The sequence below is a fragment of the Melanotaenia boesemani genome, chromosome 13, assembly GCF_017639745.1.
Source record: "Melanotaenia boesemani isolate fMelBoe1 chromosome 13, fMelBoe1.pri, whole genome shotgun sequence".
In the NCBI taxonomy this organism is placed as follows: Eukaryota; Metazoa; Chordata; class Actinopteri; order Atheriniformes; family Melanotaeniidae; genus Melanotaenia; species Melanotaenia boesemani.
Genome location: NC_055694.1, coordinates 3,145,381 through 3,217,469, shown reverse-complemented (window position 1 = coordinate 3,217,469; position 72,089 = coordinate 3,145,381). Strand labels below are relative to the sequence as shown.

Sequence of the window (72,089 nt, the reverse complement as noted above, 5' to 3'; positions counted from 1 at the left end):
ACCCTTACCCGGTAGGCGGGGTATAAGCCAGACAGTAATAGATGCAGCTGCTACGTAAAAGCCTGGCGTGATGCTTTCTCTAAAATATAATAAAGAAGACTGCAACACAGGAGGAGAATGGTGGACACCCAGCTATTTGTGTTATTTCTTATTGACATGTGGCTGAACATGGCAATGTTCCCACTATGTTATCAGTGCAGAGTCACACAGGAAGTGACCATCCCAAGTGTCCCAAAAGGTAGGGTAGATGGGCTATTCTGGCACTGTTCCCAGTTTTTTTGTGGGGAAATGCAAAGAAAATGTGCACCGACCCAGAAACAAAGCTAAAGAGACCTGAATCTTAATAATTGTGTTACTGGATGCTTTTAATTTGGAGACTTGATCTCTCGGGGGTTGGATCATCCATTTGTAACTTTTAAACTGAGCAGCTGCCTATCTTGGCCAGGACACTCTTGAAAAAGAGGTATTCAATCTCAACAAGGTTAAATAAAGATTAGAAAAAAACAACAGAAGCTGTTATTGGTTTTTTATTTTAATTATGTGCCATGAGCTCACCCGTGTCTCCCAGAGGCCCTCACATTCATCCGCATCCATTACTTCTACTTAAACTCATCATTAAACCAGCCTTCTCAGACGGCTGAGGCATGGGCTGTGCTGGTGAACGCAGCTCATTTAAGCATCGATACAGAACCATGTGGACTGAGAGTTGTGATACTTCCAGTATTCTTCCTGCATCCTAACCAGGAAGACTGAAATCTTCCTCACAGTACAGGCCATTTAATGGGACATAAATTTGTTTTATCAATCTGTTTGATGCATTTTGTTTTTCTGCCACCACATGGGTGTCAGATTCATTTATACTTTATACAAAATGTTGACTTTATTTCCATCTCTGCAGTTATATTGGTGTACCATGCTGCGACATTTCCTCATCTATTCTGTCATCTTTTTCTCCATCACCTCCCTCTTCTTCTCCCTCCCTGCCTGCAGATGTGTGTTTTATTCATTCCTCTTGCTTGACTCTGAACCTGCCTTATGAAAAACGATCCATCAAACACGTTGCTTCTCTTTGGCCCCCCATTTTTGCTTTTTGTGTTATCATTGTCACCCCTGCATGTTGTTTCAGGGATTTCTAGGATCCCTGCTGCATTTCTCTCCTCCTTCCTGACAATTTGCATCTAAATGAAACATCCTGATGAGGAATAAAGCAGAAGAGAGTCATTGATTATGCACTTTATATTTGAGGAGAATACCGAACTGGTGAGTGTTGAGGCTACAGAAAATGCAGGGAAAACTGATTATCAGGCTCAGCAGCAAAGCTGAAATGTTTTCACGCTTGTGTCTTCATAAGTGCTTGAGTGTAAGGAGTAAAATGAATCGTAATGTAATATAAGAATTCAGTCGTGATACTGATGCTGAAAAGTCAAAACATCTACATTTTGTGTGACTTGTTTTTATTTGACACCTTAAAAAAAGGGAAATAGTGAAAACTTGGCTCCATCTAAGGCATGAGTGCTCCAGATGGCTTGGATATCACAACTTAGTAGTGGTATGCAAAAAAAAAAAAAAAAAAAATAGTGCTAGGTAGCGATTAAAATTTTTAATCACACAAAGCTCAGCTTTATGGTTTATGGATTACTATATGGATCTATTCTGAAGTCTCCAGGGATTAGGAGCTGGAAAGGCACATATATCCTGGTGGGATTTAAGGTATATTTAACTACGAGTGTGGTGGTTTTGTCTGCCTGAGCTGTGTCTGTGCTGTTTTTTTCCATTTCCCTTTCTGTTTTCTTCTCAGTTTCTGCCTCTTTGAAGCTCACAGCAAGTTATAAGCCAACTTCCTATAGTCTTTCTCTTCAGTAATAAATAATGAAGCCTCTCAAAAGGCTGAATATGTGTCCAGTAATATTTACTGCTTAAACCCTTCAATCCTTCATTTATCCATCCAACCCGTGTCTCTACCTCCAGCCAGCCTTAAAATGATTAGATAACCCAATATAAGCCGATCACAGAACTTTCAAATTTATCCAAAATCTCATCCAAACTGTGATTCACTCCTTTCACTGTTTTTATCACATCCACCTATTAAACTGCTTGTAAGACAAATATCTAACCAGCCAATCACATGGCAGCAACTCAACACATTTAGTCATGCAGACATGGTGAGGACGACTGGCTGAAGTTCAAACTGAGCATCAGAATGAGGAAGAAAGGAGATTTAAGTGACTTTTGAATGTGAGGAGGAAACAGCAGGACGTTTCACAGTAACTCAAATAGAAAAAGCGCAAGAGACATTAAAATCAGTCACATCGGACCATAACAAACCACATCAGAGACCAGCAAACACAATGGTGGATCAAGGAGGCCACAGAAATCAGAAACTGGGCAAGGGACACCATCAACTGGGATGAGGGAGCCTTCGCACCTGAGACTTTCTCCTCCAGAGACCAGAGCGGTGGGGTGTGGCCAACCTGGTGGATCGGTCAGGTCCGTCAGGTTGGCCACGTCACAGCGGTAGCATGACGTAAGTCAAAACATGTCAAGTTAAATCAAACATCATCCACCTTAAACTCTGTCATGAAACACGTACTTTGTTCTGATTAAGACTACATGCTTTCAAGAGATTAAAAAGATCCTTTGTATCTCCAAGGTAGGAGGATAAATTCCTCACCAAATGTTTCAGCATAAATTCAACAAATTTGGATTATGGCTCCGTTACAGAGCTGCTTCCTGAGACTAATGGCCTCTGAAGCAACTTTCAACAAATGGTCAATCTCTGATTTTAATTCATTCATGTGGTAATATTTACATGCTCTAGCCTTCTCTGATGGTAATATTTAGTGTCCAAGACAACAACCACACCGTCTTTATCCGCTTAGTAAGGTAAGACCGAAGTCGTGTTGTTGGGGTCTCCAGACTGCCATGCTGTGATTGTCCTGACCCCAGGTCTCTTGCACCGATATAACATCATTATTTTTAACATTGCTTTTTTATCTGACAAGCATATAACAAGCATATGGTCAGAGCTAGTTTTATTAGCTTAGAATTCTTGCAAAAGTCAAGCATTTTCTTTCTGTCTCTGATTTTGAGAAACTCTTTCACGCCATTATTTCTTCAACACCTGACTTCTGCAACAGCCTCTACTGAGGTGTGATTTGGTCTCTGCTGTGCCATCTGTAATTGGTCCAAAATGCCCCCCCAAGGCAGTTAACTGGCTCTTTGATAGGAGACCACATCACACCTGTTTCGGCTTCTTTGCAATGGTTTCCAGTTCGTTTTAAAGTTGATTTTTAGATTTTATTGTTTGGTTTTAGGTCTTTAAACAGGCTTCCCCCCTCCTATCTCTCCTATCTTTTAACTCCACACACCCTGGCCACATTGCTTGAGATCTGCTGACCGTTGCTCCTTTTGTCCCGGAGGTCCAGGCTGAAACTTACGGGACAAACTGTGGAACAGCCTCTCCCTCCACATTAATCTTTTAATGCTATTTATCATATTTGAAACATACAGTTTCTGAAACCTTTTGCTTCACTTTATGGTAAAAACTTTGCTCAAAACCCTGTTGAACACAATCTGATACGTGTCTTCTGCCCCCTGGTGGACACAAGGATGCACTACTATAATTTAAACAGAGCACACAGTAAAAAACACTAAATATGCTATATTTTTTTACATTTTGTTTAAGGACCAAATAAAGACTTCAGATTCAAGAGATTTGAATTTTCTCCTCATTTTTTCTAGGGTCTGGCTTTAAAGGGTTAAGACCTCACCAACCGTGGACTTCTCATTTAAACACTACTTTTTACTCATTTTACTCGCTTACTAGTTTTCAAACCAGACTGAATTTTATTATTTCTTGCTGAATGTAAGTTCATGCTAGTCTTTGTATTGTCTTTTATAATTGTTTTAACGTTGTTTACTCCCCCTCCCTTTTTATTTGTATTTTATCTCTAGTTGCACCACACTTTGGTCAACATGTTGTTTTTAAGTTTGCTTATAGATGAAGTTGACTTGATTTGGAAAATTAATTTCTGAGTTCCTTTCCAGTTTGCGTGCACCCATCACCTCATGATTTAAGTTTGAATACTTGAAGCCACAATCATTTTATATGATCTCTTCAAGGTCTTTTTCAACTAGTTTTTTGAACGTGAATATTACAGTTCAATAAATTAGTTGTAAGGCAAAAGGAAATATTTGGTTGTTGCTGATTAGATACAGTAATTGTGTTAAACAACTGGTCAATATCTGTCCTGTCCATTGGCTTGTTAGCATCAGCATACCAGTTACTCTACTGTGCTAATCCCCATCTGATACTATGGCTGTCTGAGTGGGTTGATGAGGAAGAGTCGTCACCTGGAACTTGGTCACCAGAAGCCTCTCAGTTATCAGTGGAGGCCTGTTAGTAGACAAAAACCTTGAGGTCAAATATTGAAAATAAAGCAAAGCAACGGTTTGTTCTCATGCATCAGAGAAGCGTTTACTGAAAAATGACTTGAAAGTTCCACTGACCATCTGTTCTGTCCTGTTTTAGCTGTTCTGTTCTGCTCCATCTCTCCCTGTTATTATACAAAATGAGACAACAAAACTGAATGTCCTGCATTGAAAGCCACCAAAAGACGAGGAACTTTCAGTTCTAAAGCGATCCTGTTTTATGGCTGATCCTGACAGGTGGTGCTCTCATCCTTCAACATTCCCCTCCCCCTCTCACCCCTCTCATTTACTTTCTTGTCACGCTTCTGCTTGTCTTGTTCATCCCTGCCCTTCTCTATCCATCCGTTTTTCTTGGCTGTCCCTTATCGTCTTCTGTCAGTCATGGTGGTCGATTGAGCCTTATTTGGTATTCCTTTAGTAACGACTGCTGGCTCGCACTCAATCACATGTTTGCATACAAGCTGCAAGCGCTAGCAGTGATCCCTTACCTCTTCCAACACAGGCTGCAAATTCCAAGTGCAAATAAACAGCCATGCAGCCTCATGCTCACCTCCTCACACAGACACATTCTCGTCCTTGCCGCCACGATGTAATGTGAAGGAGGACACGTGCTCTTGTTGTCTTGAACCAATGTCATGGTCAGACTGTATGAATCTGTTTTTGTTCTTCACATTGAGTCAGCAGCAGGGAAAACCAGAAGCTACCAAATTTCTCACCCTGTATTGTGAAGAGTTTGGGTTTGGCTTGTTTTAAATATATGTTAAAATGGCCTCTCATAGCATAGTCTTGATAGTCTTGGTGACATTTAAAACATCAATGTGTTATGGTCCATTAGCTTTTCTCAGGGAGACTTAATGGAGTTCAAGGTGTCTTTTAGTGGAAATGCTTCACATCTTGCAGAAAGTCATAAAACGTTTGAAATGCATTATTCAAGCACTTTAGGTGAATGGTTTGAAACTAAAACAATATGCAGACACTGAGCAAGTTCTTAACACTTTGGGCCCCTTAGTACCAACGTGGCCTGGTTTAACCAGCACAGCCTACCTGAGTATTGTTGCTGACCATGTCCATCCCTTTATGACCACAGTGGAGCATCTTCTGATGCTACTTCCAGCAGGATAATGCACCATGTCACAAAGCTCAGATCATCTCCACCTGCTTTCTAGAACATGACGATGAGTTCACTGGACTCCAACGGCCTCCACAGCCACCAGATCTCAGTCCAGTAGAGCAGCTTTGGGATGTGGTGGAACGGGAGATTCTCATCATGGATGCAGCCGACAAACCTGCAGCAACTGTGTGATGCTGTCATGTCAATATGGAGAAAACTGCTGAGGAAGGTTTCCACCACTTTGTTCAATCTATCACACCAGGAATTAAGAAGGTTCTGGAGGAGAAAGTGTGTCCAGCTTGATACTAGAAGGTGGACCTGATGAAGTGGCTGGTCTATAATGAGAACTGAGACTCTCCTAGTACTAAGAATGATCCCAGAGAGCATTTGTTCAGGCCGGTAATAACAAACAATGGTTTATTTGAAGAATTAGTGGCATTTTGTAGTTTTGAGAACTGAATGTGCAAGTCAGACAGTAAGGTGGACCTGATAAAGTTTCCAGTGAGTCTGTTTTTACATAATAAATCTACTTTTTGTGTCAAATAACCAACTTAATACTATCATGAAAACTGAATTGGCTCTACTGGCATGTTCAGTTAAGCACATTTTCTCTCTCTGGGTGATAAAAGTCATTGACTTGGTGAGAAATTCCAGCAGTTTTTTTACACTGAAAGCAGCTAGCCAAAGCAAAACCAGTCATTCCGAAGCAGCAGACCATAGTCCACACCTTTATCCCCACTCAGCTGGACTACTGTAGTGCCTTGCATTTTGAGGTTAGCTGGTCTTCCATCGCTCATCTTCAAATGGTACAAATGGTCACTCTGTGCATGTTCATTTAAGAATCCAGTTTAAAATCATTTTGTCTTTAAAATCCTCCATGGTCCTGCACCACCCGACCTGGCTGAGCTCCTTCACCCTCACACACCTACATTCAGTCGATCAGCTGCTCTCGTCGGTGCCGAGGACGATGCAGAGGCTCTGAGGAGATCGGGTCTTCACCATTGCTGGTTGCAGATTGTAGAACGACCTGCCTCTGCATATCAAACAGGCCTTCTCCTTCCCTGTTTTTAATCTCCTCTTTAAATCCACCTGTTCTCTTTGGTTTATTAACAGTCTTGAGATGTGGACATTCTGCGTTAAAATTTTAACTTGCTTTATTTATTTCATTTTATTATTTCTTAATGCTGTTATAAATTTTATTCTCTGTGCTTTTGGTCTTCTCTACAGCACTCTAAAACAACCACAGTGGACCAAAGTGCTGTATAAATAAAGTTGGACTGGATATTCAGATCTGTAGTTAGAGCTGATTATGTGGACGTCGCGTTTACAATAAATTTCAACCGAAGATTCTGTTTACGAAGCTACTCTAATTTTAGATGAGGAGCAGCTATGACTCCAAACCTTAGACTGAGGGAGACATGATGAGCATCAGGAGACTCAGACTGGTGCAAGAGAGCATTATTAACGTGCAAGAATATCATCATTACCAAGATCCTGCCAGCTGATAGAAGAGAAAAGTAGATGCTGTGGTTTGCTATAAGTTGCCATTTTCTTCATCTCTGAGTCCCTTAAAATGTCTGCAGTGTTACAGATCTGTAGTTACTGCAACAGCTCTCATCCTCCCATGTAATTTTCAAACATCATGAGTCTGTAATGCAGACTTAAGTGGCTGTGGCCATTTTCTTTATTCCTGAAAGTGCTGATATTCAAGAGCTTCAACGAAAATGGAAACAAAAGGCTGAAAGAAATGATGCTATAAATGCAAATAAATGGCACAAGACAAGCAACGAGGGTGTCAGTCTGTTTACTGAGCTGTGCCATGGAGAATAAAAAGTAGATTAACTTAAATTAAATTTAATGACTACAGCAGATTCACAGTATTTTATGTGATACTGCAAAAGATCATGCAGTGGGAGGCAGACAGAGGGAGGAGAGGAATAATTAAGAGGTCAAGGGGGTCTGCGTCAGAGAGTATGAGGAGATGAGAGGGCAGGATGGGTGAGGAGGTGGCGAGAGGTCAGAGAATGGGTGGAATGAAATTATATTAAGGTAAAATGAATGGAGAGAAGGTGAAAGGCAGAGAGAAACCGAGGGGAAAACTTGATGGAGAAATGCAAATATTTCAATTTTATGTAAGAATAGAGAATGAAGGCTGCAGGGAACTGAGAGGGTTGGTGAGGAAAATCTAAGGCTGAAGGAGAAGATATGAGATGTGTCTGCAGGCAGCAATGCCCATCCACTCATATTTCTTTCCATCAATTATTCAGCTTCTTTTTACCCAAAATTTCCAGCTATTACTGCTTTTCTTTTATTTGTTTGTCTTGTATCTCACAGATAAAAAGGCAGGAGATGCTGTCATTTCTTCCTCAAGTAGGGCCTCTGCAACATGCTGTGGACAACACAATGACTGTAGACTTATTTCTTCCCCTTTTAGACACCCCCCCCCCCCCCCCCCCCCCCACACACACACACACACACACACACACACTGGGCTTGTCATGCTGTATCATTATCCTGTCACAAGACAGGGTGTGAATAGGTCTAAGGCTCATGCTGAGTGTGAGATGGAGACACACTGACGGGATTATAGAATATATAGATAATACTTTGATGAACATGTTCTGACAGAATAGTTTAGACTAGTCATGTAGACACGTTTAAATCCAGGTCCAGGTTTAAAACATTTCTTTTCTCATGCGCCTAAGTATGATAACTTTTTAATTTATCTTGCATTTCATCATTTTAATGTAATTTATGATTTTATTGTGATTCTTGTGTTGCTGCTTTTTACTATTTCTTAATATCTGTAATGCTTTTGTTTTATGTAAAGCACTTTGAATAGTCCTGTACATGAAGTGTGCTATACAAATAAACTGTCCCTGCCCTTGAGATACCCTCCTACGTGTGGACAAGGCTTCAGTCTCCAAAAGTCTCCAACAACACCAGAAAGAGTTGGTAGGTTTGTCACTTGTTGCTTTTTAAAAAAAGTAGAAGGGTCTGAAAACACATTAGGAATAACAACAAAATCACTATTTGACAGCACTGTAAACTGTTAAAAAAAGCAGACTTGGTGCATCATTTCTACTAATTGCCTTGTCGTGCACGTCTCCAGTTTGACAAGGACATATTTTGTCTTCCATATGGAAAGCAAATGTTTAGAGCAGCATCTTCCATTAATGGAATATCACCAAGGTCCAGAACACTCTGACTCAGTGATGCTGAAAAAAATTGTACATAATTTTATGCCATTCAGGCTCAATAACTGTCATGACATTAAGCTGCTTCAAATACTTCACTTAAAATGCTGCAGTTGATCCAGAACTAGGATGGAGGCAGCTGCTGGTTTGTGTGCCAAAAAATGCTCTGGTTTTAGAGAAAGACTTCAAAATCATATGAAAAAGCTTTCTGTTTTGTTTAATGTGTTGCTTCTTATGCTGTTTGGTACTTTCATACACACACAGTTTGCTTTTATTATTGTAAACATTTAATCTGCTGCATTGTTTTCTTTAATTGTCTCCTTTCATGTGTTGTTTCCTCTGTAAAGCATTTTGGATGCACTTGTGTGTTTGATAACGTGCTCCGTAAATAAAACGGAGTCATGAGTATGAAGGGTCCAGAAATTGGTGTGTCATCTTAAGAAGAATAAAATCAGGCATTAAATGCTTCCTTTTATGTGAGCAGGCGCAGTGTGTGAAGAGGAAACTCTGCTTATTAAAGCTTTTGAACGCCTACTTCCATATTCAAGAGGTGCAACATGTTCTGATGGTGTCCCATAAAAACTCAGACGCCTCAGTCTCAGACCAGATCAAAGTGAAATACATTTTATAAAAATAAATATTCTATATATCTAAACATTTTTTTTATTTATTTATTATTAGTTATATTTTTTAACAGGTTCAGCTATCAGCTTTACAACCTGACCCCCACACACCCCAACTGTTTGTTAACCTTTCCTTATCACTCTCCTGTGGTGTGCTCTCCTGCACAACATCCCTCCTCCTCCTCCTCAGACAGCTCCCACACCTCCCCCCATTTGCCAGGTTAAGAGATGGATGGAGAAACTACACCAGAGGAAGACCACCGGTCCGAATGGGATCTGCCCGTGAATCCTGAAGCCTGCGCTATCCAGCTGTCTCCTATCTTGCCGAACTTATTCAGAGTGAGTCTGAGTCAGGAGAGAGTTCCAGTTCTCTGGAAGATGTCCTGCTTGGTTCCTGTCCCCGAGACGTCCTGACCATCATACCTCAGTGACTACTGTCCAGTGGCCCTCACATCGCATGTGATGAAGGTGCTGGAAAGACTGGTCTTGGCCAACCTAAAGGCTCAGTTGTAGTCGCACAGTGTCTGCATCAGGTCGGATACACCATCACTGCCGTAGGCTCTGTGTAGGACCACAGAGGCGTGATGCGTCCCTCTCCCAACCAGACGTGCAGTACAGCTACACGAACTCAGTGATGTGATTGGTCAGTTTGCGTATTTCTGGATTTTTGGATCTTCTTACTGAACAACTGTAAAATGTCTTCTTCTTCTCATTTGTTTGTACTGTAAAATGTTCAACAGATGGGTAGTTTTTTTGCCTGCTTTGACTGCACCATGTTGGGCGCCATGTTGTTCTAAAACAGGAAATATTTGCCAAAACTCCACCCTGTGGATTTACCAGCCGATACCAGCTCTACTGCCACCTGTAGATCCAGAAAAGAAACCGTAACATGGCGCTGTAAAACTACACTTAAGTATATACGTACATTTCATCTGCATCAGCGGCGTAGACCAGACGCAGACACCGCCCGAGCATAACTCCAGCTTCACACCACAGGTGAAGGATCTGACCCTTTGCAGTCTGCCTACCAGCCCCGTTTGAGTGTTGGCGACATAGTCATCTACCTGCTGCAGAGAGCCCATTTGCATCTGGGTGGTGGTGGCAGCACTGTGAGTCACTTTCTTTCATTTGTCTGGTGCTTTTAAAGGCCCATTTATGCTTGAAGCAGAAGACGGATACACGTCAGTTATGTACGTTAATTGTTCCGTTTTCAGGGAGCCGCCTATCCGTTGCTTGACGCAGAAGACAGAGCAATGCCATCGTAAATCATGGAGGCAGTGCTGAGCAGCATAGCTGACATGTGACTGGCGAACGAAACAAAGCAGGGAAGAAGAAGAGGATCAGGAAGGGAACAAGAAAGTAGAAAAAGAATTAAGAAAAGCACAACAGCTGTAGAATTTGCAGAGTTTGTGAAGAAAGACTATGTGGTAGTGTTTAGTGCATGTTGGGCAATAAGAAAAAAACTTTATAGCGATGCATTACCGCTGCCAAACGGTGTCTGAAACTGACGTCGGCTCAGGGGAACTCTGAAATCAGCACTGCCCACTAGTGGAGGAACTGACTTAACAACCATGGCAAGTATGAGGACGTATGTAACAGACGTCGCTATTTATGTACGTAAGGGAGCATACATGGGCCTTTAGACCATCCAGACACGGCTGCTGGGTGAAAAGCTGCATGGGATGCGTGTCCACAACTCCGTGGTCTCCTGGATTACTGACTACCTGACAGGCAGGCCGCAGGTTGTCCGTCTGGGCAGTGTCCTGTCTGACGTGGTGGTCCTCAGGGGACTGTACTCTCTCCTTTCCCCTTCACCGTATTCACCAGTGATTCTCAGTCCAACACTGAGTCCTGCCACCTCCAGAAAGTCTATGATGACTCAGCTGTTGTTGGGTGTCTAGGAGAGGGAGGGGTGGAGGAGGACAGAGTGCTGGTGGACGGGTTTGTAAAGTGGACTGGCAGGAATCACCTGCATCTGAATGTCTCCAAGACCAGAGAGATGGTGATGCACCTCCAGAGGAAGAGGACTCCTCAACCTCCACTAAAGATCATGGGGCAGGAGGTGGACCTGGAAGTGACCATGGACCACAAACTGGACTGGAAATCCAACACAGATGCTGTGTACGAGAAGGAGATGAGCAGGCTCTACTTCTTAAAACAGATCAGATCCTTCAGTGTCTGCAGCGACATGTTTTACCAGTCTGTCGCCTCCAGTCTGCTTTCCTTTGCTTTGTGCTGGGGAAGCAGCATCGAGCAGCAACACCAGCAGACTGAACAAACTTAAATGTAAGGCTGGAACTGTGGTGGAGAGGAGGTGGCTGAACTGGTTTCCATCATGGACCACCGTCTCCAGAACACACTGGTCAGACAGCAGAGCTCCTGTACCAGACTGAGACGTTTTGCTGTCGTATGGACAGATACAGGAAATCTTTCCGCCACATCCCATCACTCTGTTCAGAAAGTCACCTCTGGAGAACAGGGAAGAGCTGCTTAGACACCAGATCTACCTGCTGCTTCTATCCACCCGCCATTTATTCTACTTTTTAAATTCTGTTTTGTTTTGCACATTTCCTTACATTTGGTTTGCTTTTGCACAACAATTTAAATGTAAGAAAACGTTAGATCTAATGTCAACAGAACAGAATACACATGCATGTTTTTCCTTGTAAATTGCTTTAATAAAAACTCAGAACCTGAAATTAAAGTCTAACCTTTGTAAGCTGCCCACATCTTCATTGGACTGGCATAGCTGCTGCATAGCTGTGCAACCAGTGAAAGGAACAAAGAAGAAGAAGCCTGATGTATTTTATGGCTGCACAGGCCACCACCGCGCACCGTACCGCCTGTTTTATGTCTCTTTCTGAGAATGTGGATCATCATGAACTCCTCCACTGTCACCGTGTTTGTTATAGTCTGAAACTGATGTCAGGGGTGAACTTTGAACTCTGCACTGCCCTTGAGTGGAGTTATTGTCTAACAACCATGCTAACGCAAAGGATAGATGGGAGTAAGTGGGAGACAGTTGACGATGTTTACGCAGACGTACCTATTTATACAGATTAAGAGAGCATAAATTGGCCTTAAATTTGTCAAACGCTAACATCTCACTGCTGGTCTTTATTCTCTGTACAAAACAGGGGAACGCTGGTCAGACACATGTGACTCGGTTGGCTCACATGCAGCACGCTATAACAAACGGAAGCCTCTTTAGCATGAGCAAGGTAGCTAGCTAGAACATTAGTAAAGTATTTCCTGAACATTTGAAGCACAACATGTCACAGAACTCTTCACATTGCTTATCAATAGTAATTAAACAGTATCCTGTGACCCCTTAGTTTACACAAAATTCATTAATACCATCCCAAGTGTAACATAGCGTGTAAGACTGCTCCAACCCACCTCGAGTGCTTTCATCTCAGCAATGGCAACGTTCCCAGTGGTATTTACCGACCAGTGGCACGAGAAGGCGCCCCAGAGTCAACATAACACATGACTGGTATTCTTCAGTTTCCCCAGTGACAAGTGGAATAATGCATTTTTAACTTTGTTACACACAGATGGGAAGTGGCACATGTAATTCAGATTTCAAGACCTAAATAAGGTTCCAACTCCAACACGCCTGGTTCAAATTAATGAACTTCCTCACCAAGTTCTCTTGAAGCCTGTTAACGAGCCACTCGTTTAATTCAGGTGTTAAAGTAGGGTTACATCTAAAACATGCAGGGCAGGGGGTCCCAAGGACCTGGATTGGGAAACACTGGCAAAAGCCAAAGATTTTAGGAAATAATTAAGTATTTATAACAACTAAAATATTCATTAGATGTAGAAAGTAAAGCAACTGTAGTAAAAACAAAAATCTGATTCTATTTTTTTCATTAACGGTGAACTCAGGATGATCCTACGCTGTATGACTGTAATCAGTCCTGCACAGTAATACTTCACTGATGAAGCTCTCATAGCTTTGACCCAAATCAGGAGTTTTGGTTGTTGATTTTGGCTGTTTAACTTCAGTCCTCAGACTTTCTCTTGTATTTTTAAACTTAGCCTTTCCAGTATTTATTAGGCCTGTAGGATTAACAGACTTGTTTTGTCTGGCTTAACTGCTGCAGCTCCTAACACATGAAGTATGACACTGTAGACCTGACAATGACAAATGTTTTATAAAGCACAACATCTCTCCAAGAAACACTTTTATATGTAGTGTTTACCAAAAAATCTGTTTCCCTGCGTCAGCCACACTGAGTCCAGACAGAGTTCTGGCCTCCAGGGCTGAGGCAGATCTTTCCAGGATACTCTGTGTGAAAACTGGAGAGGGTCTCCAAGTCTCCAGTTTCAGAGGGATTGTCTCACTCCTGCCACTGATTCAGTGTAAATGTAAGAAAACTTTTCACTTCTTACCAATCTCAGAGACATTGACAGAGTGGTCCTAGACAGAGTACATACACACACCTAAACACACCTCGTCCTCCCTCTCCTGAGGCAGAAAGTGGGGGAGATGAAGAAGGACACAAATTAAAGCTGAGACCCGATGAACACAAACACACACATGTATTGATTTGGTGTGAGTCACACTGATAGCACTTCATTTAAACCCTTCAAGCTCAGTGTTCTGACTAACATGTTTAGGTGTGAAAGACGAGGCACAGATTGGGGAACAGAAGTCTTTTTGGTGCAAAACAGAAAACCCAGCAACATGATGGCTACTCTAATCAACTGTTAGTTTTTAACATTTCTCTTAGCTGAAATGCTGAAAATAGGCCCAGAAAAGGAGAAATTAGCATGTCTAAGCACCACTTACATATTTCTGTGGTCATGAAACTGCAGTGACTTTTCAGCCTAAGCTGGAAATGAAGGCTTGTTTTTGTCCTCCTTCAGTAGAAGGACGTTTTATAGCCTATCAGCTTACGTCTGAGGTTATCAAATCAATCATTCATGGTCATCAGTATGAAAGCTGTGTGGCTTTTTTTCTTTTTTTAAATACCAGTGGCAGGAATATTATTCATTTTTATAGTCTTCAAAACTGACAACCCGATTTAGATTTTAGTGCACGAAACATAAGAATTTTTAATATTTTTTAGCCATTTTAATGCAATTAATTAAATAATAATTAATTGAAAACTATCACATAGGTAGACATTTTTTGTCCCAAGATAACAGATTATTCAAATGCAGGGTTGGGAGGGGGCTGGAGCTGCTTCTGGTCCATTACAGAGCCAACACAGACCAGCACTCACTCCTAACAAGAATTTAAACTCAGATCAGCATAACAACAACAATAATAATAATAAAAAAATAATAATAATAAAAATTAATAATAATAATAATAAAAAAATTATTAATAATAATATTAATAATAATAAAAATAATAATAATAATAATAATAAAAATTAATAATAATAATAATATAATAATAATAATAATAATAAAAATTATTAATAATGTTAATAATAATAATATAATAATAATAATAATGATAATAACAATAATAATTAATAATAATAATAATAATAATAATAATAACATAATATTAATAATAATAATATTAATAATGATAATAACAATAATAATAATAATAATAATAATAATAAATAATAATAACTAATAATTAATAATAATAATAATAATAATAATATAATAATGATAATAATAATAATATTAATAATAATGATAATAACAATAACAATTAATAATAATAATAATAATAATAATAAAAATTATTAATAATAATAATAATAATATAATAATAATAATAATAATAATAATAATAATAATGATAATAACAATAATAATTAATAATAATAATAATAATATAATAATAATAATAATGATAATAACAATAATAATTAATAATAATAATAATAATAATAATAACATAATAATAATAATAATAATAATAATGATAATAACAATAATAATAATAATAATAATAATAATAATAATAATAAATAATAATAATAATAATAATTAATAATAATAATAATAATAATATAATAATGATAATAATAATAATATTAATAAAAATTAATAATAATAATAATAATAATATAATAATAATAATAATAATAATGATAATAACAATAATAATTAATAATAATAATAATAATAATAATAATAATGATAATAACAATAATAATTAATAATAATAATAATAATAATAATAATAATAATAATAATGATAATAATAATAATAATAATAATAATAATAATAATAATAATAATAATAATAATAATAACAATAATAATAATAATACATTACTGGTGCTTTTTCAAGAAAAGAAATCTCTGGAGGCACTACCTAGGATTTATTTTAAAGGAATTATGTGATGTCTACTGATACTGAACGCTCCTTCTCTCCCATCATACAAGTCTGCTTGTACTGAACCAATGAGCAGTCAATTGATCCTCTCAAAGAGTTGGCCTGAACATCAGTGATCGGATCCGTCATTCTGTGAAAAATTTGAAGCTCCATTCAAGCAGGATTAGTGTCTGCAGGGAAGGCCCGGCAATCACATGTCTGCAGGGGAGATGTTCATCTTGTGTGGATTGGCTCAGTCAGTGTATTTTTTCTTAACCTACAAACCACAGAACGTTTCAAACCCAAACACCTGCTGTGTAAATACAAACTGAAAGATTGTTTTAATTATATTCATTCATTTGGGTCAGTGGTTCCCAACCTGGGGTCCCCTAAAGAGCATCGGGTTCCCCAAAGCTTTGAACATTCACAACCTTTGTGATTAAAGTCCACATACTGTCCCTATTTTAAGAACAAAAAGTAAGGCTGTCAATAATTTAACTTTGGCTTTATCAAAGGACAGGACTCAGAATACAGTATGAATGCTGAGAATCTCACTTTTAAAAGCATGAACCCAAGCACGGGGTGGGGCAGGGCATCCACGGCTTTTTAGTATTTGCATGAAGAAGGGCCTCGAGAAAAGGTTGGGAACCACTGATCTGGGTGATGAAGGGTTGCCCCGTCACATGCACTCCAGCATCATTGACTTCTGAATGGCTGATAAAGGTCCTTGCAACTGCAGCGTCGAATTCCCACGCCCAGTCAAACACTCATTCTGTGGATGGATGTCTATCAGACCCCAACCCCGATCGCTCCTAAGGTCAACATGTACAAAGACTGGCCCAGCAGCACCCTGGCCACTCAACGGGAACTGGCACTGCCTGGAAAAGTGCCACTTCTTCTTTTATAGAGAAACAGCCCTAAGGCCAGAGCGACACCCCACGGCGGCACCCGCTACATAAACATGAAGAAACAAAGAAAAACAGCAGTTAACACACGCGCTTCTACACATTCACACATTTATATCCTCAAGGTGGTTGTTGGCTAAGTTTTAACCTCATATACAGAGACCTAAAGGAACGCACACACAGTTGTGCATCCAATAATAAAATATCTCTGACACACACACAAATTACGTTATGCTATAATTAGACAAAAAATAAAATATGAAAGAATGCGATTAATCGCAGTTAATTACATCATTTTCTCTGATTAATAACTTAATTGTTTTCTATTATTTCTCTCTCACACACTTTAAATAAGTGCTGATAATAAAAGTTGCTTGAGTGAATGCAATTAATATGCATTGAGTCTACTTTGTGAAGACCGTCTTTTCATGTTAGCCTACGCACCGGCAGTGTGTTGGGATGAGCATTCATTATCATGAGGCGCAGCTGACAGTAGCTGCCTGCAGTCGTGCCTGAATACATGCTTAATGAGCACTCTGAGACTAAAACATACCTTAAATGTGTCATCAAACCAGTGTGTGCTACACAAGGCTAACATTCATAGGAGTTGCAGAGCTGGTGATAACTGCCTGCAGGCTTGTCACAGAAAGTTGGCAAACCCCGACCACACTGCACTGACATCTGATACAGGAACAAGATATTATTGAGCTTTATATTACATCCTTTAGGAATTTAAAACTAAATGAGATGTGTACAACTGGATGCTCAAGCATGCATGAAACTAATGCTAGATTAATAATTCTTCCATTGGAATCCATTGGTTTGTCTCATTAAACTCACTTCGAGTGTAAATAATTAGCAGTAATGTGCTGTTTTTATAAGTAGCTGCATGTAAACGTTGATTGGCACGTAACATTGTACCCCAAAAATACAAGTAAAGGGAGTCATTAAAATTAAAAAAGAGGAAAATAAAAACTAAAGAAAAAACCAGCACAGAAAAATGTGCATAGATGTTTTTTTTTTTTATTGTGGCTTGTCTTCAGTGCATGTGAGGATAAAACTGAGTCATGTGTGGGTGTGTTGTGCTTCCTGATAGGGGTGCAGGTTTTCACTTCCACCTCAGACCAGCTGGAGCCTCGCGTAATCTGCAGGAGTGTGGGTGAAGATGAGAGACGAAAAGAGATCTGTTTAACATTTCAGCCTGTTTCAGAGAGGAGCCATGTTTGTGTAGGTTTGAACCGTTAATTTCAGTTACAGTCGAGACACCAGAACACGTGTGTAAGTTGTAACATGCCTAAAACCGGAAGCAAGAGAGTACGTCACATGACCGTGTCATGTCACTCACTAGCCACTTCATCAGGTCCAGGTCACTTTTTCCTTCATACCATACTTTCTGCCTTCATACTTGGAGCCACAGATTCAACAAGGTGCTGGAAACATTCCTCAGAGATCTTACTCTCTATTGACATGACAGAATCAGCTTTGTTCACCGAGTGTGTGAACACATATGATACGTGTGAACAGATGTTTTCTCTCTAGTAAGAAGTAGTGAGATCAGTAAAAGTAATTAGTAAAAGTAATAAATAAAACAGACTCTTATATAGTGCTGTCTGCTGATACAGAGCTACCTACATACAGATGCAAATACGATTCAAATGTACACAGTAAAGAGCAGGCATCACACAGCTGCTGCCAGGTTTGTCGGCTGCATCCATGATGAGAATCTCCCGTTCCACCACATCCCAAAGCTGCTCTACTGGACTGAGATCTGGTGGCTGTGGAGGCCGTTGGAGTCCAGTGACTCATCGTCATGTTCTAGAAAGCAGGTGGAGATGATCTGAGCTTTGTGACATGGTGCATTTTGCACATGTGTGGTTCACATGTTTATGTACATGTGGAAAACATGTAGCACATGTGGTTTTCCTGTGAGGCTGTTGTCACCGGAAAAGGAAAGTATGAAAAAATGACCTCTGAGTTCTGTGAATCGATAGGTTAATTAAATCTGAATCAGTTTGAATCGATGAATTGATTTTTTAACCCAGCTCTACAGCCTGGTTGACGCCATGTCAGGTTGTTGTTTCTACTGATGCTCATTAAAAGTCTTTGTATTAAGGGATAAATATATCTTAGCTGGTTTTTCAGGTGGACCTAATAAAGTGTGTATGAGTTATTATGTTTAGGATTCGGTTGTTTTGATTCACACCTGCCACTTTTCATCTGCTCTGCTTTTAGAAGATTTAGTTAATTGGTGTTGTTTCATTTATTAGTTTTATTTATTTTTTTCTTCTGTAAATTTTGTCCTGATTATTTCTGCTTTATTTGGTTTCTTGCAGAATTGTGGTGAAGAGGGAAACGAGGTAACCCTGTGAAGACTGAATAACCTTATCCAATCATAAGTCCTGATTCCCCAGCGGAGCTAATGCAGTCGTCTCAGGTGGTAACGGCAGTGGTGTGAAAGTGGGTGAAAGCATGAGTCTGCTGAGGCCACAAATCAGATATTGGGTTGTGCAAAGGCAGATGCATCCTGATTGCAACAGTTGGTCAATATGTGTTGCATAAAAAAGACAACCTGCATAACCTCAACGAGATGTGCTTTAGTGGCTTTGCATGCAGCTTTACTGCCCCCCAGGGGAGACTGAAGGTACTGCAGTCGATACTCTACAAGTGGCAGGTTTAGTCTGTAATGAACTATGTAACAAGAAAAAACATACTTATGCATAGTTTTATATCTTCACCCAATTTATTATATAAGGCAGTATTTGCATTTATCCACCATTATCCAGCTGGAGAGCAGCGCCTAAAGATATGATCCAGACTCATTTCACAGATCAAAGGTTAAACTCTGATAGCAGGAGAATAAAGTCCGATCTGATCGGAGTTATTTCCATCTGTGGACATGGAGGTTTATTTATAAAAATAATTCACATTTAGACATTTTCCAGACTGGTGTGTGCATCTAGTGTTTATAGTACTTGAGTTTTTATTTGTACATTGTATTTGTAAAGAGCTTTAGACAGCACTATATAACAGTTTGTCTTATTTATTACTTTCTGCTTAATTTATTACCTTAACTTATCTTAGTATTTTCTACTAGAGCAACAACATCTGCAGGAAATAAATAAATAAATGAATAAAATCCTTGTATGTGTTCATACTTTGGGAATAAAGCTGATTCTGATAAAAACAGGACTGATTTTCTTCTTTTTAATGGGGCTATAATGTAAAAATCTGTTCTTTTCCAGGATTAAACAGTTTAATATAAATATTTTTTCTGCTTAATTGAGCTGTTTAATGTATTTATCTTAAAGATTTGACAGCCATGTAAAATGTGTGTGTGGGTCTGCAGCGTCTCTCTCTTCTTGGTGTGTGGCTCCCCCTCCTGTTCCTGTCAGCCGGCCCACAGCAGAATGAAACCACCAAAAAAGCAGAATTTCTTTCCCTAAACTAAAACTTCTCATTTTTATTTGACATTTTCAAGCAAACGTATCCTCTGGTGGCAGCAAACTGAAAAGTTTGAGCATTTCCACTTTAAACAAGAGGCAGTGTGAAACAGATGAAACTCCTCTGTTGGGGGGACAGAGTGATGCTTTATCTTCGTACAGGTTAAAGTAATAGTTGCTGCTGTAGTTAGTTATACTGATGGTTTCAGAGAACATGTAAACTTGAGACTCCTGCAGAGAAGGGGTCTAGTTCTCTCGGACGGTCAGCTGTTGGTGATCAGAGCTGGAGGACGTGACACTCTAAGAACATTATATTTTAAAATCCAAGTGTGAATAAGCAGATTGGAGCAGGAGGACCAGATCTTCTCTATAGCTGCTCTGCAGCTGTGGAATAACCTGCCCTTACACATTAGAAAGACCCCCTTCAATGTCCACTTTAAAACTTTTCTTAAAACCCGTTTTTATTCTTTAGCTTTCAGCCTCAGCAAGACTTTCTTTCTTTATTTGATCTTATTTTTTTAACTGTTCTTATTGGATTTTAGTTGTCATATGTCTAATGTTTATATGTTTTTTAATAGTTTCTTATAGTTTTTAGTATTTGGTTATGTGGAGCACTTTGCTTTAGCTGTGGTTGTTCTGAAGTGCTTTAAATATAAATGAAGTTGCCATGGTAACAACAAAAAATACAAATAAAGAAGTAAAAAGTAAAAATCAAATAAACATTTAAAAATTAGATATTTTTTTTATCCAAAATTAAAATGTTAATTATTATATAAATTAATTCTAATGTATTTTAAATTCTTTATTTCTAACATTTCTAAAATACTGTCCTTCAGAAACAATGCAATAATATAAATGAAATATTAAACCAATTTTATGAATATTAATATATTAAAAAAGTATATCAATGCCAATTCAATTGTTCTTTTAATTAGGAAATAATATATTTTTACCAAGTGTCAAAAACGTTTTCATATGTGTAAGAAAACATAATTTTATCATCAGTACGTACCTCATGTTGTAGCTCGCAAACTTTTTTAATATATTTATTATTATACAGAATTCAGTGTGAATGACGTCAGCTCCAATGGTTTAGATTTTCATTGGTAAGTAAGTAAGTGAGTAAGTTTATAAATGAATAAATAAAAAAATAAATAAATGAATAAATAAATAAATAAATAAATGGGCTCTCCGGCTTGAATGAATCCGCGCATGCGCATTGACGCCCATGTCCACCAGGGCGGTGATCTCTCTCCCTCTCTCTTACTGCCTGTCTCTCTATCACGCTCTCTATGGGAAAAACCCGAGCAGGAGGAGAGCAGCAGAAGGGGGGAGGAGGAGGAGGACTCCTTCTTCTTCCGATACAGCGGCGGAGGCAGATTATTTAAAAAAAATAAAAATTAAAAATTAAAGAAAAAAAAGGAAGAAGAAGAAAGCACCACACCTCCCGGTGCGGAGCGATAAAGGAAGGAAAAACCCACACGGATGTGCCTCCGAAAGCGCAGCGGATTCCGCCCTCCAGACCTTATTAATGCCAAGATTGTGAGTATCTGATCGGCTGCAGAGACGGGCTGAGCGGGGAGGGGACGGGACGGGAGGGGGCTGCCTTCAGTTTAATCTCCATTCTCCCGTCAGCGCCGGGGCTTTTCCAAGCTCCGCGGTGTTCAGGAAAAGGTCGGTCTCCTTGATTCCTCCTCCCTCCCCTCCCCTCCCTTCCTCTCCCCTTCCCTCCCTCCTCCGCCGAGCCGTCCTTTCCTCTCTCGCCTCCTTGAGTCCTTCTTTAACGCAAACAGTCGTAGAGCAGGAGGAGGAGACGGAATGACACTTTTCTCACTTCGCTTTGGTTTTTCTCCTTTATGTCCATCCTCAGTGGTCACGTCCTGCCGTTAGTTAGTAGTAAAGTATCCCGCTGTCAGACCCGGGAAGTTAGTTTCTGGTTTAGAGAGGAGGGTGACATCACTTCACCTGTTGCCCAGGTCGGTTGTAAACGTCAGGACTGATTAGTGTGTTTGTCAGCCAGGTATTTTCATGCATGTGATGCATCTGTTTGCATTCCGCTGTTTTTCCTGGCTGTGAAGTAGCATTAAACTGTGGTCTGAAGTTAGAGGCATCAGTTATGTCAAAGAAAAAGAATAATTAGCTTTTAAGTTAGAAACAGCTGGAAGAGAAGGTTTGCTTGGGGCAGTAAGTGTTGCTGTAAGATGAGGTTTCTTTACTTTAACAAGCCTTACGTGTGGATATTAGACGTTTGGCCCTTTTTAATCCAAACAGTTCTAGAGACTCCTCACGAGCCCATTTATGCTCACGTGATCAATACACTGGGAAAACGTAAAAAGTCACTGCTTACATACTTCCCACGTGTCCGTTACGTTGGCGTGGCTGTTAGGCAACATATCCACAGAGCAGGGCTCTTAACTTGTTTTACATTTGGGTCCAAACAGAACAAAGTGGCCACTGAAATATGAACGCTGTACTGGTTTAACTGGTCTCACTCTTTGCTTTAATTTGGATTCAGTGACAAAACTAAATCCACTAAAAGTTTAAGCAGAAAGACTATGGAGAGAAAACCGACTCAGTTTAGCTGCATGTGTAACACACTGTGTTTTTAACACACACAAATATCCACACACACAAAATAAATTTACACATGAACAAATTAAAAAATGCACAAACATTTTTTTACCTTCAGCCTCATAAATCTGATACTTTCATGTTGAAAAGGTCAAACACGCACGGACAAAACTGCATTTACGCACAGACGAGTTTACAAGCGCACGAGGGGTTTTGAGTCTCCTGCGCAAATGGTGCGTTTATGTGCTCGTGAAAAGCTGGGTCGTCTGGAAGTTTAAAGCATTTTCTTCTCCAGTTGTTTTAAAGTGGGAAATCTGTCTATGACTGAATATTTGTGACTTCTGTTGGAAGACAATTCATTTACGATATTCACGCGTGTGTCCCATACAAGCTCCAGACTGTCATGTTTCTGGTTTTATACAGATCCCTGGTCACAGGTTAATTTGCTGCTTCCACCTGTAAAACTGTTCAGCCGCTGAGTGTTTTGGTGGCGTAACGGATTACTTTCACTGACTCTTCATACTCTGGCGTGATCTTCAGTTATTGAGTACTTTTAAGATATGTTTTTATTTAATCATTTTAAGTTCTGTTTTTATCTATCTATCTATCTATCTATCTATCTATCTATCTATCTATCTATCTATCTATCTATCTTTCTATCTAGAACCGCACTTTTCTGTTACAGACTGCATCTTTCCCACTTTTAAATAACTGGAGAAGTAAATCGATGAAAATCTAGATGACGCATTTTTCCAGTAGCACTCAAACGCACCATTTATGCACAAAGCCGGATGTGTTAAAAGTTTCAAAACCTCTCTGCTCTTGTAAACTGATCTGTGATGTGCATACTGCTTAAATGCAGTTTTGTCCGTGCGTACTAAGCGATGTGTTTGCGTAGGAGCCTTTTTGAACATGAAACTATTTGAATTGTGAGGCTGAATGTTAAAAAATTGTTTGTTCATTTTTGTATTTGTTCATGTGTTAATATTTTTGTGTGGGTAATTTTTAGATATTTGTGTATGCGTTAGAACATACAAGAACCCCAAGTTACACACAAAATAGTTTACAGTTTGCAAACCGTGTTATACAACACACACAATGATATTGAGTTGATTTTATCTCCATAAAAAAGTAATGAAAAATGGAAATTTGGCCAAAAAATTATGCTGTCATAAAAATTAGTACGTTAAAAATAATAAAAGGTTCAAATTGAACGTCAATTTATTTATTAAATAAAAGTCATTTATATATATATATAAATATATATATATATATATATATATGTGTATATAAACATTTTATTGATGTATTTAATGAATTTTTCCTAGAAAAACACAGAATTTTACTTGCATTGTTCTGCATCTGTAGTATTTGTGTGTGTGTGTGTGTGGATCGTTGGATCTTTGGTTTCTAGACGCTGCTTTAATTATGAAGACTACAGAGCTGGATAGCATTAGCTAACATGCAACACACTTGCTTTCGTTTTCAAAACCATAGTTAATGAATAGGATTGTATTTACACATTTTTACCTTTAAAGGGGGTTTGGGTCCATTTTTACTTTCATTTTATGTTTAAAATACTTAAATGCTAGCAGCAAGCTAAATGTCTTAAACTAGCAGATGCATTACTGCCACCAAGTGGTGGAAAGTTGTATTGCAACGGCGCCTCTCATGGATAACAGTAATACTGTATCTCTCTTGTCTTCAGTTATTACCTTATGTGGTCCCATCACAGCCCACAGGTGCAAAAACTGAAAGCTTTTTCTAGTCCTCTAGGTGGCGTCCATGGCCCAGGCATGGACCGCGCCCAATCGTCAGAGTTCAGACTTCAATTATAGGTTCGGAGGTCAGTTTCAGACAGTAGCAAACAGCTGGCTGTGCCTAAGCCCAACAGTTCTGTACACATTTACAGTCTCTTCAAAAAGTTCTGCCATTTTTGTAGTTTTCTTCTTCTTTCTTCCTTTTGCTGGTTGCATGTGAGCTACGTAATGCAACACTGATTTCTGGTTGTACTGCTCCGTTCAGGTACGCTGTCTGATAACATACTGAAATATGCACATGAACACAAAGGAGGCACCAGCCCTACACATGAGTGAATTTAACATCGAACATAAATGGGTCTTTAGAGTAACTGAGGACTTTGTGAGCTTCCGTAAATGCAACATGTCGTCAGTAGTTTACAAGTACCAATTGGCCACAGTTGATGGTGAAGAGAACGAAACACTCACATATATTAAAGTAATGAAAAAATATATACAAATACTAGACGAAAACATTAAAATTAAACTTAAGAAAAGGAGGAAAGAAGAGGAAGGTGCATAAAGAGCATATGACAGGGACTGCTGACATTTTGTTTTATTGGTAATAATAAGAGAGTTTTTGTATGTTGTTTGTTTCCAAGTTCAACCAACTCACTCTCCATCCTAACTAATCACCTGATGCTTGGTCAGGAGCCCACTCTGTCCATTTAAAATGCAGATGATACTCCCAATGCATCACAGGTTTTCCCCACCTGGTACATAACAGTTGCCATGGCAATGTGGGCAAAACATTTTTACAGTAGATGGTATTTTTTTGAGTATTTAAACATGGTAAAACACCCTAACTCTACCTCCAATACCTCCATCCTCCCACCCATCTTCTACTGCATATCAGAGGTAGAGCCAGACTTCCGTCTCACCGTCCACTTCTTGCTCATCCAGGGGAATCCCAAGCATTCCCAGGCTAGCTAAGAGACATAGTCTGTCCAGCATGCACTGGGTCTTCCGTGGGGCCTCCTCTTGGTTTGATGTGCTTGAAATACCTCACCAGGGAGGTAACCATGAGACATCTTTTTGACTGCTTGTATCCGTGATCCTGTTCTTTTGGGCACTACCCATATATAGGCGAGGGTGGGAACGTAGACCAATCTGCAAATCAAGAACTTCTCCTTTTGGCACAGCTTCTTCTTCCTTGCTACAGACCAGTGCAGAGCGAATGCATCACTGCAGATACCACGGTGATCTGCCTGTTCATGTCCCGCTCCAGTCTTTCCATACCTGTGAACAAGACCCCGAGATACCTGAACTTTAGTACCTAACTGTGATTTTTTTTAACCTTGACCAAGTGCTTTTAATCCCAAAGTTGTGCAAAGTATTAGAATAAATAAAGCCAGAATAAAGACAAAGAAAAGAAATGCAAAAACAAATATAAGGCTGAACTAAAAAGTGAGACCCATTGTTTACTTTTGATGCAACCAGTGCTTTACTTACTGTAGGGTAAGGATAATTGGCCAGATGAAACTAGAAATTAGTTCCCTATGCTTAGGAAGTGAGGGCTCTGTTTTAATCATGCAAAGGTTTCTTTTTGTAAGATATTTAGGAAATGAAGGTCTATGGCCTTTTACCTTGACATGTTTCAGCTATTTCCTGTAGCTTTCCTCAGAAGGGCCACATCATGTTGTGGAGTGTCTTGTAGGGTCTTAGGTTTTCCAGACAGCAGGACAATTACACCTCCTGTTGTCTGGTGGCCTGTGCAGGATGGCTTCCCAGGTGTGTGACAAGAGATAGGATCCCTCATTCCTGTTGTGGAGGGTTCCTGTGCGGGTTCCCATTCTGTTGTGAATGCATGGATCTTCTTCAAGAAACAATGTCGAAGTAGGGACTGAGAATCTGTTGGTTTGACAGAGTTTAGCGCCATGACAGCTTTTGATTAGAAGCCTTGGTTCAGTCTATAACACGTCAGAGGTTAGGACTTCATTCTGTTTGCGTTTGCAATGCCAGAATCTTCCATAAAATCTGCACATAAACTGTTGTAACATTTTATGTTTACTTTCATTTCAAAGCCAAGATAAAGAGCAGCAGTTATCATGATCAAGGTGTCACTAATGTTTACACAGTTGGTAGTTACCAGTGCTGCGTTTTAGTGTTCAACAACAACAAACAACACACACTTATGCTCCCTGGGATTAGTCACTTTACAATCACGTCACCCCTGGGTATTCATGTTTGAAGAGCATCACATCAAAACTCCACAAACGGACCTCTGTAGGAGCAGATGAGTTATAAGAACTCAGTTTGTGGTGTCCATGCAGTGGTAGTCAGTTACAGCACAATTCATAAAAAGTTCTGGTTTTCAAGATCTGACTCCTCCGACCACGTTTTACCGTTAGGTGTTGTTGAGACACCGACCATTAATTACCAATTACATTAGGAATTCACCCCACCACAAGTCCACAACCAATCTTCATGTCAGTTCAGGCTTCTCAGACTTTTATCTGGAATCTACTGAACATTTTCCACACGTGCTGCACATGAAAACACACATGTCCACACTGCACTTTACATACATCAGCTGTCGTTTAATAGACTTAACCTTTGACTTTTTTGCTCAACAAATGAAAAACTCGTGTAGATAAACTTGGCTTTGATTGTGAGAAGGCTTTTTGTGACATACGTGCAACCTTAGGCTGCTCAAAATGTACTAATTACATACTGCTGTAAAATTTCAGATGATTTCTGAAATTTGTGGGATGGAGAAGTGGAAATGAACCGTTTCTAGCTCCCTCTAAGATGTATGAATGCATGCATCCTTAACAGAGGAATAAAAAGCTGAACTGTGGTCGGGTTTGTGCCTTTCAGAGAGACCTGGCTGCACACTCACCGGCCACTTCATCCACCTGTTCAACTGCTTGTTGACACATATCCCATCAGCCAATCACATGGCAGCAACTCGGCACATTTAATCATGCAAACATGGTGAAGAGGACTTCATGAATTTCAAACTGAGCACGAGGAAGAAATGAGATTTAACCCTTTAAAGCTCGACCGAAGAAAAAAATGGGCAGAAAGTTAAAAGTTTTGGTAACTGGTATATACTGGTACTTTTTATTAAATGTAAAAAACACCAGGGGGCAGAAGACAAGTATCAGATTGTGTTCAACAGGGCTTTGAGCAAAGTTTTTACCATAAAGTGATGCAAAAGGTCTCAGAAACATTGTGTCAAATATGATACATACAGCACAGAAGAGTTAAGTGACTTTAAATTTGCTTTGGTTGTTGGAAAGTTTGAAAAGAGAAAATATCCAGTGAGCAGCAGGTGTCTGGACCAGAATGTCTTGTTGATGTCAGAGGTCAGAGGAGAATGGGCAGACTGGTTGGAAATGATAGAAAGGCAACAGGAAGTCCAGTAAGCTCTGGTTCCAACCAAGGTCTGCAGAACAGTGAGTCCTCAATTCACACAGATTCACCAAAAAACGGTACAAACCAAGAATGAACTAGTAGTTTTTTTCTTTTCTTTTAATCAGAGTTCTTGTGTGTTTCCTGTTTGTTGTGTGTTTCATCGTCTCTGCCATGGCCTCGTCAGGAGACAGAAAAACAGAAAAGAATGTGTTAAAATATTCTGAGAAAAGATTCCATGCAGAGTTCAGGATAAATACATACCCCTATAAGAGGGTGTCACAGTGAGGCGTGCTGGTGTAATTTCTCATTTTTATTTCTCATGTAGCACAATAAACCAACTTTAAATCCATTCAGGCTAACTTCAGGGTCCCAAACGTTAGATTATAACACACTTGTTTGACAGTGACTTAAGAAGATGTGTCTTATTTTTATTTCCTTCTTCTTCTTGCCTGTTGGCACACACTTCCTCTCCCTGCATCTTTCTTCATTGTGTCTGTTGCCTACATCCTCTTTTTCAGGTTGCTCATCTTCCTTCCCTTCCTTTTTCTCTTTCTCGCCATTTTTCTTCTTTCTTTCTCTTCTTGTCCTCCGTGTATTCAGTTTGCTATCCAGCTTCACGTTAGTGAGTTTGTGTCTGTTTGTGTAGTCTGACCGGGACTTCACTCTTATTTGTTTTATTTCTGCGTTTACTGCTCATGTGTTGTGTTGCTGTTTTGCTTTCATAAGGCCTGGATCAGTGCTGGGTTAATAGTTTAGGTTTATATCATTTTAGCTTATCTGGTGGTATCTTACTAACAAGTCATTGCTTAAAATGGCTTAAACAGCAATTAAAAGTTATTAAGTAACCCAGTGAGTGTGCAATAGAAAGGATAATTCTTTTTCACCTAAATTAAAATACAAACATTAAGTAAACTACAGGAAATTATATCTAAAATACACCACATCAAAATAACTCTTGGTTATTAAGCTAGGAATATAATAGACATTATATTTATTTATAACCAGCTTCAGTGGCAGCTTTGTCATCAGATTAAGTAAGTTTGATGTTAGCTGTGAAATAGACAGGCCTCCATCAGGTTGGTTTTCCAGGTTTGATGGAACTCTTTGAGCTTGAGTTTATAATCCCATCAAGAAAAACTCTCAGCACAAGCCTGAAGAATCTGCCTGATGATGCTGTCGGTGACTCTGTGGTCCTATCGCCACAGACTGATGGACGACACTGAAAACGGAGTCGAACGTAACCACCATGTACGCTGTGGTGCTGTTCTGCAGACCAGAGTCATGGCAGAGCAACATCTTGCTGAAAACCACACCGGTGTGCTTTCCACTGCTACAGAACACGAGCCAGCCTGAGCACATGACGATGTTAGCAACATGGTGTTAGCCATGGATTTAACTGAGCCGGTGCTCGGTCAGGGGAATAAACCTTTCTCAAGGTTTTTGGTTCTGAATAATTGAAACAATATTTTTAAAAGTTTAGATAATGAAACTCTTTTTCTGGTCTTTTCTGCTGTAAAATATTCAGAACTCAGAATTGGAGCAAGCAGTGAGCATGCTTTAAGAATCGAGCGCCCGGTCATCACCGCTGTGCGGCTCATTGTGCAGTTTTCACAAGCGTGTTCTGGAACTAAATAAATGCTTCATCTATCAGATGCTAATGGCTCACAGGTTAATGGTAAAGCTGACTTTACATGAGGCTGACATTACTGACATTCAAAACAAACTCCACAGCAGGGGCAGGTCTAGAAAAGTTTTGATGGGGGGGGCATTAAGTTGTGGTTTTATGAATTTTACATCTTCTTCGTGAAATGTAAACAGTTTGGACAGAAAATTGTCAGCAGTTGGTGAGATGATGCTGTATAACTGCTGTATTATAATAAAGAACATGGTAGTGTTAAGGTAGAACATCCTGTAGAACAGCCTATGTGCTGCATTCACTTGCACCATATCTGAGGTTTAAAGGTCAGCTACAGTTAAACGACATGTTCTTCACACACACACAGCAAATCCCAATTTGAGGGGGTTTGGGACCACTTTCACCTTATTTTTTTTTGTTTTAAATCCTTAAATTCTAGCTAAATGTCTTCTGCTTATTGGACAACTGGCAGACACATTACTGCCACCGAGTGGTGGGAAGCTGTATTGCAACCGAGCTTTTCACAGTAGAATAGTTCAGTTAATAACTTTTGTGGTTCCCACAGTGCTAACTAACACCTAACATATGCGAGGATGGTGGGGGTATTCCAAGAATGGTTGAATGATTCTCACTCATTTTCAGTAGCATATTAGCTCGAAATGTTCCTCCTTAAGTTACATTATTTGGATCGCAGTTGCATTAACAGATTACATTAGTGTATCTAACTTGTACTTATTTGTTCCCATTACAGTCTGACTACTGAACTTTGGCAGATTTGAGGCGCCCCCTAATGATGGTTAATTCTTCATCCGTCTTGAATCCTGTCTCTTCTCTGAGTTCTCTCCAGACAGTAAACACCGGGCTGATATTGACTTTCTCGTTTTGTTCACCTCGCTCTTTCTTTTCCTTGCTTCCTCCAGTAATGTCCTCATGGATATGCAGAATTAGCCACAGTGCGCGTTCAAATGACCAGTGTGTTGATATCCAGTTGCTAGCATGTGACACAGTGCTGTAAAGCAAAATGCTAATGTAAAGTGATGTGAAGGTTTCTCAGCCTCGGGATGCTGCAGGGCTACGATAGCCCCAGCAAAAACCAATAAAAGTCTAATATCAGGGATATGCTTTGTTTAAATGTCCATAAAACATATGTGACTATGAAACATGAATAAGACCCCTCAAAGCAACATAGCAGCCTAATAACCACAAAATCCCTCATTTAATCCTTAATGGAAAAGTCAGCTACATATCACACCCAGTTTCATGTATATTTAGTGTCTTTTCCATGTTGACTTCCAGGGAATGAAGAGACAAAAGCCTCTAATGGTCAGTCCGGACATGACCTTCATCATCATCATCATTGCCATCACTCTCAAAAATTGCCCTCACAAGTGGTACAATTGTTCCAGTTGGGAAACAATTCATTTCCTTGCTTTTTGTCTGAATTGATGTATGTTGGGAACGGTAAATCTCTGCTCATGGCGTCTGGCTTGACAGCCTTTCTATTTCCCTTAAGTGACTTCGTAGCATCATTAGTTTTCCTTATTGAAACTAATCGGCATGATGAGCAACAACCTTGCCACTAATCTCTGTCTCATGGTTTCAATGTGGAATTCAAATTACTCACTTGAGGGGAATTTCAAAGGAAAATAATAAGCAGAGGTAGATGTCTAAAAGGGATCTGCTAAAACTAAAAAAAGACCTGAAAATCCCTTTAAAAAAATTAACATATAAAAATTAAACTAATTAATTAAAAAGTCTTTGCTGATAATACTTTTTTTTCACTATGTGATGTCTTAGAGACTAGAAATAGTGCTTAACATGCTGTTATATTTCCTTCCATGTTTTAGAAATGTTCCAATAGTTGCTAATATCTTTGCCAAGTTTTTTCATTTTGTTTTTAATCAGTGGTATGAGTTTTTGTTGGCTTTTTAATTTCAGTTTTAGTTGGTGTTTACCCCTCGCTTTCTCATAGTGATGATGTTCGGTATATAACTCTGTGTGCTGCAGTAATCAGACATATTTTATCCACTTTAATGGCAGCTCAGGAGGTCAGAGATTAATTAAACTAATGCTCAAAACCCTGAATTTGAAAATAACATTGAGAAGGAGTCTGTGTGTTTTTTGTTTTCTGTGACAGATCGTTGCTGATCCCAGTTCAGTGGATGTTTTTGTATTTGTATCAGATGCTGTCAGAGTACGAAGTCATGACAAAACCTTTGCTTTCTTTGTTGCATTTGGAAAAATGACCCCATTGGTCATTTGGCCAGGCAGACAGTTAGGTCTGAAATGGTTCTCTGAGTGAAATATTTTTCCATCTCATGTCACCAGATGATCTCTGTAGTTCTATTTGGACCTTTAAATACTTTTCATGTTTTTCTGTCTTTGCTTTTGGTTGTTTTCTCCAGTTTTTTCCATCAAATCAAGCAGTGAAGTCACTGCAAGCAAGTTTACTGTCTGTGTGAAATACTGCGACCACTAAGCAAACGTTACGCAAAGTAATGCAAAAACTCCTGAGGATGTTTTTAACCTTAACCAAGTAGTTTTGCTTTTAAGGGCACATTCACACCAGAACTGTTTGGTCCATTTTAAACTTACCCTGGTCCACTTCCACAGATGGTCCGTTTTGTTTGAAGTAGTGAGAAACATATTCACATTAGGAGGCGAACTCTGGTTCGCATAAAAACTGGGGTCTTGGTTCACTTGGAAGTGAATCCTGGTGCGATTGGCTTGCAGTGTGAAAGTGAACGGACCATCCAGGGAACTGAGGCGAGGCAGAGCGACATGTCGGATAGCTCGCTGCCTGTCCTGCTGCTCATCCTGGACAGAATCTGGTGAAAATTGTATTTGGTTTGAAGACCAAAGTAAAAACAGAAACAGGCAGATTGTATGAATTAATGTTGCTCCATTGTTTACTTGTGGTAAACGAGCCATTTTTGGTCTTGGCCAATCAGTGAGCTGGATCTTCTTCTTCCTGGTCTAGCGAACAGCTGTAACTGCGTGACATTGTCTAGGTGGTTTGGTCCGCTTCAGTCAAGTATAGTGTGAAAACAAAGCAAAGGAAGATTTCTCAGTATCTTCATCCAGTCAAACTATCCAAGTCTGAATGCATCTCAACCCTAAACAAGTGACCAAACCAGGATGTGCAAAAGGTTTATCACCATGGAAACAAATAAAACAAAAAAATGTCTCCATTAAAGTGACAGTGGTGTATAAATAATTATCTGTGGCCATTTCATAATCTAATGCGTCACATTTAGAGATTAGCTTAAAATTAAGCAGAATAAAAACAAATGAAGAAGAAGAAGAAAATGTTAAAAATCCAGGACACGGTGACTGATGGAGCATTTCTAACTGCTGAAGGATTGTTTGGATGAAAAGTTGATCATTTGTACAAACACTCACCGTGGCCTCTTTTCTTCTCTCTCCTTGTGTGTGTGTGTGTGTGTGTGTGTGTGTGTGTGTGTGCCAACGTTCTTGTCCTCTCCACTGGGAATCGGGCGCTTCTTGTGGGTGCTGTTTGCTGCTGTGTTTGCTTTCCGTGTGGAAACATTGGCTTTTCCTCCATGACTGCATGCTGTGTGCAAACTTCACACATTTTATGCGCAACCCACATGTTTTGCGATGGAACTACATCGTGCGTCTTGTGTTTGGCAAATTTGTGTGGATGCATGTTTGCACACACATTCGTACCTTCCTCTGTGTTTGTGTGTGTGTGTGTGTTCATACATGTGCTGGATGTATGTATGTGTGTATTTATAAAGGAGAGGTCCACAGAAGGGGGGATGACATGCATGTGTCCGGCCTGCTAACATCGCTGACGCTAACAGACTGCCGAGCCTCACAACATGGCGGATGTACTGGTAAACCACCTGCACCTCTTCCTCTCTCCTTCTCTTTTTGATATTTTCTCACTTCTTCTGTTAATATCTGTACCTCTCCCTGTACTGGTGCTTTGCTTCACAGTAAACATGACTTCATTTACAACAACAGTTTAAGATATGAAGATTAAACAACCAGAAATGGTAAAAAAAAAAAAAAAAGAAAACTGATTCAGACGTAATCAAGTGAGCCACCAAAGCAAACAGTTAAATCTTGGAGGGGGGTCTGAATGGACAGGAAAATGGTCCAAGCCTGAGATCAGAATCCTGATTTCCTGATCTTGGAATAACTGAAAGCTGCTGATCCAATGAACAACGAGTGCAGCCAGAATTATAACAGCAACAGATCTGAAAGATAAGTTGGTGCTAATTAGATTTTGCACATTTAATAATTAGCAGGATTTTCTACTTTGTCCTCAACTGGATGCGCAGCAAATATAACAATGATTCCAAGGTAGGTGAGGAATCAAGAATAACATTTAGGTTCTTTTTAAGTGACGCGTGAAAAGGTGTCAAGAAACCAAAACATGGAACCTGACTGAACCAAATGACTGGCTCGTTACCAGGCCTCTGCAGAGCTGAATGACATGCAGATGACCTCTGATTCAAGTGTGTTGGAGAAGGGTTGCATCTAAAAGTTGCAGGACGGTAGATCTCGAGGACCGAACTTGGGCGCCCCTGATATAGAAAAATGTTGTATAAATGGCTAATATAAAGGACAAATAAAAAGCCCAAACAGGCTTATAGCGAGCTACCAAGCAAAACAACTAGGAGGAAATAAAAAGATAAATTAGAACTTTAAGTAAATATTCTTGGCGATATAAAACTAAACATCCAAAATTGTATAAAATAAAGCAATGTTTAAATAAATAAATATAAAACAATATAAACCAGCAATCAAATATTAAACCGGTGAAAAGCCAAGAAGATGAAGCTGAAGATCAGCTGATAGTAGAAGAACGGACCTTTGAATTAACATGGAAATGAGACAAAATGATCAGGAATCTCTGTTTGGATACATTTAATAAAAAAACACAGATTTGAAAAGTATTAAGTTCATAAATATTGAGAATTTCTATGTTCTTAAACAAAGGAATGCTCTTCATCATGCCACCTTTGCTCATTCCCACCTAACCAATCAAAGCCAGCCCAGTTCTCATGTCCAGCGTGTATGACGTCAGCATGGGAGCATTGTGGGGATGGAGGGGGTGTCTCTGCTGGTTGGTAGGTGCTACTTGAGCCTGAGAGTATCTAAGTGTCTAGTCCGACATGTCTTCTTTTTCTCTCTGTGTCCACCCCCACTCCCACAACAATGCCTCAAACAGGCCCGTCTCTGGATTTCTTTATGACCTTCTACATGTTTCTTATTCATCATGTTCATTCTCCCCACTTGTGTTTTTATCTCATTCTCACCACCCTATCTATACTTTCTTTTTACTCCTCTCTGCTACTTTTACTTTCCATCCTACAACCTGCTTTTTCATTCTCTTTTCTCAAATTCCTGTCCCTCAACCCTCCCCTCCCTCCTTCCCATTATATATCTCTTTTTTTACATTCCTGTTAGCCTCCATTTCCTTACGAATGTTCCCTTATGCAATACAGCTGTCGAGGTAATCACGTCTGTTTGAGCAGATCTGATGTAATTTTTAACCATTTAGCTTTTAGGTTGATGGCAACTCAAAATATGCACTTATTAGGTAATAAAATGCTAGGACAGAATGTCTTCACAGATCGTCATGCGTACACTGGTTAGTAGAGCTAGTGAGTAATGTTCACCAATTATAACTGATGGAACAAAAGAAAAAATATTTACATAGCTTATTTCCCACAACTCATGCTGCCCAAAGCGCTTTACAACCTAAAAGACAACTAGAATAAATAAAATAAGTGGCAGTCATGCAGTCCAAAAGAAAAAGCTGCATCCGTTATTCCCTCACTTCCGACCAGCTTCCAGATCCCTGCTGTTAATCTGCTGGTACCAGACGGGTCATGACAAAAGAATATATCTTACTCAGCACCTACACATGTTATACACCAATGGAAAGCTACGATTCTTGAGATGTGAATGATGTATACCATTCCATTCTACAACCATAACTGTAGATTCCCTAAACACTTATTTCAGACCAGTTTCAAAACCATATTTGAAGCCATGCTGTACTCCAGTAGCAGATGACACTGAACAAAAAATGGTCCTGTTACATCAGCAAGGGTCCAATAAATGTTGTCCAGTAAAATAGTTCGTCCACAAGACGTTTTCTATCCAAAAAATCTCATTTTAGGTGAAGAATTGCAGGATTTTCAGGGGTTAAAAGCATGATGCTGCCACTACCATGCTCCACTGAAGAGATGGTGTTGTTTTAGAGGAGGGTCAATGTGTCTTTGTGTCCTTGGGAAAGACACCTCACCTTACCTCTAGTGTCAGCATCACAGGCTGAATGTTTGGTGCTGGTTGGAGAGGCTGTCTGCCCCAGGGCGTAAGGTCTGTAATGGTGTTGATCAACATGAGCCACCTCTTTCTTTTTTCTCATAGTCCACAGGGTGGAGGGTGCTGATCTTAGTTTCATACTTTCTTGGTAATCTAATTCATGTTTACAACTCAGGTACAGCTAATTACCACCTCTGATGACAACTTTATCTGGACATAATTTTCGGGAACTAGTTGTTTGGTCCACGTCCAAACTTTTAAAACCAAAGTATCTCCATTACAACAGATCAACATCAACGTTTGCTACAGCTTCACTTTCTGGACTTTCTCCATTTTCAACACTCAACATCTCAGATAACACAAGTGCTCTGCTGCATGTTTAGTGGTGCAGCAGTCAAAAAGGTCCCCCCTCCAACAGTTTCCCACTGCACGCTGTTCCAGTGTTATTGAAGCTGTTTAACCATTTGGCATTCCAGTGGGCTGCAGGCAGGACACTTTGGGTGTTCCTGCAAGATTGCAGGAATACCAGGGGGTTAAACTGGTGTTTATGCTACAAGACAAATTCATATCATATTTTCAGTGTGGCCCAGTGTTGTGCTCAGCCCTAGTATTCACGTTGCTTTACTGCAGTAAACCAGCACTACCAAGATTCCCTTATAGCATATCTATTAAAAACAGCCTGGGTCCATATCATTAATTAATAAAGAAAAAATAGCTTACTTTTGTTCTAAAAGGACTAGAGTTGGACCAATACTGATATCAGCATCGGAAATACTCACTGATCCTGCCAACAGTACGATCGGGTCGATAAGTGTTTCTGTCTAAACACCAACTGATGCCACGGAAACGGAATCATAATTCTTTTTTTTCTGCCCAACACAAGCACACACCGACAGGAAGTTAGGAAGTTGCATGGCGATTTTTTTGAGTTGGTAGCTGGAGAAGCAGCTGCACGTGAGTCACTGATGTGCTAACATTAGCATTAGCATAATGTAAGAAATGTGATGTCATTACTTGTTAGAAAATCCTGCTAGCAAACCAGCGTTACCCCTCATTTGCAGGGCTGAAGTTTCAGGCACGACTGCTGGCAAATTTGCCACCTGCGACCTTATAAAGCATCTGGGTTGCCATCACATGAAAATGCACGAGTTCATTGCTTTAAAGGAAAAAGCGCAACGAACCGCAGCAACACAAATGTTGGTAAATAATTCACAAAAGAAACCGTAATAATCTTTAGTTTATTGTCCTGTTACGGCCGCTGCTTATTGCAGGCCGCTGCGGCTCGTTCTGCAGGTAAGTGCCTGGCTCAGAGCCCTGCTTGGAGTGGCTGGCTCCAACCCACCCCTGTCTCCTCCCCTCTGATTGGCTGCACGTTCGGCCAACCAGGCTGCAGTTCTGTGGAAGCCAGGACAGAAAAGGCTTCCACAGTGCTCAGTCGAGAGGGGAAGCTAGAATGGCACAGGCCGCTTCCCCTCACCTTAGTTACTGTGTGTTTGTATTGTAGGAGTGAGGCTGGTCAGCGCAGGTGGCCTCAGCTCCGAGTTTGGCAGACGTTTTGGTGGCTTAGCTTACTGGGTGTCTGCTGTGCTATTTGGTGGTCTTGTGTGTGTTGGACTGTTTGAGTGTGTGTTCCCCGTGGGGGACGGTAGAGCAGTCCTTTTAGTTTGGACGCACCTTTGTTATACACTCAGTTTAGTTCAAGCTTTGCTACACTTCGGTTTGTGTTCTGCCATTTTGGTTATCTTTTGTTTAGTTTGGTGTTGGGCTAGTTTAGTGTTTTGTTTGTGACAGGCGTCACATTAGTTTATGGAACTGCTGCTCTTTTGTTTGGTTTGGTTTTCACACCGAGTTCTGTATTTTCATTTGGTTTCACTCGGTGGGTTTTATATAGGGTTTTGTTAATTCCTTTGTGTATTTATTTCAGCAGTTTCACTGACCCCAACACATGTTTTTCCTTTGTTCCAGGTTTTATTCTATGTTCCATGTTTGTGTAAATAAAATGTGCTGTATTCACCTTTTACATCTTCGTCCCGACGTAACTTTGTTGCACCCAGTCACACCCCAGATTTGGGTCGTAACAGATGACCAGCCCGTCCGTCATAAAAAACGTTCGCTTTAAGTCCAAGTCTGTTAGTTATTTTTAATAGATATTCTTTAATTTGAGTTTATCTACTAAATCAGTGGTTTTCAAACTTTTTTAACCACCACCACCAAGATACTGGTGTTTGCGACCCCCACCCCCACGTGACGACTTGCAGCATCCTTGAAATGTAAGGCTGGAAAACTGTCAGAATTTTTATAAATAAAAAGGATAAACTGGATTTTTGGTGGTTCATCGCTCAAATTCATGCCGAAAATCAACTTACTTTACAGAAATAATGTCAAATTTAAATTATTAATATGGCATGTGTACTAACTTTGTTGTGTATGCGTTATTGTGTTAAAAAATGATATGTTAATTTCAAAGATTTATCTCTTCATTAATGGTTTCATTTTGAAAACCCTGCTTAATGATAAAAAAAAAAAAAACATAAATGCAGGCTATATATTTTTTACATTATCTGGTGACCCCCTGAAATTATCTGAATTATTAATTTATGATTCATAGTGCAAAGAATGCAAAGCCACTGAATGACAGTAACAGCAATATCATACATCGAAGTCTAAAATAAATATAATTCATTAAAGATATGAATTTAATAGATATCTTAATAAAATATGACCGGTATCAGATTGGTACTTGGTATAGGCAGATACCTAAACCCAGGTATCAGACTCGGTATTGGACAGAAGAAAATGGTATCGAACCATCAGGTCAAAAGAAAACCGCGGTGCAACCGTAACACGGCGCACATGCACCCGGTGTAAAGAGGGTTAGATGTAAGGCTGTAATATACAATCATTGATTTGATGGTTGTTTTCTAAATTACATACTGAAAAAAAAATGGCTGCAAGTTCAGAAACTTCAGTGTGTTTAAATAAACTGAAGCAAAGATTTCAGTTTCTCTTAGAAATAGAAGGAAATTATTCTGGACTATTTGTATAGTTTAGTGCTTAAATAAAGGGAACGTCTTTCTGAGAAATCTCAGAGTTTCAGACCTCAGCCAGGCCTCGTTTATTCAGGTTAACAGTCCTTATGCTGCATGCGCTGCTTCAGCCACCTGACACGCCTGCATTGTGATCCTGGCTGCAGGGATCTTTATTCAACCTCTTTGTTCTCATGTCACGTTGATATGTTAAAACAGGAACATGGCCCTCCCCAGTTTGTTGCTAAAACATTCAGTGAAGCATGAACCGTACGCAGCGTGATTTCCCTTGTTTCGTAGGGCGAGCTGTTTGGATCCACGTTTATTTAGTGGTAAAACTGGTAAAATGAGGCACCAGTCAGTCACCTGGCCAATTACTGAGTGTGGACAGGTGTGGAATATTTCTCCAGCCGGAGGGAACATGAGATTGTTAGGTTTGGTTTTGTTGAGAAAGAGTCATTGACAAGTCTAGACGGGGCTCAGCTCTGTGTGAGTCCAGGTTCTGAGCAACTTGGAATGTGAAAGCTGGTTTTTAGGATTTGTTCTTCTATTCATACCATCATGGCTTGAATTTGCCCGTGCAGTCATGATTGGTAGGGCTAGGTGTGTGTGCGTGTGTGTGTGTGGACAGAGTCTGATTCATCATGTTTCATAAAGAAATCAAGCAACCCTTTGTGTCACAATACCTCTGACTGTTTCCTGCCTTGCTGTCTTCTTCTCTCTCCATCTTTTCCTGTTGCTTTGGACTGCCTCTCGTCTCTTCCTCCTTCACCAGAGAAGGCATGTCGATCGATGGAGTCACTGTAGCCGTTAGAGTGAAGGAAGTAAGGAAGAGGGACCTGTTTGTTCCATTGTTGATCCACAATTGAATCGTCTCTGGTGAGAGCTGCTGCTGACTGGTTTCTGTGTGCTCAGAGTTTATTGTGCCAGTTATTTGACAAGCTTCCGTCAGTCTTACGCACTCTTAAAAAGACTAATTCACTCAGAGAGAAGTGAGCTGTGGCTTTTTAATTTTTGATTTACAGAAGAGTTTAAGTACCGCTGATAATATTTTCTTCTACACAAAATGTTGCTTGATTCCAGAAAGTTACATGATTGAATCGCCTCTTTGTGGTAGTCTAGGAAATCCCTCCAGTGGGTGTTTAAACACCATGTCATAAAGCTGTAAACAAGGCTGTTTTCTCAGCTCTGGAAGAAAAGTTGGCATAAGTCTCAACTTCCATCCTTCTTTGTATTTATTTGGATTTCATGGCATTTCAGATGTCATGGCAACAGCGTTTGCATAAAAAGCAGTTGTTGCATGAGCTTACTGTACTCAGGATCATATTCCCTGCCGCTTACTCCATCACTGCATTAATTTATTTAGTTTTAATCTGCATTTCATTAACGCTGCATTTAAGGAATTTTTGGGAATGTGGACAACAAACTTGTCTAAATTTACCAGACCGTGTGCACGTGTTTGTGGTAAGCTGATGTGCGTTGTTGCCTTTGCATTGTTTTGTGCACGGCAAGTTAAGTTTGCAGCTTAATTTGTGTGTATTTATTGGGAGTGGACATGGACAGGCTTCTCCTTTTAAGGCGTGGAGATGAATTTGGAAGCTGATATGGTTTGTCAGCGCAGCTCTCTGGTGAAAAACCTTGAATCTGTCACCTCTGGACGCTGTGAGGCTGGATTTATAGCCCCACTTACTGTGTGTCTGTTTTTGTGTGGGTCTGTTGTAAACTAGAAGAGTGGAAGCAAGGAGTGTGTGTGACATTTTCAGAGAAAGAGTAAGTGAAGTGAAACAGATCAAGAGAAAGAGAAGTAGAGTTTGTGTGTTTAATGGTTCTTTAGAAAAGCTTTAACAGAGTCCAACATGACAGGGCAAACAACTAGAGAAACTCCATAAACTACTTTCCTGCACCGGATCTGGGTTCTGACTTAGTGAAACAAAGGAAAGGAACCGCAAATAAGCCACATGTAGTGTAATACTGCTTTAACAATGGTAGCTTCACACAGTGGTTTAACCTTAAAACTCCACTAGATATCCGGCATCTCCGAGGTCGATCACTTATATCATCATCAGCGTCTCAGGAGCGGTGGTGTGTAGCTCTGTGGGGTAAATGTGATGGATAGCTACCCTTTAGCTGATCTGCAGAAGTTTTCCACATATTTCTATCCCTTCCAGGAGGTTTACAATCCAGCCACTAAATGTAGTTTTATTCAGAGACTCTATCTGGTAAATCCACAATGATCCATGATAACAGCATTATTTATCACATTTCACCATAAAAACATCACTATCACTACTATGTTGCTAAGAGACCTCTAATTATACCTGGACATGATGATGAAGCCACTTCCTGTCAGACTTTCCACCAATCAGAGAGCTTAGATTGACGGTAACGTCCAATCAGGAGCAGCCAAAGATCAACCAGTGAGCAGAAAGTTCTATGTGTGTGTGAATAGCTTTAGCTATGTTAGCAGCGTGAGCTAACTGAAGTGATTGTGTTGTATAAAAGAAATACCCATCCGGGCGGATGTGCCAACTAGTGAATTTAACATTTACAAGCCAGATAATGCCTCAAGTAATTTTAGGAATTAGAGTAATTGTTTCAGCCTTAATCTAATTTGTTTATTCACTTATTATATATTCATCAAAAATAGATACAAATATTTACTGTTAACCTACCTTCCCTTGGGTAAACGTCAGATGTCCAAGGGTCAGTAAATGCAGCATGCAATGTACTCCTATATGTTGTTCTAAATCATCTCTACCATGTTCTAGATTATAATGCAGAATTCACTCAGCATCATCTCACCAACCGTCTACACGTGATCACATGGTGATAATCTGTCATAAAACCACCAGATGAAGACAAATGAAGTTAAACAGCTGATATTGATGAAGAAACTCTTCTCCTGGTCAGCGCTTCCATCTGGTACCCCTTAAAAAATTTTCTAGACCCACCCCTGCATAGCTGAACCTGTCTACCACCAGCCAGCTACTGTGTTAGAGAAGAACAACACTTTGGGGTAAATACGTGGGGTGCATTGCTTTTGACAGTTCTAGTAATACATATATATATATATATATATATATATATATATACCCATAAAAGAGGTCAAATAAACGGAACATCAACAGAAGGAACTGAAAACTAACTGACCTGTCACAATGACACACGAGGGAGACTTTATGCTGGTTGGTCAAACCATTTGACACATGAAGGCAACATAAAATAACTATCTCCAACAAATTTAGACAAACTTAATTCACAACAAACTTAATAATTTAGACTGACCTACTAAGAAAACAGAAATCTAAATAATCAGAATTCTACACAAAGAAAAAAGTAAAGTAATACAAAACAATAGAAAATCTCTCTCTCTCTCTCCATATATATATATATATATATATATATGTGTGTGTGTGTGTGTGTGTGTGTGTGTGTGTATAAGGGGTGGGACTCAAATTAAAAATTAATCTAATTAATTAGAGCTTTGTAACTAATTAATCTAGTAATTGAATTTTAATCGTATAACAATATTTGCCCCAAAAATCAACATTTTAGAATTTAAATGGATTTTAGTGGAAGACCGAATCAAATAATTCTTAACTTCCTTCCTGCCAACGTAACTGTAAAAACATGCTATAAATAATACGGCATTGTTTAATGTAAATCCTGAATCTGTTCATTTATATAGACATCTACATCTTTTAATGTAAGCTCTGTCTTTTGATTTATCAGTGTGAATATCTCTCTCACACACACACACACACACACAACCGTGCACACACACACATGGCAGTTCACTTCCTTGTCATCTCAACTTTATTTCTGTCAATATTTTTTTAGCCTTTATTTGCCCTTCTAAGCTCGACAGAAGCCACATGCTGTGTCCTCTCACCGTCCTAGGTATCAAACACACGTCAGTAAAATCCAGAATCAATGAGTAGAGCGCTGAAAAAGTGACTTACAGGAATGATTTGAGTTTTCCCATTTAAAATATTCTGTAAGCATTAAAGAAGCTTTGCCATTGTTTACTTACAACTTTCTAAACAGGAAACTGGCTCAATATGCCACAGTATGAGTTAAGCTTGCATGCTACGTGCTAGCAGCATAGCAAGTTTGCAGAATGTACTGCATACCGCTGACTGTCTGCATAGTAAGCAGTAGATGGTTTAGTTCTGGTGGCTCATTTTATTGTCATAATCACTCTCCCTTTTGTTTTTAAAAAAAAAATGTCCTTTAAATGTTTTGCATTACAACAATAACAGTCAAACATTGACACAAGCTGATTTGATACAACTTAATTTCTTTTAGGGTTAGTCCAGAAAGTTATATGCATTTTAATATATTTCTATTTGCAAAAAAGAAAAATAAATAATTAGTAAAATAAGATAAAAGCCAGACAGATGTTTAGCTAGGCTGAGATGCAAAACCTGGAACATCAATGTACTTCAGCAGTCTTCTTCTTCTGGAGTCCTAGCTGGAGAATTAACACTATCTACTACTTTCTCTCACTAAAACCAGCTCTTCATAACTACATAACAGAGGCTGGGTGGAAAATTAATTCACACAACACAGGTTCTGATATGATTTTTTTTTCTACTGTAATACCAGTTTAAACAGCCTGAACAACTCTAGGAACTTGATGCAGCAGGAAGCTGTTTGAAGAGGGAACTTTTCACTGCTGCACCACTAAACATGCAGCAGATCAGTCGAGATGTTGAGCAGTGAAAATGGACAGACGTTCAGAAAGCGAAGCTGTAGCCGTCGTCGGACATGATGATGCATCTGTTGTCATGGAGACACTTTGGTTTTAAAAGAACGGACGTGGACCAAACATCTAACTACTGAAAACAAGCTAAAGTCGTCTCAGGAGGCAGCAACAGAAGAAACTCGCTGCACATGCTTAGCTGCAAACAGAGAAACAAGAATGTCTGGAACTGAGATCAGCATCCTCCTCATCCTCAGATAAAACGATGAACTCAAGTCAGATGTCACTTATAGACAAGTTTACGGTGATAACCAACACTATGACAGCCCATACTACTAAAGACCTGGTTCTGATAAGCTCTGTGGAGATTCAGGTTGATGATTAGAACCGAGAAATAATAAAATATTTTGTTTTGTTTTTTATTTTAAATTCTCCTGACAATGAAATAGCCCGTTCTTAGCCAGTCTACTGCAGTAGTTCTTCCAACCAGTGGAAAACGTGGTTAACATCCAGTCATGCATGAAAAAATAACATCTGTGAAATGTGTGTAGTTTCTAATCTACAGTAATGATGATCACCCGAACCCTATCCCATGATATCATTTTGCTCATACTGCCCAGCACGAATGGAAATTACACTAATTTGTCATTTAAAATGTGATTTGTGAAAAAAAAAAGGTGAATAAAACTGACCAATCATTGGAATAAGACCCTGATGACGATTCTATCAATAAGACAAAATGGAGTCCTATCAGTAATAATAATAGACTTGAGTTAAAAACCTTTGGGAACCATCATTAGGATTTCATTTTTCATGTTAAAAACCAACAACAAGCCTACAGCAGAAAGAGCTTCACCTGCAAAATGAAAAGGGCCGATCATGTTGGTGTGAGTTCTAAATCAGTCTTACAGCAGGTGCACTGTACAGCTGTCATTAAAAAAGCATTTAATGCATACAAGTCAAATAGATGTACTCTTAAAAAATGTAATGGATTACAAAAAGCACATTTCTAACGTCCTCCTGCCACAGCGAACTCCCTGTCTCTCCGTGCTCTGGCTGCACAGATGGACTCACATACCACGCCAATAAAGCAATATGAAATCTAAATACACTGACACGCTGTCGGGGCTTGTGTGCACTGAATATCCATTTACCAACACACACATACACACATCATACACACACATCATACACAGCTGCAGCTGCCAGCAGGGTTTAAGTAATTAAGCTCTCATTTAAAGTATTAATCTGAGAGATTACGGTTCCGTAATCTCACCACCTGATCTCAAATAGCCTTCTAAGTATGTGTGTGTGTGTGTGTGTGTGTGTGGTGTCTAAGTCATTCTAATGTCATCTAGTTTAATCAGATTAACACTCTGACCCAAATCCCATTAAAAACAAACACACACACTATAAAAAACTTGAAACAAAAGAGGAAGTGATGCATCCGCCTACATAGTTTCTTTCCCCTCCTCTCCTCTCTTTTCTTTTCATTTGTCTTTCTTTTGTTTGACCCGTGTTTCTCCTGTTTGCTTCATCTTTCCTACATTTACAGTCCTTCCTTTTTCATTTTTTAGTTCAGCTTCATTTTCTGCTGAAGACTTTTATTCAACATTGCTTCATTCATGCACCAGAAGACATGAATCAACACACCTTTTGCACAGACTTGTCCCCCCCCCCACCCCCCCGTGTCTCTCTCTCTCTCTCTCTCTCTCTCTCTCTCTCTCACCCACACACATTGCACACAAAGGCAGAAACGTGATATCTGTGGGTTATAAAAGATTGTCTGGATGATAAATGAGAGGAAAGGAGTGTTCCTCAGTCTTTTCCCTGACAGCCCAGTGAAACTGTGTGTGTGTGCGTGTGTGTGTGTGTTTGATGATTATCTTTGTGTGTTTCAGCAGTGACTCTACAAACACAAACTGCACATCCGCCAGCAGCTCTACACTCAGGAGTCTTGTTCAAACACACATTAACAGAGTGAAATCTCACTTCAGTTAAAGTCAAAGCCGCCAGGCATCGTTACGGTTACGGTGCACGCTCACGTGCACTGCTGCCCTGATATTACCTGGGGACAAGGGACATGAGGGAATGGACGTTGTCCATGCTTCTTGGTGCAAAGTCTTGTAAATGGCTGATTGAGGCCATTTAAGAATACAGTCATGTTCAATCACAAATATCTAATCAGCCAATCATGTGGCAGAAACTTTATACATACAGACTACTTACACACTGCAGGTCTAATGCTCAAATCCAGTTTTTTTTTTTTTTTTTTTTTTGTTTTTTTGCATGGCTGTTTACGTTATCATTTAAATGCGAACTCCATCGTGACTTTACATGGCACGTGGCACATTGTTTACGGAGGATAATATTGATTCTAGCAGTTTCAGTTTCAAAGCTGTTGAGCAATCAGAGCTGAATAAAATAATGATAAAACTTTGTTCCGTCCATTGTTGACATTCTGTCTTACCTTGTCCCGCCTCTTCTGGCGCAGACTTGGCATAGAAGTTGGACGAAATGCGACATGACCGTTCAGACTGAGGTCGCTTTTACAAAGATCAGATATTTTTCGGATTTAGTACCACTCTATGTACAGGTGTACATGTGCTTATCTGCTGACAACACACTCCACATCATCAGGTTCACCTTCTAGTACCAAGTTGGACCCCCTTTTTCCTCCATAATGGCCTTTTTGCTGGTGCAACAGCTGATACAAGGTGGTGGAAACCTTCCTCAGAGGTTTTCTCCATATTGACATGATAGCATCACACAGTTGCTGCAGGTTTGTCGGCTGCATCCATGATGAGAATCTCCTGTTCCACCACATCCCAAAGCTGCTCTACTGGACTGAGATCTGGTGGCTGTGGAGGCCGTTGGAGTCCAGTGAACTCATCGTCATGTTCTAGAAAGCAGGTGGAGATGATCTGAGCTTTGTGACATGGTGCATTATCCTGCTGGAAGTAGCATCAGAAGATGCTCCACTGTGGTCATAAAGGGATGGACATGGTCAGCAACAATACTCAGGTAGGCCGTGGTGGTTAAACCAGGCCACGTTGGTACTAAGGGGCTCAAACAGGGAAAAGACGATGGATCCATGTTTTCATGATGTTTCCAGCAGATTCTGATCCGAGCATCTGAATGTGGAGCTGAAATGGAGACTCATCAGACCAGCAACGTTTCTCCATCTTCTATTGTCCAGTGTTGGTGAGTGTGTGTGTGAATTGTAGCCTCAGTTTCCTGTTCTTAGCTGGCAGGAGGCACCCGGTGTGTCTTCTGCTGCTGTAGTCCATCTGCTTCAAGGTTGGACGTGTTGTGTGTTCAGAGAGGCTGTTTTGCAGACCTTGGTTGGAACCAGTGCTTATTGGACTTCCCGTTGTCTTTCTATCATCTCCAATCAGTCTGCCCATTCTACTCTGACCTCTGACATCAACCAGACATTCTGGTCCAGACAACTACTGCTCACTGGATGTTTTCTCTTCTTCAGACCATTCTCTGGAAACCCTGGAGATGGTTGTGTGAAAAAATGTGTGACTTCCTGTTGCCTTTCTATCATCTCCCACCAGTCTGCCCATTCTCAGACCAACAGCCATGCCACGTTCAAGGTCACCTAATTCCCCTTTCTTCTTTATTCTGATGCTTGGACTTCATCAAGTCGTCTACATAACTAAATATATTAAGTTACTGTCATGTGATTGGCTGACCAGATATTTGTGTTAACAAGTAATTGAACGGGTGAAAACTGGACCTGTTGGTCCTGCAGCCCTGAGGTGACGCGTTTTGGACAACAGTCCGACTAGTTCGCATGTTATTTTATTTATTCAGCAGTTTTTGTTCGGTTCATGGTTACAGAACTGAAACCAGATAATAAAACAGATTTCCTTCGTCTTCTTCGTTAATAAGTGTGGTGACACTTGGTGAAGAAGACCGTATGAAGCTGCAGATTTTTCTGCCTTCGCTCACCGAACTCGGGTTAAATTTATATCAGTGATGTGAGTTGAAAATATCCACAGACTCAGAGTCTCTACTCCAAAACCAGAAGCAGACAAACATGAGTTAGTCAGCATTAGTGTGTGTGTGTGTGTGTGTGTGTGTGTGTGTGTGTGTGTGTGTGTGTGTGTGTGTGTGTGTGTGTGTGTGTGTGTGTGTGTGTGTGTGTGTGTGTGTGTTTGCATGTGTAATCACAGCTCAATCACATGATGCATCACATTGCCTGGTCTGTCTCCATACTCACTCTCTTTCACTTCCTCTATTCCATATGGCATCTCTCTCTCTTTCTTCTTCTTTCCTTCAGTCCTCTGTTAGTTTCTTCATCTCCTTCATGTTAACTCCCTCTCTTTCTCCCAGTTCATTTATTTATTAACTCTGTCCTGTTGTTACAAACTGATTAACTTGTCCCTGGAGATTTATTTCTTTATTTTTTCTCATCTCAGTATTTTTTCTTGTCCTGATCCTTATTCTGTTTATTTGAGAAAGAAACGAGTAAGAAGCAAATTAGGATGTGAATAAACAGTAAAATCATGTTTTTAGTCTCATTTAAGGATTTTTAATCTAAAATTAAAGTGTAGGTGAGCAGCTTTATGTTGTTTCAAACTTCAAAGCAGGTTACATTGCCAAGAAAAGCCCTGAAGTCATTGAGATGTACAGATCTCCCTTTCTTCTCAGGTTTCTGCTGCTCCTCTTCCTGCCATCTAGTCCACAGTTAAATTATTATATTTCTCCTGATGGGTCGAAAACGGACTGTCCAGCACAGCTGAATTAAATGTGCATTTTTTTCTTACTGAGACAAACTTGTGGCATTTAATAACACAATGAACCGCCATGATGTGATTACTGTAAATACAGGCCATCACGTGATGCAGATTTTTAGTCTCATTGCAGGAGTGTTACAGCTTGTCCACATTAATACAGTACACACTTCAGCATTGTTAGAGATTTCCCATTCAGCGTCTGAATAATATCCCTGGACTGATCTCTGAGACGGTGTCTGGACTGAGAGTAAAGCATTGTGTCTTGATGTATGAAACTGTTTTATATCCTTTAAATTGCGTTAAATATCAATACGTAAACCAGGAGTGGGGTTTGACATTATTGTTGTCGGTGAAAAGGGGGCCCTGCAGAATAGGTTTGGAAACCACCGCAGTAGGAAAACATCCAATACCTGCAGGACACTGGCCTTAGGGTCTGGAGATGGTGATCCCTGCCCTAGATGGTTAATTTTCTTAATGGTTAGGTTTCCATACCAACAAATGATTGAAAAGGAAATGACAGATTAAATAAAAATGCTTTCATTTCGAGTTTGTTTCCTCAAACAAAAGAGGCTTTACTGGCCTTTCTTCCAAAGCATCGGTCACGTCTAAGTTCAGCTCATTATCAGTTATAGTGCCATGGTATTTACAGTTGATCACCAGCTCAACCAGCTGGTTGCCGCATTGTGGAACTGGAGGCCTTTATTTTAAAGACATTGATTTGCAGGAAGACAAAATCCTCAAGAACCTGGCTGTAGCCATCTTGCAGGTGCGTACCCTGATGTAGTACACAGAGCAGCCCCTGTGGAAACCGCGGGGGCAGTGTTGCATTGTATGTCTCACATATGACCAGCGAAAGGAACAAAGAAGAAGAAGCCAATGTGTGTTCGATGGCCACACAGACCACCAGTCTACTGCGCTGCCTCTTTTTATGTCTATGAGAATAAATATCATCATGAGCTCCTCCATCATCAGTGAAAGGTGAACTAAAAACTCTGCACTGCCCTCTGGTGGATGTTTTGCCTAGCAACCATACCAATGTAAAGCACACATGGAAGTATGTGGGCAGTGACATGTGTGTACTAATTTAAAAACATACTGTAATTAGATCATAAACAAGGCTTTAGAGCCCTGTGGTAACCTAAACTCAGCATCTGATGCTGCACGCTTTGTGCACCATGTTCTGCATCTCAGATCCTCTGATGTACCGCCAGTGCGACATTAAACAGCTGACAGCTGTGTTCTGCAGTTTCCAGCGTTTTGGGTAAAGAAGATGAATAAAAACATTGTTTTTAGTCTTTAAATGCAGAACCTGAACACCTGAACACATTAGCCTCACCTGCAAGAATCACAGCAAATGTCTGTCTCTGCACAGTACACAGGTCCGATCCCGGCCGAGCGGGCGAGCGAGCTGGCCATGGGGGGAGGTCGCAGCGAGACCTCACCTCTGAGTGGGACAGGAGGGGGTCGGGGAATGACCACTACCCAGAACTCTCAGCGGTCCAATGCCTGCTGCTTTTGCTGGTGCTGCTGTTGCAGCTGTTCATGGTAAGACATGCACAGTCACACACACACACATATACACTCACAAAACCACACAAAGCAAAACGTGTTTTAATAATGTGGGCAACACTCTCAGAGGGAGACAAATCAAGTGTGTTTAACTTGTTAAAACTGTGGAAGCTGAAGTTAGGCTGAAATATGCTTGACCAGTGAAGCAGACTTTCATTAACCTCAGGGATAATCATCAGCAGGAAATAATGGAATCTGTACTTGTGGGCGTCCTTTAAATCCAAGAGGTCATGTCAAACGTTTCTTCAGTGTTTTATCTGTCTGTGTAAATAAAAGCTCTGCAAAGCTGCAAAGACCAAAGTCCACTCCAGAGTGAGAGACACCATTTTTGTAGTTCCAGCTTTTCTACTGTTATAACTAAGTTGTAAAAATATTTGGTTTGAGGCTCTAAATAGAAGTAAGGTCTAAACTAAATCCAGCTTTAATGTCCACAAATAGATAGTTTCCTTTTCTATATTGTGAACATTTAAAAGCTCAACATCCATTCAGTCTGTTTTTGTTGAAATAACATGTTTTCTTTTCATTTGAATGTCTGATTGAGCTCAGGAAGAAAATAAGATTATGATATTTTAGTTGCTTTCTGTGATTTGAAACATCTGAAGACTGAAATATGATCATGGATAAGAATTTCAATTCAGTGTTCCTCACAGTTATTTAAAAAATGAAAAGTTTAAATGTATAATAAAAAAAAGCATGCAATACTATCAGTTATAATTTTAATCACTAAAACTGGAACAGTATGGGGATCGAAGAGATGGTGCTGTACTAGGTGAGAAGTTAAAGAATCCACCACACAGCTAGCATCAGAAACATCCATCCATAACCACCCAATCACCACGCAGCTTGCGTCAGAAACTTCCGTCCATAACCACCCAATCACCACGCAGTTTGCGTCAGAAACTTCCATCTATAACCACCCAATCACCACGCAGCTAGCACCAGAAACTTCCATCCATAACCACCCAATCACCACGCAGCTAGCATCAGAAACATCAATCCATAACCACCCAATCACCACGCAGCTAGCACCAGAAACTTCCATCCATAACCACCCAATCACCACGCAGCTAGCATCAGAAACATCAATCCATAACCACCCAATCACCACGCAGCTAGCACCAGAAACTTCCATCCATAACCACCCAATCACCACGCAGCTAGCACCAGAAACTTCCATCTATAACCACCCAATCACCACGCAGTTTGCGTCAGAAACTTCCGTCCATAACCACCCAATCACCACGCAGCTTGCGTCAGAAACTTCCATCCATAACCACCCAATCACCACGCAGTTAGCATCAGAAACATCAATCCATAACCACCCAATCACCACGCAGCTAGCACCAGAAACTTCCATCCATAACCACCCAATCACCACGCAGCTAGCACCAGAAACTTCCATCCATAACCACCCAATCACCACGCAGCTTGCGTCAGAAACTTCCGTCCATAACCACCCAATCACCACGCAGCTAGCACCAGAAACTTCCATCCATAACCACCCAATCACCACGCAGCTAGTACCAGAAACTTCCATCCATAACCACCCAATCACCACACAGCTTGCGTCAGAAACTTCCATCCATAACCACCCAATCACCACGCAGCTAGCACCAGAAACTTCCATCCATAACCACCCAATCACCACGCAGCTAGCACCAGAAACTTCCATCCATAACCACCCAATCACCACACAGCTAGCATCAGAAACTTCCATCCATAACCACCCAATCACCACACAGCTAGCACCAGAAACTTCCATCCATAACCACCCAATCACCACGCAGCTTGCGTCAGAAACTTCCGTCCATAACCACCCAATCACCACACAGCTTGCGTCAGAAACTTCCGTCCATAACCACCCAATCACCACACAGCTTGCGTCAGAAACTTCCATCCATAACCACCCAATCACCACACAGCTTGCGTCAGAAACTTCCATCCATAACCACCCAATCACCACACAGCTAGCATCAGAAACTTCCGTCCATAACCACCCAATCACCACACAGCTTGCGTCAGAAACTTCCATCCATAACCACCCAATCACCACACAGCTTGCGTCAGAAACTTCCGTCCATAACCACCCAATCACCACGCAGTTAGCATCAGAAACATCAATCCATAACCACCCAATCACCACGCAGCTAGCGTCAGAAACTTCCATCTATAACCACCCAATCACCACGCAGCTAGCACCAGAAACTTCCATCCATAACCACCCAATCACCACGCAGTTAGCATCAGAAACATCAATCCATAACCACCCAATCACCACACAGCTAGCACCAGAAACTTCCATCCATAACCACCCAATCACCACGCAGTTAGCATCAGAAACATCAATCCATAACCACCCAATCACCACGCAGCTAGCATCAGAAACTTCCATCCATAACCACCCAATCACCACACAGCTAGCACCAGAAACTTGTAAACACAAGCAGATGTAATGGACCAATAAGGGTCTATTTGATCATAATTACACATGAGCTGTGGCAGGGGGCTGTAGAGGCTGTTTTGTGGACTGGACATCTTTATACATTTAATCACGTCTTTGTTAAAGATTTTTTTTTAAATCACATCCACACATCATCTGTGAGACTCACTGTTACACCTGTAACTGCCTCCACAACATACCTGTGGTTAGTGTTGTCATTAAACGGGTTATTTACTTCATCATGGGTGACTTTACGTGTATATATAGTTGTAAAAGGAATCACTTTGTTTTAAGTTGTGGTTGGGTGTGTTGCGTAAGCGTGTTGTGTGTGTGTTTCTTGTCTGAAAGCCGTTTTATCATGTCAGTCTCACCATCAGGAATGAAGAGGAAAGACGGAGGCGGAGGAGGAGGAAGATGATATCACAGGATACCAAGATGGAAACCATACCAAACTGTGAAGCTTGGTGAGTCTGCTCCAACACGCCGGGTTTTTCAGATGTATCATCACGACTGAAAAAGACAGAAATTCACAGCATTCATTTCTGCACATTTCCTGCAGGATTTGTAACTGTGTCGTCATGAAAATGTAAAATATCTCAATGGAAAAAAGCTACCATGACTCCTGTGAAACTTCATTTTACTCACAGTGTCTGCCCCAGGTTCACATCTTTGCCGGGCAAATTAACAGAATATGAGTAATACGCAGATAGCAGACATGTTTGGGTCAAATCCGGGCTACTTTTGGCACTTATGGCTCAGTTAAGGCACAGGCAAGTGTTGTTTGGGCCAGCAATGGACCAGATGTCAGTTGTGGATTAAAGCAAGCATTTTGTATGCCAGAAGTGCTCCTAATATGGCAAGCCTTCCCTATGGCTTCCGTGTGGGCCACATGTGGTGGTAATGTGGCTGAGTTCTGGCAGTTCCACTCACATGTAGTCAACGTCATAAGTCAAGGCCAAACAAAAATGAATCTTTGGGCAAAATTTGGGCCATACCTTTTTTGCTATCTGAATATAGCCATTTCTGAGATTTTGGACTGATTATAAATGTTCGAGATCATCATCTGCCTCTATTATTGTTTTTTATTAGACTTGTAATAATGAATGAATTAATGAATTTGGCTACGTTGGTTTGTCTTTCTGTCTGTTAGCGTATTTTGATGACATTTTCAGGAAATGCCAGAAATGGCATAAAGATCAAGTTATTAGATTTTGGGGGTCACTGTCTGGATCCGGGAATCTTTCATAGGATTCTTCGCTATGGAGAGGAATAATTTTGCCATTAGTTATTCTAACTCAAAACTAATTAATAAAAATTACAATGGCTTGGCAGAGCTCTGCGCTCTCTGAGTGCTTCTACTCTGAAATGCAAAGGGAAGAAATTGCAACAATAAATCTCAGGAGAAATTCAGACTGAGCTGAAACTGAATGAGCGCATGAAATGTTGGGTGACATACCGATTCATACCGAAAACTGGGTTTTATTTTTATATGAATTTGTTTTTAACCACAAGCACTGGTTTAAACAACCTAAATGTGGAACATTGCAAAATGTTTGAGGCACATGGAACAATTACTCTGAAAATGATGTCGGGATAAAGCTGTAGCAACATGAGCAGTTTGAGCACCACTGTGGCTGCAAACATGCACAGATTTAGAGAGATTATGCTGATACTGGGGATGCTGAGATGTTAGGGGGGTTTTGTGCTATGCACAATTTTCATAACAATGGAAGAGAATATTATCAGCCAATCCTGATCAGGTTACCACCCAGTCATGGATAGAAAATGGATAATACAGTCAAATACAGCAAAACTGGTATCATTTTGAAATAAAATTTTCTATATTCAGACTTACATAATAAGTGTACTTACGTTAGGTAAATGACATGACAACATGTGATATAAATCATTTTTAGCCTGTTGTCTGATGAATTGCTCATGTAGGAAACAGGAAAATCTGACAGCGTGTCAGACGTCCAACTACTTCACTGCTGTAGATTTCTTCATGCTGTAAATGTGATGAGTGTGCTCTATAAAAAAGACTCGATCCAATAAACACTGACATGCAGATGTGATGTGAAGCAAATATTCCCTCCAGAATCAGAGATGCTGAAAGCCGAGAGAGAACTACATCATTCTCTGTAATCCACTCTGCATCACCGACTGAGCGCTTGGTCAGCGGTCACCCCCCATCCTTCCCTCCTCTCTCCTCCCGATTGTGTTGCATCATGTTACAAAGATTCACATGTCTGCCACCTAGTGGTGGACATCTCTTTTTGGAGATATGGTCTGGTGCTTCTCGCAATTTTGCGACTTTGGCCTAAAGGGTTAAAAGGTGGATTGCCTCCTTTCTGGTAGCTGCTAGCTTTATCTCACCCATCAGGATAGTTTCTGATTCTCCAAACTGAGAGCTTTCTGGCCGCTGTTTACCGAAGGAAAGATGCCGACTATTCAAGTACTAACCTTGACCCTACTTTATATAAATAAATTAATTAATTAGAATATCCTTTTAATAGAGGCGGTTCTAGCCATTTATTCAGAAAATTATTTTAAATATTTACTACATTTATTATTATTATTATTTATTCTATATGGATAGAAGTAACCTAATTCTTTGTTCCATTTCTTTTTATATGTGTCCACCATGCTTATCAAAACTAACAAAACTTTACCATCTTCCTCCATCAGCACCAAACCCTCGATGGAGGAGATCCGGCTTTGGTCTCAGTCATTCGACAAGCTGATGAGGAACCCTGCAGGTCGAAATGTTTTCCGGGAGTTCCTGCGAACGGAATACAGCGAGGAAAACATGCTGTTCTGGCTGGCCTGCGAAGACCTTAAAGAAGAAGCCAACAAGAATGCCATTGAGGAAAAGGCGCGTTCCATATATGAGGACTACATTTCTATACTGTCACCAAAAGAGGTAAAGTTGACTCATAAAACCCTTGATCTAATGGATTTGCACATTTTAGGATATTAACGACACATATCACGTAATTAGGTTAATTGAAAGGCTACAGTTTTATTTATTCTGCTGCAAAATGAGAGGGGGGGGGGGGGGCTTAACATGCCTTGTAACAGCTGAAGTTTTGTAAAGGAAATGCAAAACGTGAGATTTTGAGGGTTACATTCATGTTTGGGGACAATAAGCTGGACAGCCAGCAGCGCAGTGGTGTGGTGGTTAGCACCACAGCCTCAAGGTCGCTGGTTCGAGCCTCGGCTGGAGGAGGGTGGAACAGTGGCCTGTCGGTGTAGAGTTTGCATGTTGTCTGCGTGAGTTCTCTCTGGGTACTCCGGCTTCCTCCCACCGTCCAAAGACATGATGTTAGTCACTTTAAATTCTCTCTAGGAGTGAACATGAGCGTGAATGGTTGTTTGTCTCTCTGTGCTGGCCCTGCGATGGACTGGTGACCGGTCCGGGTGTACCTGCCTCTCACCTGCTAACTGCTGGGTTAGGCTTCCCCGCGACCCTTAATGGACAAAGCGGTACAGATAATGGATGGATGGAAGCTGGACAGCCACAAAACTGCAGCTCATGGAAATTGATTCAACACAGAACATGCTGTGCCCGACTAAGAAGAGCCGCCATCCTGGTTTCCCTTTTTCAACACACCTGAATTCAAATGAACGAGTCACTGAGCAGAACTTGATGTTGGATCCAATTTAATTTTAATCAGGGGTGTTTAGCAGGAAACATCTAAAACCTGCAGGAATGTGGCCCTAAACGACTGGAGCTGGGCAGCCCTTACCTAAACCCATCAGGAAGTCAGCCATTTTGGTTCAAAGCAGGGATGTCAGTTACAGATTTTCTGGGTATGATTAATGTCAAAGTTTTCTAGTATATGCATGCATGGCGATTTGTACATTAGCCACTTTATTATTTATTTATCATCCAATGCACTGAATGATAAATTAGTATATCATAGAACTTTATATACATAAACATTGTAGTTACAAAGTTTGCTTCATTAATAAAGAAAAATATGAAGCTCTATTTTTATGAAATATTTATTTTTTCTATTCTTTATATTCTGTGTATAGAATAGAAAAATTATCTATAGATATTTTCATAGAATAGATGCAAACAAATAAAATAAATAAAAAAATAGGATTAATAAATAAAAAGGCATGCTTGTATGTCTATAGAAGTTAAATTTTGCATGTGAAAAAATGTGGCACTTCTTAATAATTTCATGCATGAAAGGTTCATTTCCCAACACTGAATGTGTAAAACTGCATGATTGCTCCTGAGGGCCAAATCCACACATTAATGCAACGAGATTAATCTGTGGAATCAACATGTTATTTAATTATTTTCACATTAATGCAGGAAGTTACTACCCATGCCGTTTTCAAAATCTGAATGTGGCTTTAGAGAGAAAAAGGTGCTTTATCACAGTGATGAACCGAATCCACCAAAAACCACTTTATCCTCCTTTATGAAGATCCTGACAGTTTTCCAGCCTTACGTTTAGTAGATGCTGCAGGACGACCCCTCTGATGAATAACAAGGTTGCTCTGATCCGCCGTCAGGGTTCAGACATGATCTTCATGGAAAAAGATGATTTTGAGGAATCTTTACAATTAATTAATCGTGGTGTTTAACACCGTGAATACTTGTTAAGTAATCCCGACTGGTTCAAACAGGCATTGTTATGACTTACACATGGCATGTTATGAGCCATCAATAACATGCATACATGATGAAAATAGATTAGAAAAGAGTAAAAACATTTAATGCAATATTGTCAACAGGTTTTCAGCTCAGTGCTCTGAACTTTTATTAAAGCTTTGATTTTAAAAAGGTGCAGTGTTTTATTAACAGAGTTTGAAACTGTTGTGTAGGTAAGCTTTTGATCAAAGCAGTCCTCATTGGTTTTGCTCCATATCAACATGACAGCATCACACAGCTGCTGCAGGTTTGTCGGCTGCATCCATGATGAGAATCTCCCGTTCCACCACATCCCAAAGCTGCTCTACTGGACTGACATCTGGTGGCTGTGGAGGCCGTTGGAGTCCAGTGAACTCATCGCCATGTTCTAGAAAGCAGGTGGAGATGATCTGAGCTTTGTGACATGGTGCATTATCCTGCTGGAAGTAGCATCAGAAGATGCTCCACTGTGGTCATAAAGGGATGGACATGGTCAGCAACAATACTCAGGTAGACTGTGTTGGTTAAACCAGGCCACGTTGGTACTAAGGGGCCCAAAGTGGGTTAAGAAAATCTCCCCCCACCATTACACCAGCAGCAGCCTGAAGCGTTGATCCAAGGCAGGATGGATCCATGTTTTCATGATGTTTCCAGCATTTCTGAGCCGAGCATCTGAACGTGGAGACTCAGACCAGCAACGTTTCTCCATCTTCTATTGTCCAGTGTTGGTGAGTGTGTGTGAATTGTAGCCTCAGTTTTGAGCTGCTGCCTTGTGATTGGCTGACTAGATATTCGCGTTAACAGTGGGATAGGTGGACCTGGATGAGTATTCTTAAATAGTCCCATTCAGAAATTAGCAACATTTTCACCAAGTAGTAAGCTGGACAACGAGCGTATTTACACACTTTGTCTTAAACATTGTCAACCTGGAATGAGCTTGACTAAGAAACTAAGGCTGCATTCACACCTACCAGTCCACTGGACTCGGTACGAAAGACAGCTGCAATATTCCTCTGATCCAGGTGTGCCGTCACACTGAACTGAGCCTTTTAAAGAACGTATTCCCATTTTCGCTGGAATTACTGAAGAGGACGACAAACAATGAACATAGGGTCATCTTTCAGTTAATGCAGGATGACTTCTGTTTGCATCACAGAGATAAACATGGAGCTGCTTCAGGTCCTAGTGATCTTCTATCAGAGCTTTTACCTTGTTTTCCATGTCTGACTGAGCCATTTCTCCCAGGTATTGTTCTACAGACGTGTACATTTAGGTTGTGTTTAACCCACAGTGCCCTGCATCGTATGTATGTATCAAGAAACGGAGGATGTAGAAATTCAGCCACACACAGAAGTAATTTAAAAGGAAACCGGTTTCATGCCAAGAAGGATGATGGTGAGTTGAGGACTTGAAGTAGCAGCCTGATCTTGGGGGGAGAGCTAAAAAAAAAAAAAGTCCAGAATTTAGTGAAGAGGTCATGAAGCAGGCAAATGGTCAAACACAGGCAGGCAGGCGAGAGGTACTTAACACAGACGATAGGCGAGGCTCGGTGGTCCATAGACAAAGCACGAGTCCATTTCCAGATATCCAAAGCAGTAGGAAAGAGCCAACGTGGGCAAGGCAAGAAGAGTAATCCAGGGACACGAACAGGTAGGTAACGTGAGAAGTCAACAAACAGAACGCTGGACTTCAACTTGGCAAGAGGCTGGTGATAATCTGGCAGAGAGGAAGCGACTGGAGAGTGTTTAAGTGGTGCAGTGAATAATGAGAAACAAGGTGGCACTTGGGAAAACCCAGGTGGACTGAGTCAGACTGATGAGCACTGACAAGGCAGAGCAGGAAACAGGACATCCTGCATTTAGTTCGCTTTAGGTGGACCAGAGCTCGCTTCTTAGCTTGAGCATGCACACCTCCCCAAACAAAGCGGACTTTCCCAGCAAACGAACCAGGACTGGAATCAGATGGTCTGGTGTGGGTGACCCTTCAGAGTTGTACCTGCCTTCTTAGAATTGTTCAGCTGGTCTGCACATGCTCAGTGTGTGATGCCCAGTTTAAGAAACATAAGCTGATTGTTCTGAGGTTAAATGAACTGAATTAGTTTCTTTTTTTCTCTTTCTAGTTTGGAGTGGGGACAATAGTCTACTTGACTACAACTAGTTTAAACTAAATGTGTGTATAAGTGTGTTTAACAGTGGTTTCTTTAAGAGGAGGCTCTTCTTGTCAGGCTCCATTACATGTGGCTTGTTTTTATGTATAGTGGCCTACAACTGTCTGCGTGTGTGTGTGTGTGTGCACTGACTGTTTACAGGAAGCTATAAATTGCTGCTCTCATCACCTTCTGGCAGTTGAGGCTTTTTATAGACAAACACATACCAACACTAAGACTAGACTAAAATACAGAGCTATCCAGACATGCGTGTTTGGCAGAGGATGCATGCCTGTCTGTCTGCTCGTCCGACCTTGGTTCGATGCCTCTCTCTCTCTCTGCATCTTCTTTAAATAAGAGCAGGAAAGACATGAGAGAGCTCGTCTTTATGAATATCTGCTGCTTTGGAGGCGACTGGGCCGCACTGCGTATGTGCGTGTGTTTACACGTCTTTACACACTGTAAATCCAGGGTTCCACCTCAAACACGACTGTACACACAGATTTACTGGTGAAATCTTCATCTTCTTGATCTCTGTATAAAACCTGCTGTCACAGAGTTTCAGGAGCTGTTTTTCACTTCTTCCTGTAAGAACATGAAGTGGTCAGTCGGCGTGGAGGGTTTGGGAGGATGGAGGAACTATATACAGTGTGTGTATATATATATATATATATATACACTGCTCAAAAAATAAAGCAAACACTTAAACAACACAATGTAACTCCAAGTCAATCACACTTCTGTGAAATCAAACTGTCCACTTAGGAAGAAACACTGATTGAAATCAGTTTCACATGCCGTTGTGCAAATGGAACAGACAACAGGTGGAAATTATGGGAAATTAGCAGGAGACCCCAATAAAAGAGGTTCTGCAGGTGGTGACCACAGACCACTTCTCAGTTCCTGCTTTCTGGCTGATGTTTTGGTGACTTTTGAATGCTGGTGGTGCTTTCACTCTAGTGGTAGGATGAGACGGAGTCTACAACCCACACAAGTGGCTCAGGTAGTGCAGCTCATCCAGGATGGCTCATCAACGCGAGCTGTGGCAAGAAGGTTTGCTGTGTCTGTCAGCGTAGTGTCCAGAGCATGGAGGCGCTACCAGGAGACAGCCAGTACATCAGGAGACGTGGAGGAGGCCGTAGGAGGACAACCCAGCAGCAGGACGCTACCTCCACCTTTGTACAAGGAGGAACAGGAGGAGCACTGCCAGAGCCCAAGCAGCAAGTAGCTCAAACATTCAGAAACAGACTCCATGAGGGAGGTATGAGGGCCGACGTCCACAGGTGGGGTTTGTGCTTACAGCCCAACACCGTGCAGGACGTTAGGCTTTTACCAGAGAAAACACCAAGATTGGTAACTTGGCCACAGATGAAGCAGGTTCACACTGAGCACATGTGACAGACGTGACAGAGTCTGGAGACGCTGTGGAGAACGTTCTGCTGCCTGCAACATCCTCCAGCATGACTGGTTTGGTAGTGGGTCAGTAATGGTGTGGGGTGGCATTTCTTTGGGGGGCCGCACAGACCTCCATGTGCTCGCCAGAGGTAGCCTGACTACCATTAGGTACCGACATGAGATCCTCAGACCCCTTGTAAGACCACATGCTGGTGTGGTTGGTCCTGGGTTCCTCCTGATGCAAGACAAAGCTAGACCTCATGTGGCAGGAATGTGTCAGCAGTTCCTGCAAGACGAAGCATGGATGCTATGGACTGGCCGCCCGTTCCCCAGACCTGAATCCAACTGAGCACATCTGGGACATCATGTCTCCATCCAACACACCACATTGTACCACAGACTGTCCAGGAGTTGGTGGATGCTTTAGTCCAGGTCTGGGAGGAGATCCCTCAGGAGACCATCTGCAACCTCATCAGGAGCATGCCCAGGCGTTGTAGGGAGGTCGTACAGGCACGTGGAGGCCACACACACTACTGAGTCTCATTTTAACTTGTTTTAAGGACATTACATCAAAGTTGGATCAGCCTATATATATATATATATATATATGTATATATATATATATATATATATATATTATATATATATTATATATATATATATATGTATATATAACCGAGCAGCACTACATCACATATATGTTGGGTTTCCTTGTGTATAAAGTGTTTAATGTAATTTACTTTTTATAATTTGCTCTGAATCTGGACAAACTGCTGTAGAGAGAAACATAAAAATGCAACCTAACATGTTTTATCATTAAATTAACAGTCATTTACAGTCATGTTAATGAGTCATGTTAATGATGTTAATGTTAATGATGTTAATGATGTCTGTTTCTGAGTTGGAACATAAAAACACAACTTTTGGTCTTTAAGAGTCATCCTCAGTTCCCAGTTAACTCAACCCAATTTCCCTTCAGGTGAGTCTGGATGCCCGGGTTCGAGAGGTGATCAACAGGAAGATGCAGGACCCAACACCTCACACGTTTGAAGACGCCCAGCTGCAGATCTACACACTGATGCACAGGGACTCCTACCCACGATTCCTCTCCTCCAACATCTACAAGTCGCTCCTTCTCGGCGGCTCTCGTACCTCCTCAGAGTCCTAGTCCCACACCAGCTCCACCTCCTGCACTCCCAGGACTGACCCTCCTCCCATACCATGCTCACCCATACCTGCCACCTCAGTGTTCTTGTCCATGTCTCCGGTTACTGCCAAGATTTTCTTCTTTTCTGCTTTACGCCCTCAACCTGAATCCACTCTTCCATTGTTTTTCTGCTGTTTCTTTTTCCTCTTAAATCTTTCTTCTTCAAAATTTATTTTTCTAATTAAATTATCCCAAAGGGTGTAGAAAAGAAAAAGATGTTTTAAAACTTAAAACAGCCCTGAAAATATTTCAACTAAACCAGCTGACTGAAGACTGGAGTCATAAGTGAAGTTAAATACACAAAAACAGCTGCATGTGTCATTTGGATAAATAAGTGTTAAATAATTATATCCCAGCTGATGATAGTAATATGATCATGCTGAATTAGATAAAGCAGGAATAAAAAGTGGATAAAAATAACTGATAGTTCTGAAGACCCTCAGTGTCGCCAACACAAGATGTTTGACTGAAAACAACGAAGACAATTAACACAGATAAACTATTCATGTTTTTACTGATGCGTTTTGGCCTTATTTACTGGACAGACTGTGTTCATGAAACTCCAAGTTAAGAAGGAAACATTTCTACTCCATTGTACATCCATCCTTCTATTCCTCTTCTTTACATGTTTTCTTCCTCATCCCTGTTTCCCATTTTCTTTCCTACCTTTTCCACCCAGCAGCGGCTAAACGGGAGGAAAGTTTGGGATGTTGAAGTATTTCTTAGGGAGATGTACATGACCACTGTGGGAGAAACATTCATCTGTGCCATGAACTCTTGGTGGATTTTTTTTATCAGTCCTTCCCTTTTGCAACCATCCAATCACCTTTTCGAGCCAATTGAAGTTGGGCCTGCTGGACCTTCTCACACATGGTCGGCGTTTCTTTCCTTCCATTCTTGGAGGATGAGAAAAGAAAAGATGGATGCTACGATGTCTCCTCCTTTTTATCCATTTTCCCTACTTTCAACTGGAAACCACAGAGTGCTCCCTTCATCTCTGCTTCAAACACCTCCTCTGATGTCCACCTCTAGTTTGCTGGATCAGTCATTTCACACCAGTTAGAAACAGACAAGGACAAAGTCACTTCCTTCCCACTGCTGATTTACAAAGAAAAAAAGACAGGCGTCTATTTTTTAAAAGAAACTCTATTGAACATTTTAATTGTCTTTTTTTTCCTCACAGCAGGATTTTATTTTTGCAAGAAGAGGAGACTTCCTCTGAGACTTTACTGATCTACACCCAGCCCCACAAACACGGCAATAAAACACTGGAGTTTGGTAAAAACACACACATGTGCACACACTTCCTGTATTTGTCTTACTATACTTACAGGGAACAATTTGTCTGTTTTCCCATATGTTGAGAATCAGAATAAGATTAGAATACTGAGCACTTAAGTTTGGATGCTAACATGTATCATCAGGATGTCCACATGAGTTTAGAAGGTTGTCCACTGCAGGCTTCCGTCCCTATGACTGCGGCTGGAACTGGTTTATGACCTCAGCGGATCCAGAGAATCCATCCGCTCCAGCATTTTGGGATCTTTGCTGCGTTAACACCTGCATCTCAGATCCTGCCCTCCTGAGCGCCGCACCTTCAGGATCAAACTACTTCATCAGCTGACTTCCAGTTGCATGCAGGCGTTACCGTGGATACCAGTCACCTGTCAATCACCAACTATTTCAGCCTGTAGTCACATTGTGTGAGCTTATGTAGTTTCTCCTGAACAGATGCAATATTCAGCCAAATCAGGTCTGATTGGTTCATATGAGGCTGGAAAATACCGATAAAATAATTACAGTAATAATAATAATAATAATAATAAAGCAGGAAAATGGTGTTTATTTCCAGCTGTTGCTCTGGATAACTTAGAGCTTTTAGCTGAAGGTGATAATCGCTGCATGGTGTAATCTTGAGTCAGAAAGGGGGAAATTTTACATTTTTTTTTGTTTTATTGCAATTTACTCAGGCATAGTTACAGACTACATTCAGTAGATTTTCTGAGGCCCCTCAATGTCCAAAGACACCAAGAACATGAAGATGAACCTGACTGTTGAGGAGACATTCTTCATTTACTTTGGGTCTGTCTGGCCAGGGATTAAGGCTTAAAGTATTATAATTTAGATGTGTACTGTGTTTCAGTACCAAAAGAGAAAGAATGTAGTTGTTAGTAAAAACATTCTGTCCCAATAGTCATAAAAACAAATAGAAACATAAGAAACATTGATGGAAAAAAAGCAGGTTGTAAAGACAACATACTGATATTAGGGGTGAAAATACGTTTGGTCACAATGTGACATTTTATTATATATTATATTATATTATTATACGATTCGATGTTCGGTGATATAGCAAATTCTACCCAGATACAATTAATTTTAAATCAAGAGTAAGCGATCAATCAGAGGTGACATCACGGTGATTATTGGCCCGTTGATCATTGAGCTGATTCATCGATGTCAAACCCTGCTGTTCCTCAGCAGAAGGAAGAAGTTTTCAGTATTCATGTCCAACAATGAAGACGTACAGAAACAAGACTTGTTAGTGTATCGTAGTATACGTTGTATAATTCAAACTTTCCTTAGCAACCCCGTTGGGTTTTCAGGTAAATACGAGCTCCTTCCTCTCAGACGGTCTCATTTAGATTTACAGAAGGTTTTATTTTAGAAGGTGTCAAACAGGACAACCGTGTCCCCGTCACTGATTGACCCGTTAGCCTTTACTAGCCTCGATCCGTTATCTCAGCCTAAACTCACTCCCTCCTGGATTTCTGGACTTTATTTAAAATAATTCCTTCAAAACTCAAATTCTGGTAATTCTTCATTCCTGGAGAGTTTTTCACCTTCAGCTGCGTGAAGCTAAAACTTATCGTTCAAGCAGGAAGCAGAACAAAAAAGACAAAAACCATCTGATTCCTTCAGCCTCTGCAGCAGATCTGGATGTTCTAGACTCCACAGCGGTTGTTTGTTTCATATGTTTGCACATTTCAACTGAAGACTTTTATTCGTGCCGAACAGTTTAGCCCCACTTTCATGCAGAACTCTGGAAAGGTGTCGAGCACGGTGCTTGGTGGTGATTTTAGATGGCAGGTGCTCCCATTTGTAAGAGCTAGCATCGTCAATACTGATGCTTTTATAGGGCTGTCAAAATGTACACATTAATGCAACAAGGTTAATCTGGAATTAATGCATACATACAACAACTATAAAAATCAGAATTTGGCATCATCTCGGTGAGTGAAGCTGATTTTGGGCATGTAGGTTTCTTATTACAAAAGTTTACCGAGTCCACCTAAAACCACCAAATCTTCCTTATTTATGAAGATTCAGACAGTTTTTAAGCCTTAAGGCCCATGAATGTTCCTTTACGGACGTAAATAGGTATGTTCGTTTTAAATGTTGTAAATCCTTCATGGTCAAAATTTTCTGATAATTTAGGTCCTGTTTATGGACATATTTACATGACATGTCCATGAAAACCTAGAACGTTTTCCCTTGAGAAAAAAATTAATTTACACAATGCTGAATGAAAACTACCTCTGTGCAGATCAAGCGGCAACCTCCACCTGTGGAAGTGCAAAAAAACTGCAGTTCCCCCCTCATCCACTAGGGGCTCCAAAACAGAGTCAATCCCCATAGACTCCCATGTTAAAAAGACCAACTTCACAGCAGAAACAAACAAGTTTAAAGCCTGGTACAAAATCCATTTTAGGATTGATAGGTTGAGTTTACCTTCATGACAACTGTTAGGACGGTGAATTTTTTTTCTAACTCATCCGTTTAGATGTTATTTAATCTTGAAATTTGGCATAATTAGTTGCGGGTCCTTTTGATTGACAGGTATCCAATATCCGCGGCAAGAAGGGAGAGCGTAGCACAACCGCAGTTTTTAGCCGGCTAACAGCCTGCCTTAGCTTTTGCCCGCCTACCTCCATTAGCTGGTTAGCTCTTAGCTACAGGCAGCTCCACCCTCACCTTCACAGTCCCCTCTCAGCTCCACCTCTTTGCCCATTTTTGGATTTTCCGGGACTAACGACACGCGTGACGCTACCAAGATGGCGACGGAGGGAACATCCAACGAGCTTCGCTTTTGCTTTTCAGAAACCTACGTGTGACGTCACGGAGGCTCCGCCCATCTGTTGTATACAGTATGGTGCAGATTGAAAATGCAAATAGGACTGAAGACGATGTAGTGCACATGCCAGGCCTGTAGTGTGAGAGTATCCACCAGGGGGCAGAACACAAGTATCAGAAAACTGATGCTTCATGCATCAAGTATGCTACGATAAGGGTTTAAAAGTGTAAAAGAAAACATTAAATTTTGTTAGTTCTGAGATTTTATTTTTGTCTTCTTATCTCAATGCATTCGTTTCTGAGGAAGGCTGCAGGTGAAACATGGCAGGCATCTTACAACATCCTACTATTATTGTCTGAATAGAAGAAAAAGACCTTGTGTCATTAAATAATGTTGTATTAAGTGTCAGAAAGCAGCTGTATAGCCTCAAAACCCCCCGCTTAAAAAGCTCAGCTCTAATTTACCTGATTTTTCTTATTACGTTTAGAATATATGAATTGTTGTTTTTCTTTTTTTATTTTGCTAAAGTTCAAAATTGGAAAAAAAAGTTTCTAAACAGAAGGAACCAAAGAGGATCAGTCTTCTCCATCCTATCTAAAATCTAAATTGTCTCAGTGAGTATAGTAATACAACTACTATATATATATATATATATATATATATATATATATATATATATTTATATATATATATATATATATATATATATATATATACAAACACTCACACACACACACAAACCAGGGTGGCCTACTCGGGCACTGCTGCTACTGACCTCTGCCTCTGTGACCTCTCACCTTTGACCTCGCCACTGTCTGATGCCCACACGGCTCCTGATTGGCTGCAGGAGAGTCCAGGGCTGATCTGTGGTTGGCCAATTCAGGAAAGGGGGTGGAAGGAAATCCCAGGTGCAAAAAATAAATAAACAGCTGAAAAAATATTTAAGAGAAGATAAGAAGAGATGCTCACACCCAGTGTTTCATGGGAAATGTAGTTTGAGGAGAACAAATGTCTGTAGTTGCTCGTGGAGGCAGAGACAAAAGATAAAAAAAAAGACGTCTTCACCGGACTTGTCACTAAGAATGCATTTATCTTAGTATCATTGATGTTATTTATTTTCTATTTTGTTAAAACTGTGATTTTAATTGTACATAAATAAACAGAAACCTTTGAACATTCAGTTATAGGCTGTGACTTTTTTTTCTTTTGTCAGACAACTTGACACATCCTACAGTTCACATGTAAACAAAGTCATTGCTCTCTGGTGAAAAGGTTATATTAAAATCAGTTTTCAGATGATTCATGGCCCATAGTGGATACATCTCATAGGACATTAATCAAACTTCCAAGAAGCAGGAAGCTGGTTTTACATGTGAGGTGGAGGCCTGTGGAAATAAACTGCAGTGATGCAGCTTTCACTTTCCTTCAGAACTGCCCTAATTCTTGCTGCCATAGATTTTACGACTCAAATGAGCCATTGTGCAGAACTTCATAGGCTGTTAGGTTCATAGGTGTGCTGGAGCAGGGAATCATTGAAAACCGGCAGGACCGCAGCCCTCCAAGGACCAAACTGAGGTTCCCTGACACAGTATGAAAGCTGCGTTTTCCGTTGACTTGGACTCTTTTTAAAGGTACACTGTGTAAGAATTACTGACATCTAGTGGTAACGACTGGCATAGCAATGATTGAAGCACAGTTGTGAAAGGACGGTGGCTGTCATTGGCCAAAATTCTTCCAAACATCAACATGTTTTCATGTGTGAGTGGCCTAAGGTGCAGCGATGACTGCACTGCAGGTAACTACATTAACATTGTGTACATGTGTACTGTCTTCTTCTATGGTGCTTTCAAGGTCCCGAGCGGTGCTCCAGCACCTATCAAACAAAGCTGGTACAGAGTTGTTTGTCCATTCAGAGACACCGTAGTAAAATTGATTAATATATTTACGTTTTTTTTGTACAGACTGAATGGTCCACCAAATAGAAGAGCCTTGTCCAAACCCACCGAACCCAGAAGCTCCCACATCTTCCACTAATCTTGTAAAGAGCACCTCCACTCTCACATTCTGTAATGTTAATATTTCTGTTAGAATTCACTTCACAAACAGCTGCTCTGATGCTGCCGTTAGCTTTTGTCAGCTGTTAGCCTATTGTACCTTAACTGGGTTAAAGTGGTTGTTAGCTTATTTAGAATAAAGTTGGGATTATGTAGACTAATTCAACAGCTCTTGAAAGGAAATTTGTTCTTCAGTCCTACTTAGAAACGTTTTACACGTATTGTGGAATCTAAATGCACATTTCAGACGTTTCAACAACTAAGTGTGTGTGTAGTTCATCACAATACAATATAATTTTCAAATCCCTTTTGGTAATGAAGAGCATTTTGGGTTTTTTGTTTTGTTTTGTTTTTTTATAAATGAACTTCACCAAACTTTAATTTACATGAATTAGAAACCATCCTAGTTAAGGCGTCTGCACAAGGTCAGTCACGCCACCACTGCCATAGGCGCCGAGTAGAGGCGGATTTATACTTGAACAGTGTCTACGTCACCGTCGTAGGCTCGGCGTAGGTCCACAGAGGCCTGACGTGCACCTCTTCCAGATCTGACGTGCACCCCTGCTACGCAGACGGTTACGCGGCGGTATTCCCTTGTGATTGGTCAGTTTGGGAAGTGTTGCGGGATATCTGGAGCTTCTCGCTGAATTTGTGTGGTAACCACAGTTTTTAAAAGCAATAACCAGTGGATCAAGTTGATGAGAAGCTGATCGAATTATTTCTTCGTTTTCTTCCACATTCTAGTAAAGACTCTGCACTATGGTGGAAAGCTCTGTCCTGTTTACCAGCCGATACCAGCCCTGCTGCCACCTTCAGATTAGGAGGAGAAACTGCAACACAACCCCAAAACGAAGCGTTCCCCTATGTTTGAGTGAGAGAGCAAACTCACCAACATCAGCTACGCCGTAACCGACCGCACGCAGACGCCGCGCGAGCATTAATCCAGCTTTACTGGTTCCACCTGTTCTCTACACCAAATGAACTTTCTCCATCAAAATCCTGCTCACAAAATGACAGATTTACTGTTCCTGCAATGAGAATAAATCTTTCAGGACCTGCAGATTTATTTGCAGAGTAATAAGTAAAGATAATACTAAAAAAATTTAACATTGTGCAAAACTTAATGTAAATAATCTAAATCAATAATTCAACTTAAATGGCAAAAACACAGACTCATTACATGCAGAGAGAGAGATTTCAGGTATTTATTAATTTAATTCCGATGATTATGGTTTACAGCTCATGAAAACCCAAAAATAAAGAATCACAGAAAATTAGAACATTAGATGAAATCAATAAAAATGGATATTGAATCCAGAAATGTGACCATCTGAAGAGTCTAGTCCTGCATATGAACCTGGTACATGGTTTGAGCCTCTTGGCATGGATGTTATCAGCCTGTGGTCCTGCTGGGGTGGAATGGAAGACCAGGATGCTTCAATAGCAGCCTTCAGCTCTTCTGCATTGCTCCATGCTCATCTCATTAAATCAAATTAAATTTTATTTATCGAGCACCTTTCATGCACAAAGCAACACAAAGTGCTTTACATATTATAAACAAAATTAAAAAGCCTTTACGCACCAGAATATAACAGGAAATTTAAACACATCTCATAGTAGTCTCTTTCTCACACAGCCACACACACACACACACACCTGCCCATACCCCATTCTGTACGAACATGAGCTCCCATCCTTTGTTACTGTCTCTTCACTGAATGCAAGTCTAAAAACATCTGGCTTGATGCTGCTGTGAGGAAACGGGATCTTGGGAATCCAGTCAGACCAGAAGCCAGCCCACCCATGACCACAGAGGGTGTCACCACAGGACCCACCCAGGTCAGGGCAGGCCGGGGTCCATAGCACAGCCACAAGGCTGCAGTGCAGGACCTCCAGCCACCCAGACAAAGGCAGTCACCATGGCAACAACCCTGCAGACAGAGCTACTGGTGTGAAGGATCCCAGGAGTTAAAAAGTAACCAGGTTCTGGTTCTTGTGGCAGTGTGGGCAGGTGCCGAGTCTTGCTGGAAATAAAGTCCGCATCTCCATAAAGCTTTTCTGCTGAAGGAAGCATAAAGGGTTCTAAAACCTCCTGGTAGACGCTGCGTGGACTCTGGACTTAATAAAGCCAAGTGGACCAGCACCAGGTGACATAGCTCCCACATCACCACCCACTGTGGAAAAGAGCCAAGACCACTGCTCAGCAGACCAGGTCATGGTTTCTTTAGTCCAGGTAAGACTCTTCTGACGTGTTTAGTTCAGGACCGACTGGATTAGTGGGATATGACGTCTGAAGTCCAGGTCCAGGATCCGTGTATGTGTGGTGGGTCTGGAAGCACGAACTCCAGCCTCAGTCCTCTCCTTGTGAAGCTCTCCCACATTTTTTTAACCAGATTTCTTTAATTTATATTCCCAATCGTTGTCTTAATTTGCCAGTTCGGTCAGCGAGCAAGATTGTTATTGTTTCTCATATTATCTGTTCACTGGAGTTTCCTTCTGCCACATCCAACCAGCCTGCAACCAGCCTGCAACCAGCCTGCGCTGGCTGCCTTCAGTCTGTTTTCCATCCAGGAAGAAGACACCTCACAGAATGTGTGATATGACAAAGCTCCCCCCGTCACCTCTCTCCATGCTCATGTATGGGAAGAGCTCAGCTCTGTTTCCACAACAAACAGTGGGAACGTTGCGTGTTCTGCTCTCTCACCACTTTCCATCACCTCTGTTTTCAGTTCAGATTCAGTGAAAGATCCCATGAACAAGGGTCACTGTATCAGCTCAGCACAACCTGTAGGACCTGAAGCTTTCAGTTCTCCCAGTTCAAGACATTCAGAAAAGGTCATTTATTCTTAAACACCGTTTTATCTGTATTAAACTCTTCAGCACAGTCATATTAGCCATTTCTGCTGACCTGCAGCAGTTCAGCTCAGATTCACTCAGTAAACCACAACTAACAGGCTGCAGTTAGACCTGTGATTACTGCATAAGTCTACAAGCTGCATCTTCTTATTAATAAACCTCTTTATAAAAATGATGCCAACATGCCAAAGAACTAATCTAAAATCTGTATAAGATGCAATATCTCAGAGTAGAAGCAAGAAATATGATGTACAATATTTTCATCTTGATCCAAGAGCAACTTTAATGTGTGTTAGAGGAAAAATGTGGCAGAAAGACCCATCAGCTTTCTCCAAAAGGCCGAACTGGCTTACTGCTTCATTTACCTCCAAGAAAAAACTCTGTGCTCCGTACAAAACAAATCAAACTAATACACAACATGAAATATTTTCATCCAAATATAAATTACAGCTGTGAGTGTTAAATATATAAAAAACAAAAAATTACTAAATAAATGATAATTTTTCAATCCAAACTGAGTTCTTTTAGTAGGTTTTGATGGAATAATGTCCACACGGGTCTTCAATAGAACTGAAAAAGAAGAAAGAGAATTTAAATCCTGGCAGGGGTGTAATTTACTCAAAAGTAAACTCAAAGAAAAACACGTTTGACTTTAAATCAGGATAAAATGTAAATTCTCCTCCTAGCTAGAGACTCAAACTAAATATTTTACAACTTTGTTATAATATCCAGGAAAATCACTGGAACGATGGAACGATGGGTTATCCAGAAAGTAACTGCAGAAAAAAATAAGTGTAGAAAATATCCGAGTCCAGACCGAGGTTCATTCCTCCACCAGCTGCGTGTTGAGGAGGGAAAGGTAAAATGATGAACATTATTCTGTCTTCAGCTACCGTCATGACGTCCCTCCTAGTTTTACTTTGTCAGAAAATCCTAGAACATGACTCAGGCTGCAGCAGCAGCTCGCTGTGGTGTTGTGGAGGAACATGAGCTCCAGACTATCTGGGACCATCATGTCGAGATGTTTTAACATCTGAGAAAAGCGTCTCTGGTTTTTGTTTTGGTTCATATGAGTCATGAATTCATGGCCAAGAAAATAATGGAGTTGAGAAAATGTGATTTAAGGTTAAAGGGCGTCAGAGGGATGCATAAATAATGTTCTACCAGTAACTTCACTCATTATACTGCTTTTATGCAGCATACATTTAAGGTCTAAATCTAAAGATACATTCATCAGTACAGCTGGTAACTATATGAATGCATGCTCCATAGAAAGAAAACTTCACAATGCACATTTAAAATAAAATAAAAAAGACTTTACTAATACTTCTTTTAAATTAATCGGTTATCAGAATCAGTCAAAAAATCGGTCGGGCTGGAGAGAAAACATTCTTCAGATTAAAAATGTGAAGACTTTAAATATCCATCATCTATAGAACGTGAGATCATGAGAAGTTTCAGAGAATCAGGAGGAATCTCTGTGTGCATGTGCATATTTTTGACAGCCTTAATAAATACATGAAAAATACAACAAAGACAAACC

At 40.4% G+C, this 72,089-nt stretch overlaps 2 protein-coding genes across 5 annotated transcripts in view; one reads left to right on the top strand and one right to left on the bottom strand.

Annotated features, from left to right (window-relative positions):
• The first annotated feature begins 21,260 nt into the window (after positions 1-21,260).
• rgs19 (regulator of G protein signaling 19) lies at positions 21,261-62,848 on the top strand. Of its 4 annotated transcripts, XM_042004968.1 has the most exons (6): positions 21,263-21,544; positions 33,130-33,228; positions 49,526-49,698; positions 52,528-52,626; positions 54,851-55,085; positions 61,334-62,848. In XM_042004968.1, the coding sequence occupies exons 2-6, from the start codon at positions 33,214-33,216 to the stop codon at positions 61,520-61,522; spliced, it is 711 nt and encodes a 236-aa protein (XP_041860902.1). In that variant the 5' UTR covers positions 21,263-21,544; positions 33,130-33,213; the 3' UTR covers positions 61,523-62,848. The 4 variants fall into 4 exon arrangements, with proteins under 4 accessions (XP_041860899.1, XP_041860902.1, XP_041860901.1 ...); XM_042004965.1 differs by lacking the exon at positions 33,130-33,228 and having other exon boundaries at positions 21,261-21,544; XM_042004967.1 differs by lacking the exon at positions 33,130-33,228 and having other exon boundaries at positions 21,264-21,544; positions 52,540-52,626.
• Positions 62,849-68,881: 6,033 nt separating this feature from the next.
• Positions 68,882-72,089, bottom strand: part of tcea2 (transcription elongation factor A (SII), 2) — a 16,055-nt gene continuing 12,847 nt past the window's right edge. The window contains exon 10 of the mRNA XM_042005075.1: positions 68,882-71,116. Coding sequence (XP_041861009.1) covers positions 71,108-71,116 — 9 coding nt within the window. The 3' untranslated portion in view covers positions 68,882-71,107. The remainder of the gene's footprint in view (positions 71,117-72,089) is intronic.

Coding starts and splice junctions, on each gene's coding strand:
- rgs19 (XM_042004965.1), top strand. CDS start 21,488: ATGTGCCTCCGAAAGCGCAGCGGATTCCGCCCTCCAGACCTTATTAAT. Junction 49,699..52,527: donor TGCTGTTGCAGCTGTTCATG/GTAAGACATGCA, acceptor TTATCATGTCAG/TCTCACCATCAGGAATGAAG. Junction 52,627..54,850: donor ATACCAAACTGTGAAGCTTG/GTGAGTCTGCTC, acceptor TTCCTCCATCAG/CACCAAACCCTCGATGGAGG.